Raw genomic sequence first — 72,089 nt, forward strand, 5'->3', positions numbered from 1 at the left:
TGCATTCTGCAAGTATAAGGCGAGGTGTCACGTGCATTACAAGAAGTACGAGAACAATGAAGATGCACGCCAGCATCTTTTTCAGGAAGTCCAACCTAAAAAATGGAAAAAAAAAACTTTGCGACATGTTTGAAGATCCATCATATAAGGTAAATTAAATGAATTCTTTATGTATCATATTTGTAATTTTCACTTACTAACTTTTACAACTTCTATGCAAGAGCGAAGTTCTATAAACAAAACAAATAGATCAAAGTTAAAGATTCATCATGCTGGCTCAAGATCTTTCCATAGCCTTTCTCAGAAATTGGTAATGTACATTTTTTTTATTTTTTTATTCTATGTAGTTTGTTTTTAATATAGATTTTATATTTTAACAATGTCTCTTATAGAAAGAGTCAGACACAAACTATGATCTGACAAAATTATATGATGCATAACATACTAATAGTAATGGAGAGTGGACTCATTCCGATGCTCATGAGAATTATGTAAGTATTATAATTTTTTTTAATTAACCATATTTAAATTATTATGTCAATATTAATTTTATATATTGTGTAGGATAAAATGGTTGCCCTCCGTGCTGAAATTGTATCAAATCATAATTCATTAATAAGTGATGTTGAAATTTTTACACAAGTTCTAGGTCAACGTTCGGGTTATTTGAGGGGTTTGGATCGTTGTGTAAAGCCTTCAGACTCTTCATCAATGTCAAGCACTATTGCAGTTGCGCTAAAGAATGCAAATTCTAGGATTAAAGAATTGATGGCAAAACAATAGGAGTTAAAGGCTCAGTTGACGAAACAAACAGACATGGAGATGCACATAAAACAGCAAGAAAATCAACAAAGAGAGATGTAACTCTAAATTCAAGAACAATAAAGATAGATGCAACTTCAAATGCCTCCAAACAATTGATTTTCAGTAGAAGTGTTTTTGCATATTGACCAATTATATATCATGTATTGATAATTTTACTAGTATTACTAGTATTTTATCTATTTAGTTAGGACTTATTTGATTAGTTTTATTTATATTGAACAATTTGTAATATATTTTTGAAATATAAATATTTATTTGGTTTTAAATTAGTATTGTCCAAGAAAATAATAACTGTTCGAACATATATAAATCAGACACAATCATTCGAATACCACAAGTTCAAGTTTGAAAGGTAAAAACTTGTGCGTCGTTCGAACACGTCCAAACAAACAATTCCCTATTAGCGTTCGATCATCAATTTTTTTGTTCGAATGTTTCTTCATGTTTATTTAGTCGAACGGACTGGTATCGATCAACTGGCCATGAAATACCCGTTCGAACAGTTCCTCATTGTTTGAACATTATTTACAATGTTCGAACGAATTTTTGAGATGAATTTAAATCGTCCCAAAAAAAAAAAAAAAAATTGTTCGAACGCGATCGAACGATCTAGCTTAATTTCATCCCAAAATACCTTTTGGGACAGTTTTAATGGAACGAACTTGGGACAATTTTTTTTCATCCCAAAATATATTTTGGAACAAAATGCCAATCTTTTGGGACGAAAAATTTTCGTTCCAAAAGACCTTATTTGTTGTAGTGTGTTCTCATCATTCCATAATGTACTGGCATTAGATGATTAAACTATTTATTATATTTCATTTGTGAACTTATCATTTAATGCAACATCATGAAATGATGAGAAAATGAATGTTGAGTAGAATTTTTCTTGTGAAAATGATTGTGCTTATTGTTACTGAAATCATGATGAGTTTTATATGGCTTCTAGAATGCTTAAAAAATAAATAGGAGAAAGTAATCTCAAAGCATTTTTACAAATTATATATATATATATATATATATATATATATGAGATAGAAATGTTATAATGAAGCCTTACACTACACACTTTTAATTGACCAACATGTAATTTGTTATTTTTATTATTTTAATATATAATTTAAATATACATATATTTAAGTATTAGAATAAAAGAATAAAAGTGATAAATCACATATTGATTTAAGTGAATGTGTCATGTGATATAAAACTTCTATATAAAATTTCTCATATATATATATATAAGGACTTTTCAAAGGTTAAGGTTCTGAAGTTTTCATTTTCATATAAATGATTAAAGTCCTGCCCATTGTAGAAGCATCTGACACGTATGCATGCCTAATCCTTTTGGGGTCCGCAATTCTTTCCAAATATAGAGAAATTCAAGAAAAAAACAAAAAATATCCCTTGAGTCATTAGGTTTCGGATTTTTCTTTTCAAAAGTTATATATTGGCATAATTAATTCCATTGCAAAATCTTCGTGGAATAAAATGCATTCTCATACGGACTACTTTACTTGCCGTATTTATATTACCACGTGCCGGCCGTATATTTCTATGGTCTTGACTTTTATGAATTCCTAGTTGTATTTATCTTTAGTTCGTAACTAAGGATTCATTGAGATAGTAAGTTGAGATAAGATGAGATATTGTTAGAATATTATTTTTTAATATTATTATTATTTTGATATTTAAAAAAATTAAATTGTTTATTTTATTTTATGTAAAAATTTTAAAAAATTATAATAATGAGATGAGATAAAATGAAATAGTTTATGTATCCAACCGAGCCCTAAATGCATTCTCATACGGACAACTTTTGTCCTGAGGTTATGCTTATTTTTATATTAATAAAATTGTTGAGATTGAATATAGTGATCAATTGACAAATAGAGAACCACTACAAGAAATTAGGCATTTTTGAGTATTCAAAATCGTCGCAAATACCCCTAATAATCGCTACAATTAATCATTTTCAGCGATTTCTAATTCGCTACATGTTTGATGAAATTAAACTGCCTTTTCTAATCAATTTCAGAGATAGATGAAAATCGTCACAAAAATATTTGCGACAGTTTTTTTCCATCGCAACTCTCCCAAAAATCAAATGGCTTTCTACCATTTAATCGGTGAGAAAACTCAATGGCGGCGATACATATCGTTGCAAAAGATTGAGAAATCACCGCCAATGACTCAATATTTTTCCAGCGATTTTGAATTGTTTTCGCCATTTTACATTTCTAGCAGTTGATGGTCGCCAAAAAATAGTATTTCCAGCGATTAAAATTCGTCACAAATAAGTTTAATTGTCGAAAAACTTATTTACAGCAAATTTTACTCGTAGGAAATGGTTTCTCAGAAAATTAAAAAAAATGCTCAGATAGGGAATCCACAAAAAATATTATACACATCTAAATTGTATGTTCTTGCTCAAAAAAGCAATTGCACAAGTGGGAAGTACAAAACCAAACTTACAAATTATCTAGAAACCAATAACAAGTGTCATCAAATAGGTAAAATATCTGAGTTGTAAAATATGATCTATAAGAAACCAAGCAGGAGAAAAGAAGAAATATACAACCTTCCTTAATGCCAATAGATCTGCTAACGGTGCAACATTCTTCTGTTTAAACCCTAAATTCATCCAAGTAAGCTTGCTGCATCATAGGAAAACTATCTCGATTCTCATTATATGACAAATTGACAAAAAAACAATCCCCATAAAGTGAACATATATACTGGAATAGATAGAAGACCAAGTTACTATCTGTAGAGCAGATGAAAAATATTTCTCCGAATTGGTTTGAGTTCTTGTAATGCTTGTAGAATACCTGAAATATATATTGATGAGCATGAACGATCAACAAGGTCGGTTAGCCGAAATAATGAATTTACAAAGTTTTCGCTGAAAGATGACTAGATTTAGTGCCTTCATGCACTCTTTCAAAAACGTGAGGCACTCCAGCAAAACATGTTGGCTTCAACTTCATCAAATCATCCCTGATTGCTTTAAGATCCTTCAAATCATAAGAAACCATACTTTTAGACAGACGCATATATATATATATATGTAAAATGACAAACAATCATGAAAACAATTAGTTTTCTTTTCCTTTAGATATATATATATATATATATATATATTTATTTTACCTCATCCTCTTTCTTTTTTCCTGCCCTTGAATGCCATCAGGATAAAAGAAGAAGAAAAAGGCCTAAATTTTAAAAAAGACTCAGATAGTTTCCGTAGCATACCTCATGATAGTAGCCAACAGAAGCACCCATACGAAAAAAATACTCATCAATCACGCGGTCAATGATATGAGCCAGGGGCAGGAAAGGAAGATACACATCAGCTTCTGTCATCTATCCAGGGTCAAAACTGCACATGTTAGGATTTAGTAGCTGCAAAAAGCAAGTTCATTTGTCTGATCAGAACCATCCATTGCTTTTAAACTAAGGTAATGCGGTTTAGTAAATAATTTCATGACAAAGCTCAAAGCATGAAAATTTTTTGTTTTTTCTTGAGTTCTCACTTCTGTCACTATCTTGTCCTGGACGAAAACAAAATCAACCTCTACACGATCTAAAATAAAATTGACAGCCCCTGGCCCTGCATCCAACACAATCTCGAGGACTTTAGTTATATGTATTGCCTGAAATCAATTAAATGCTTCAGCTTGATGATATAAAAAATCTGCTAATTAACACAAGAAGGAATCAGGAAGTAGAAAATCCAAGCCTATATATAATGAGTACATCAATGACTTCCATGACCGATGTGCTAGAAAAGCTTATACAATGGTCATGAGGATGACACTTGGTTACGCTTGAGAAAAGAATAAACTATATATGATGGTGAGTTTAACACTTTATAAGTCATGAGATCATCATGTGCATGGTTAGTTTTAACAAGGTTTCGCATGTTACCAAAAAAAAAAAAATGGTCTGGCCTAACTTGGAGAAAGATCATGTTTCTAATACAAGTTACCTAATGAAAAGTAATGTTTCCAGCTTTAACAAAATATGAAACCTAATTATGAAACTACATGCATGCATGCATTATATGCATGTTCCTTAAACACATACATGGCAAATTGATGGACATGTGCGCCTAATTATTAGCTGCATTCAATGTTCATACAATTAAGTTTTAACACAGTTCCATGTTTATTGAAGTTTTATCTCTCTCCCCTTTGAATTTTCTGTAATTTAATAATATTGACTTATACTTGCCAACTAAGTTTTAGTTTCCCCCCTTACAAGAGTAGTGCATGGTGAAATGAAAGTCTCAACAAAAAGCTAAAAGAAAGTAATTAAAGGGATGGAAACGGCAGTATAATAATATAGTAATATCCATAGATATTCTATGCTATTTTGTGAGTATTGAATATTGTATTTCCTTTTACTGCATAGGCCTTATTCAAATATTACAATTGCAACATCATATAGTATATATAGATCTGCATTAATTAATTGAGATGCACAAGTACATATATATCTTGATTCATAAACGTCCACGCATGATGACTGCAAGCTATTAATCAAGGACCAAAGAGATTATGCAAGAAACAGAATATTTGTTCAACACACATAAAAAATGATACTGCTATAGATTAATGGCATTGTGAATGCCAATAGATCTAGGAATGAATGTGTATTTAATCATGTAAACACAGATAAACCAATAGATCTAGGACTGAATGTGTATTTTACTACCAAAATAAAATAAATGAGGTGGCTTAATATTGTAGAACACTTAGAAACGTGAAGCAAAATAAACACATTTTTTTAGATATAAACCTTGAACATACTCCAATATCAACACCTTTGTACGTGGCAGTATAATCCCAGTAAACTAGCTAAATGGGGGAAATATTCTCAAAGTAAGAATCAGTGATATATTTTAAACAAATGTTTTATGCTTTCCAAAAATAATTGGCATAAATTAATGGGTGCCATCTTTATCCCGGATTGTTAATTGATAATGGCAAAGCATTCATCATGTCAAGTCAAGCTGGATGATGGATCTTGTCGTGATAGCACTCTGTTTGCAAACAGAATACATGGATTAAAGACAAGAAGTTCTTCTATGAGGACCTATGGTATGGTAATGGCCCTAAAAATCTAGTAACTTATTATATATCACTTTTTATACATATATATATATATATATATATATCTACATATTTATTGCTTGCTAGTGTTGGCGCTAGAATTTGGTATTATTTGATTAAAAACGGTTATTTGTAGGATAAATGTGGGAAGCTGTTGTTGGCTGTTATGTCAGTTGTGTCAAGTTCCTTGTTTGTAGTGTTACTTGAGAATAAAAGAGATCTAAATGATCGATGTCAACTAGTAGTTTTGCATATATGATGCAAGTATGTATGTGTGATAGTTTGGAACTTCAACGACAGTTTGGAACTTCAATTACCCAGCATTTTCACTAATTTTGAATGGGTGATAGTTTGGAACTTCTAAGACAGTTGAATGCACAAAATGTGTGTAAATGGGGCTGTGGAAAGCATTTTTTCTAGCTCCTAAACTACTGCCTAAATCAAGGGGTCATATTACAACCTCCTCAAAAGCTTGATTAATAATTAGAATACGTGCAGTTCTTTCTATAGCATACAGATAGGTCATTGCATATTTGGGTAATCCTCTGTAAACTAAAGCGTCAATTTAAACGTACCTGAAAGACTCAACGATGGCATTATGAACATAGAATACTGAATAAAAACAGTACATAGCAATATAGCAACCTTGAATGTTGGTAACTACAAATGAAGAATTCTCAAAGTACACACCTAAAAACATAACTGAAACACAAATTTGAAGTTTTTTCCCACACCCACCTACCGGTACATACATAATGTAGCACAATGAACGTGAACACAACCAATGAGTTGATCATTAGCATAAACTAGTGTAGTGAGCCAAACATAACCAATGAATGTGATTGCACAATGTCAAGAAGAGCAAGGAAGGCATTACTCATACCTGAAACCGAACAAAATCAGCCCTAACCTCTCATTGGCAAGTCAAATTTCTTAACGAGGAAGCTAAGAGAGGTGGTCGCGGTGGTTGCTTGGCGTGGAGTGGTGGATTGGGAGGAGCAAGGCTGCGCTAGGGAGAGTTGGTGGTCGTGGGTTGCGAACAGAGTAAGGGAGAGAGGGAGGCACTCGGGCTGTTGGGCTAGGCGGAGGAGAAGGGGGCTCTGACGGAGAACTGGAGACGCCGTTGACTTGTGGGTGGTTGTGAACGACGCCCCTAGCGGCGGTGACATAGATAAATTCGAGAGAGAAAGGGGTCACACCAGATTCAAGGAGGCAAGAGATTAGCAGGGGGCTAGGGAGATGGAGGGGGTGGCCGTCGAGGTGAGGTGGCAATGGCTTGGTGGGAACCTTGGCAACGGGTTGTGCGCAACTGCGTGGGTTGTGCTCAACAGAGGGATTGGGGAGAGAGAGTGGGGGGAGTCGGGAGACAGCTGGAGCCTGGAGGGAAATTTTCAATAAACGAGCGGGATATTTAATTTTAATAGCTTTTCTCGGCGAGTTAAAATTGAAAAAGTATCTATTCCGTCAATTTTTACATTTGACAGAAAGAAAACACGCTACAGTGACAATTGTTTATTTCGGCGAAAAAAGTTGCTTCAAAAAGCTTAATAATCAATTCAATCAGCATTTTCAAACTTTGTGCCGAATTCAGCGGCGAAATTTAAAATCGCCACAAATAATTTGTATTTGCAGCGATTTTTTTTGACAATTTTAAAATCGCTAGATATATACTTTTTTCGGCAATTTCTAAAGATAAAAAATTGCTGCAAAAGACCACTTTAGCAATTGCAGCAATTAACGAACCGTCGTAAAATGTTTTTTAATATTTCGGCGAATGTGTTATCGCAAAAAAGTAAAAAATGCTGTGAAAGACCGCAAAGTGAAAAAAATCACCGTAAAGGACCAGTTTCAAAATTTGATGTAAAAAGATTGTGATGATGCAAAAATCGCTGCAATTAAAGACTTTTTGTGGAGATTTTATTTCCAACAAACATAAAATCGCTGCAAAATGCCTTATTTCTTGTAACTAGATTATCACTTCCCATATATTGCTGCATCGAAAGATAGGAAAGCATGAGCAGATACCAACTCTAGATATATATATGTATATATTAAAAAGAAATAAGTTTTGTAACGAAACAATGTCGTTATGAAGAGTTTATACGGCGTCATTTCATTTTAGGTTTAATCATCCCTTACTCTACATTTATGTGCCTCTTTTTCATGCTTCTCTTAAGGATTATATGAGGAGTGAGATGAGATGAGAATTTTGTGAATAATATTAAGATGGTTTGTGAATAATAGTGAGATTGTTTGAATTAAGTATTTGTTAGGTCTTAAAAAATGAGAGAGAAAAAGTTGAATAAAAAATATTATAAAGTTAAAATATTGTTAGAATATTATTTTTGTTTTGAGATTTGAAAAAGTTTAATTTTTTTTTATTTTTTTGTGTTTTGTTTGGAAAATGTAATGATTAATTTGAAAAAAGTTATAATGATTAGTTTGAAAGTATTTGTCTTTGAGTGATGTTCAGAAAGAAGATGAGATGGGATGAGATGAAAATTATTTCCACACAACCCGTTAGACTCTCTCTCTCAAACTCTCTTAACTCTCTCAGTCAAGGCATCATTGTAGCTCACATTTTCATTGTCGCAAATTTCATGTTCTCTCAATCTCACCTTGTAAGTATCTCGAGGCCTTAAGTTTGAGATTCTGAAATATGATTGTTTTATATTTTTGATGCATGATGGGATTGTGTTTTGGATACTGTGAACTTGGATTGTGTGATTAGGTTAGACTTTTGGTGTTTTATTTTTAGGAAAAATTTTAGAGTTTCAATCCGAAAGCCTTAATTAGTTTAGGGGTTCGGATTTTACTCTTAGACTATTTTAGGTCCTTTTTGGATTCAAAAATGAGTTGAGATCGTTTGTAAATAGTAGAATAAAATATTGTTAGAATATTATTTTTTAATATTATTATTATTTTGAGATTTGAAAAAATTGAATTATTTATTATATTTTATATGAAAATTTGGGAAAGTTGTAATCATGAGATGAGATGGGATGGGATGAGAAGCTTTTCGAATCCAAACTGGCTCTTACAGTGTCAAATTCAAGATCCTAAATAATCTAGGGATTCAATCTGAACCCCTAACCTAATTTAGGGTTTCAGATAGAAACCAAAAATTAGGTTAGGGGTTCAATTTGAAACCTCTAACCTAATCTATTTTGAGGTTTCACAATTGAAACCCCAAACTAGATTGTGGTTTCAATGTTGCATGGAAAACTTCAGGAAAAGAGACTACATCTCAATCTACATTGGCCACAATATGGTAGTTTGACTTTTATACATCATTAGTTTTTAATTAATTATTTATAGTTTGTACTCATGTTATTTTTTTTCTTAATTGACATTCTTTTCTTTTTGAGATATCATATCATTCATATACTCATTTTCTTACCTTTTGTTTTAAGGCTTTATGATGTCACTTGGAGTTGGAGGGAGTTCTCAAATGATCTCTTATGTTGTTACCTATATTTTTTTAAATGTATTTTAATTGTTCTAACAATTTTATTCATTCAAGTTATTTAATATTCTTAAACAATAGAAGGCCCATGAATTCATGTCATTAATACAAGGGAACATGTCGGTCGAGCAGTTTGTTGCCAGATTTATGGAGCTTGAAAGATATGCGCCTCATTTGATTGGAACAGAGAATATGCAAGAACAAAAATTTCAAGGGGGCTTACAGTCGAGGATCCGCAACCAAGTGGCCTGTTACCGAATTGAAAATTATCAAGAGCTAGTTAACATGATAGCAATTGCCGAAGTCGAGCAGATGAACGTAACTACCCAAATTAATTTGAAGAGAAATAGAGCTTTCCCATATGTTGTAGGTGTAAGCCAAAAATAAATAAAAGGTTGATAACCGGAGCTAATAAAAGAAAAGGGCATCGTGATTGGGGGACAAATGCCAACTATACTACTCATATATGGGAAGTGTGGAAGAAAACATGGGGCGAATGCATACTTGCTATAAGGGTCTGTTTCAAGTATGGTCAGCCGAGCCAATGATTAAAGACTACCCCAATAATGTCCAAGGAAGTGGAACTACCCCAACATTGATAGCAAACTAAATCCAAGACCCCAAGTACTAGCTTGAGTGCATGCGGTCACTCCGGGAGATGTAGAAACCTACACTTTTGAGATAGAAGAAGTTGGAGTTATCATTGGTATTTCTCGAGACGCTTATATCTTTGAGCTTTGAGCTCAGTTAAGATTAGTTTAACTACGGTTAATAGTAGTATTTCAATATTGTCAATGTGAGATAATGTCAAGCTATTGATGTTTATAGCTTGTCATGCACTGTTTGATTAAGGCGCACCACAGTCTTTTATGTCTACAATGTTTGTACAAATATGTAGCTTGCAAACCGAAGTGTTTCTCCAAAAGTAATGAAGTAACGATTATGGGATACCCCGTATTTTAGTGTATTTTAATTGAATGATTATTTTAATTAATTTAAATATTAGTTCTCTTGTTTTTAGTTTATCGGATTTTTCGTTCGTTTATTTTTATGATTTTTAAGTTGTGAAATTTATTTTGATATGCTTTCTTAATATTAATTATTGTTATGCATTTAAATTGCTCTTTATTTTAAATTAGTTTGTTGTTGGATTTAATTATTTGATTTTTATTTATTCATTATGTTTAAATTATTTTATTTAACTCGCTGCTTTGAAATTCTTTTCGTTAGATCAATTTTGTGACCCAAGATGTGAGGATTGAACCTTATTTCTTTCCCTCACTTTTTCTTTTTCCCTCTTTTTCTTTTCATTATTTGCTTTCTTTTTCTCCTTTTTTTCCCTCAGCTCTCCTGTGCGACACCCTCTCCCTCTCTTTTCCACCTATGTGTTTTTCTTCACCTCCACCCAGTGCCTCTGTGTGCTGTCGTGGCCGTCACCGCCCCTCCCAACCTCTTCCCCACTGGCCGGCAACCACCCCCCTCTGTTTTCAGCCCCTCTCGCACTGCCAATCTCCTCCACGCATGGCTTCAAGTTGCACGGCCTTTGTGCTGCAATGCCACCATCGAGCCACCAATTGCCACCACCTTTTCACCATAGCACCAGTGACCTCTTAGCTACCTAAACCACCCAACCTCAGCCTCGATCTGCCACCTTTGAAGCTCCTCTTACTCATTTTTCGATTTGGGTGTTTTGGCTTCCAACTGCCGCCCACGTCGCCACCCACAGCCAAATCTCGCCACCATTAGTTTCACCAACATCTTTAAGCCCTTCCCTAGTAATCTCAACTCTTTGTTTGTCCCCGTTCAAAATCTAACATTTTGAGACCCACGGCCATAGTGCATTTTGCACCGTTACATTGTTGTGTCTCCACTTCTAGCACCTCTGTGATCCTTCGAAAAGTATATTATAGCGCAATAAGTATTTTCCAAAAGAACTTTTGAGATTTGGATTTATTTTTGCACTAATTCATATTTATTTTGATTTGGTTGGTTGTGCCAGACTGAGTCCGAGGAGAAAGGGGGTCGGTTGGATTGGAGGATGGAGTTATGTGATTGGATTATGTTGGGTTAGTTGGCTTTTGAATATTTGTGTTGTGTCATATATAATGCATTTACACGCATGTTCGTGTTTGCAAATGAAAACTAAGTTTTCGCATAATTGCATACATGTTCATGTGTATACTTGAAAATTAGATTTTCATGTGAGATGATTTTGAGTATGTTTGAAATGATTGGATTGATCGATTTGAGAGAAAGGAAAAGAGACTGTAGGGATGGTGGTAAGCAGGGATGGTGGTATAGTCCCACCTGCGATTCCCGCATACGGTGCACGTGGTAGGGATGGTGGTAAGCAGGAATGGTGGTATAGTCCCGCCTATGATTCCTGCCTACGGTGCATGTGGTAGGGATGGTGGTATAGTCCCACCTGTAATTCCCGCCTATAGTGCTCTGATAGGTACCTCTTATGTGAAAAGGAACTGTAGGGATGGTCGTAATAAGGGATGGTGGTAGAGTCTTGCCTACAGTGCACGTGGTAAGGACGGTGGTAAACAGGGATGGTGGTAGAGTTCCGCCTGTGATTCACGCCTACGGTGCATGCAGTAGGGATGGTGGTAAGCAGGGATGGTAGTAGAGTCCCGCCTATGATTTCCACCTGCAGTGTCCGATAAATGATTATGTTGAGTTATTGTCTAGAAAAATGGCGGATATTATTTATGGCATGTTTTGGGTCAAATGAGATTTTTGGCGTGCGTTGGAAAATAATCATTTTCGGAAAAAATAAGATTTTTGGGTCATACTCGTGTTTCGTCATGTGTACACATGTTTGTTGGTTGTATTAATACATTTTTATCTCGTGGGTTGTTTGCATTATTACTTACCTGCAATACCCCTTTATGGTATCGCAGATTTTTGTGGACTATACATACCATTCATGGATCATACCTTTCATTCAAGTTATAATTCCTATGTTGATAAGGGTGGGAGTTCTCCTTTTTTCGAAGGCAACAAAAAATCTTCGTCGCTTGTGGGCTTTTCCTAGTGTTTTATTGTTAAGTATAGTTATGTTATTTTCAACGAATCTGCCTATTCAACAAATAAATAACAGTTATATCTATTAATATGTATGGTCTTGGACCATCAATAATGAATTTTCTTTAGAGTTTAGCTACTTGATCAATCCACTTACTTCTATTATGTTAATCTTAATTACTACTGTTGGAATTGTGGGAATTGGGAGCATCACAAGTACCACCGAGCTCAAAACAAATCTTTTTAATAAAATGACGTCATTTTGGTGTAGGGTTTTGTTTTAAAACCCCCACCTTCCTTAACCCCTCTCTCTCTCTCTCTCTCTCTCGCCCTGGGCAACAGGTGGATAGCTCGGGGGACCAATCTGCTACTGGCCGTCACGATAGGGGCATTTACCCATGGAGGGAAAGGTCGAGGCCCGGTTGTGAAGCCCCGGTTGTGATGCTACAGGTCACCCATCCCAACAATAAGTGCCAAGTGTGTGTACATGCAGAAAATGTACAACAAAAATGCAGCGGATAATTTAAAAGTAGTCAACTAAGTACCGTAATTGTTTAATACAAATATTCAAAATAAATTGATTTTAAAAAGTTATACAGTTATCCGTAAAATAAAGTAGAAAGCTGAATACATAAATAAAAGGCAAACAAATCCCATAATCCAAAAGCAACCACATGCCATTCCCTTCATGGAGCCGATCCCTCAGGCTCTTTGTCCTCATCTGCATCAAAATCTACGGTACCATAAAATGGTACCGCAGGTAAGTAATAATCTAAACAACCTACAAGATAAAAGTGCATTAATGGAACCAACAATTATGCATGCATATGATAAAATATGCACTCTACCACCATCCCTACAGTCTCTTTCCTTTCACATGAAAATTCAATTTTCAATAAACACATGAACATGAATGCAGTTACACGAAAACCCAGTTTCCATTTACAAATATGAACATGCGTGCAAACATGAAATATACAAGATACGACATCAATATCCAACAACCAACAAATCCTAATATAAACTAATCACACAAACAACTCCATCCTCCAATCCCACCGACCCCCTTACTCATCGGACTCAGTCAGGCACAACCAACCAATCATAGTAAATAAATGAGTTAGCGCAAAAATACATTTAAATCTCAAAAGTTATTTGGAAAAATACTTACAGCGCTATAATATAGTTTTCAAGGGATCAGGGAGGTGCAAGAGGTGGCGGCACAGCAACGTAACAGTGCAAAATGCACTATGGCCTTGGGTCTCAAAATGCAAGATTTCGAATGGGGACAAATGAAGACTTGAGATTACAAGGGAAGGGCTTAGGGATGTCGGTGAAGCTAATGGTGGTGGTGGTTGGCAATGGGTGGTGGCGTAGAGGGCGGTTGAAGGCCAAAATACTCAAAATAAAAATGGAGTTGGTGGAGCTTCACCGGTGGTGGATCGGAGCTGGGGATGGGTGGTTTAGGTTGCTAGGAGGCCAAGGAAGATGTAGTGAAAAGATAGTGGCTGGAGGTGGCATGACGGCGGCGCGGGAACACAAAGAAGGCCGCGGTTTGATGTCGTGCGTGGAGGAGAATGGCGGCGAGGGAGGAGCTCTATTTGTGGAGTTCGTTGAGCCCATTATGGAGAAGCTTAGGGATCTGGAAGGATCTATTAAAATATTGCAAGAGGATGTTGATATACTAAGGAATCAATAATTATGATCGTTTTAGTTATTATTTTACTTTTTTATGTTGTATTGAACATTATATATTTGAGATTTAATTAATGTATGGTTTTTATTTCTCGTGTTTACTACTTTGTTTATTTTTTCCATTTTACTTGCCATTCATGATAATATAAAAAATGATACTATATTTAAAGTTATATTTATATAAATTTAACATAAAAGAAATCATTATAAAGTTTTGAAGTTAATTACATAAAAGTAATTTATAAATTTATAAATATTTTAACTCACCGCAAATCATAATATATAATATATACACATTTTTATATTTTGAAAATTATAACAAATTAATGGAAAAAAATATTTATTACTTTAATGGAAAAATATATGCACAAATCCATACTAATAAAAAAATTAATTGAATCTCTATCCATTCGAACAAAGAAATTTAAGTTCGAACGGTTATTAACTTACCCCAGAAAAATTAAACTAATTTCCTGTCAATATTATTATTCGAACAGATTATATACTGTTCGAACGGACATTAATTCCATGTTCGAATCTATTTTATTCCGTTCGACCGATTTTCCTTTTTTGAGACGATTTTGTTCGTCACAAAATATCTTGTTCGAATGGATATTTTTCCGTTCGAATGAATTTAATAGCTCAGGCATTTTTGGAGATGAAAGGTAAATTTCATCTCCAAAAATGACTTTTATTTTGTCCCTAATAAATTTTATCCCTAAAAGTCAAATTTCTTCTAGTGGAAGTCGCCGTAGTTTTCTGGAATCTCCTCCATCGGAATGTACCTGTGCAATGAAGAATCGGGTTAACTTTGTCAGCTTCTAATGGGTAGGAAATATAAACGACTGTCAACAATTTCCAAAATTTTCCCTTTTTTAGGATATCTCATATATTTTAGCCTACTTTAAAAGTGAGAAAGTTTTATGTAGTGAAAATTCTAATTATTTAATTTGAATTTACTTGTTTAAATTTAAAAATTCTCGATAATAAAATAACCTAAGAATTATAGAGGATTTTAAAAATCAGAATTTTTATATAGAATAATAACCCACCTAATCTTTACTTAAATCGAAAGATATCCATGCATAACGTGGTACAATATTGACAATAATGATCCGTGCTGACCATCATCTTCTTCTTCTTCGTTTTCATTGTTTTCCCCTTCTCACTAGCTAGCAGTGCCCATCAATGTCAAAAATGCTGAAAACAAAAGCATTATTAGCGCTTATCACCGGAAATATTTTTTGAAGATTTCCTTTTTAAAATCTCATAATTAATTAATTAGCAATTCTCACGTATTCATATATAAATTATAAACCAACGGATCCAAAATATAAAATTTGATATTGTTTTTGTATGATCTCCATGAACATGCATGCCTCATTAATATACATATATCTGTGAAAATTAAACAAAAAAATTTACAATCCAGTGTGTGCTCGTCCGTCCGTGTGTGTATCCATATATAGCCGTTAGCTGTGCATATTAAATGGAATATGATCAATAGGTGAAAATAGGTAGAGAAAAAGGTGTTATCGCCGAGTACATGCAATCTTTAATTTAGAGATCATATAGATCTCTAAATATCACCACTAATCACCAAGATGAAAAGGCCGGAATGCTTTGTTTAGTCCTGAAGAATTTAGTAGGATCGATCATAATCTTCACATGAACCAACCTGTTAAAGTTTTTCTTGAAATATTTAGCACCCCATATACTTTCTCGTCTATAGCTTGTCTTGGCTTTGTTATTATTTTTTCCAATGTCAAGGTCCCTATAATTCATATATGCAGCTCTTGGAGATTTTGAAACATAGGCAGCCATGTAACTGTACAGCCTCCTTATCCAACTTATATGCTGCTCAGATGCTGCAATTCCTTCATCTTCCCAATAGACCAAGTATTGGATTTTATAGATATTACCAGCTCTATGGGGGAAAGGAATTGCAGACTCCGAAATTTCACTCATTTTCTGCCCATAGGGAGTGAAGATCAATAATGTTGTTTCTGCCTCTTTCTCATAAAATCTCTCCCAAATCCCATCGAAGCCAACTTCGGCAATAGATTCCATCACATAGTCAGATTTTGCTTTGAAAAAAGGTCTTATTAGGGGAGTCTTGTTTGGTAGAACATCAAGGGATTAGCCACTTGGAAATCCACCAAAGTATAGGACTGATTCAATCTAGCTCATTTCAGTGCAATCTTCTCTTACCAAACCCAGTTCAGGGAAGCTCTCTTGCATCAATGAAAGGAGATTATCTATCCCTCCAAGATACAAGGAACTAAATGAAGCTTGTATTGTCCTCCTCCCTTCTTGGCTAGAATTTGTTGAAGACCATGCCCATGCCTGAGCAGTCCATAATGGATGCTCATCGCTCAGCAGGTAACTGCATTCGTAGTTACCAATTGAATGCAAATTAAATGCATTCATACTGATATTTGCCTATAAATAGAGGCTCGCAGCGAGAGCCTCAGACACCAAGGAACAAGATAAAAGAGAGAGAGTCAAGAGAGCTCTGAGAGAAAAGAAGAGAGTTGAGTTGAGTGGAGTGTGATCCTCTTCCTCTGTAATATTTTATTGTGTTCCAGTATTTATTAGTGAAGCTCTTTTCTGTGAATGTAGGTAGTTGCCGAACCACATTAAATTTTTGGTGCCACTAAGTGCGTGGGTGTGCTCTTTTATTTCCGTTTTTATTCATTCTGCTGTATTGTTTTTCCCAACAAGTGATATCAAAGCGATTGCTGGAAGAAGTTTTTACAGAAAACGCGCCTCCTGAAGATCAAAGAGTGAAGTCCACTCTTGACATGTGCCAAGGAGAGGATTGAACGCGTGACCCCACGCGCACCAGGTGCCGCAAGCGCTCCAGAGAAGTATTTGCGCATGACGTCCATGCATTTCACACACAACTAACCACTAAAAGGCGCGTGATGTCCATCCGCCTACGCATTTTTCAATTGCCAAACACTGCACGCGCGACAAAGTCCATTTTTTGGTTTTTTTGCTCATCCTTGTGCTATCTAAGTCCGATTTTGACGAAACAAGACTTGTTTCCAACAAAATCAGCATTCTAGACACAACGGTGCTATCCGTTTTGCAATATTCTACCCCAAAGATCCTATTCTTGCATTTTGTATGTAGAATCAGTCTAAATCTATGGAGGATTCAGCATCAGGGGCCACGATAAAGCTGCCGCCTTAAACTAAAATCTTTGGAGACCTCGGATAGAGGATCTCTTGAACTACAAAGATCTGTCTGACATCTTGAAAAATGAAGGGAATAAGCCAAATGAATATACGAGATCAAGTGTGGAATAAGATGCACAAGAAGACTATTAGTCAGATCAAGTAATGGATTGACCAAAGTGTCTTTCACCACGTGGCCCAAAAGACAGATGCATATAACCTCTGAAAAAAGTTGGAGGATATCTATCAAGCTAAGACTACTCGAGACAAGGCCCTTTTGATGAGATGACTTGTTAACTTGAAGTTGAAGAGTGACACCTCTATTGCCAAGGAACTAGCAAATTTCAAAACCTAGTTAACCAGCTCGAGTCCATCAAGTAGAATCTTGGCGATGAAGAAGAAGCCCTGCTATTTCTCAATTCATTACCAAATAGTTGGGAGACGTTGGTGGTCTCCTTAAGTAACTCTACTCCAGATGGTAAACTTACCATGACAGTAGTTAAGGATGCCTTGTTCAATAAGGAGGCCAGACAAGGAGATGAGCATGAATCAATCTCATGTCCTTGTCACCGAGAGTAGAGAATGACCTCAAGGTAATGATAGAGGGAGAAGTGGAGGTAGAAACTGAGGGAAGTCTCAACCACGTGGAAAGTCCAATAGTAGCAGGAACTAGCAGATGGGTAACATGAAGTGTTACCATTGTGGCAAAGAGGGCCACATAAGGAAAAACTGCCGCAAGTTTTTAAGGGCGTAAGGTCAAACCATTAAGTTGAAGAAAGAAGATGGTGAAACTCTTGTCACTCATTCGGGAGATGTGACAAAACTTTCTACCAGTGACGAGATGTGTCTGCAAGTTGCAGGCCACAATGTTGAGTGGGTGATAGACATAGCAGCATCATACCACAGCACTTCCCCTAGTGAATTGTTCACTCGTACAAAGCAGGAGACTTTGGTACGATAAGGATGACGAACACCAGTTTCTCAAAGATCGTGAGAGTTGGCGAAGTGCAGATAAAAACCAACATTGGTTGCACCATGGTGTTGAAGGATCGACACATTCCTGACCTTGGCTTAACCTGATTTCTGGAACAGCCCTTGATCAACTATGTTATGACAGCTATTTCAGCAAAGGCACTTGGAAGCTGTCACAAGGTGCCATGGTTGTCGCCCGAGGACATATTTGCAGTACGTTGTACAAGACCCATGTGAAGATCGGTTATGATAGCCTCAATGCAGTGGAAGACGAGGCATCACAGAATCTGTGGCACAAGAGACTTGGACACATGGGTGAAAAAGGGGTTGGATAGGCTTGTGAAGAAGACACTCATCAAAGTTTCCAAAAGAACAGCGTTAAACCCTTGTGAGTACTATTTGTTTGGTAAACAGCGCAGAGTCTCATTTCATTCCTCTACAAAGAGAGGATCAGAGTTGTTGAGTCTGGTACACTCTGATGTATGTGGTCCCATGGAAGAAGAGTCATTGGGAGGTAATAGATATTTCATGACATTCATTGATGATGCTTCACGAAAGGTTTGGGTATATGTTTTGAAATCAAATGATCAGGTCTTCAAGTACTTCAAGAGTTTCCACACCCTAGGGGAAAGAGATACGAGAAAGAAGTTGAAGTGCCTGTAAACAAACAATGGAGGATAATATAGTTTCAAAAGGTTCGTTGCATACTGCGCTAATCATGGTATTCGACATGAGAAGACAGTCTCATATACCCCTCATCACAATGGTGTAGCTGAAAGAATGAATCGAACCATCATGGAAAGAACAAGATGCATGCTCAGTATGGCCAAGTTACCAAAGCCATTCTGGAATGAAGCTGTTCGTGCTACCTGGTACCTGATCAACAGATCACCTTCTGCACCACTGGAATTTGAAGTTTCTAAGAAGGTTTGGTCTAGAAAAGATGTCTCTTACTCTCACCTGAGAGTGTTTGGGTGCAAAGCCTTTGCACACGTATCCAACAAGCTGAGACAGAAGCTCGATGTCAAGTCAACTCCATGTATCTTTGTTGGATATGGAGATGAATAATTCGGATACAAGTTATGGGATCCAAAGACAAAGAGAATTGTCAGAAGTAGGGACGTTGTGTTCCATGAAAACCAGCACATAGGAACTGAAGCTTCCTCAACATCAAGAGAGCTTAGTTCCTATACCCCAAATCCTGCACCATTACAGTTTGCAACAAATAATGAGGATGTACAAGATCTAGATCTAGAAGTAGAAGAAGAAGCTCAGGGTGTCGAGCAGGGGGACCAAGAACCCTCTCCACCAGAAGCTGGTGTACCACCACATGGGTTAGATGGTGATGAACCTCCTTTGCTTGATGAACCTCAACCAAGAAGATATGCAAGAGGCTGCCTTCTGATTCCATCGAAGAGATATCCAGAATCAGACTATATTCTACTTATTGATGAGGGGGAACCAGAGAGCTTATAAGAAGTTCAAACTCATGCTAATAGAAGCCTATGGGTGCAGGCAATGTAAGAAGAGATGAGTTATTCGCAGAAAAATCAGATCTATAAGTTGGTGAAATTTCCTGAATGAAAGAAAGTCCTAAAGAACAAATGGGTGTTCAAGTTGAAGAAAGATGACCTAGGAAAGTTGATAAAGCACAAGGCCAGATTTGTTGTCAAAGAATTCCAACAGAAAAATGGAATCAACTTTGACGAGATGTTTTCTCAGGTGGGTGAAGATGATGTCAATCCGGATTGGTAGCCAGCTTGAATTTGGTACTCAAACATATGGATGTGAAGACAGCCTTTCTCCATGGAGATTTGGAGGAGGAAATCTATATGGAGCAACCAAAAGGGTTTGAATCTCCAAGGAAAGATCACTTAGTTTGCAAGCTAAAGAATAGTCTATATGGCTTCAAGCAAGCGTTGAGGCAATCGTATAAGAAGTTCGACTTATTCATGATGAGTCATGGTTACAAAAGACTTGTTGAAGATCAGTGTGGGTATGTTCAAAGATTCCAGGATGAAAAGTTTGTCATGCTCCTTCTTTACGTTGATGATATATTAATCATTGGTGATGATAGGTTCATGATTAACAAACTAAAGAAGGAATTATCCAAGTCCTTTGACATGAAGGACTTAGGCCCAGCACAGCAAATTTTGGGCATGAAGATTGTTCGTGATACGAAAGCCAAAATGGTGTGGCTATCACAACAAAAATATATATGTTGAACGGGTTATAAGACGTTTTAACATGGGAGATGCTAAGCCAATGAATACTCCACTTGCTAGCCACTTCAAGTTGGGCAAGAGCTCGTGTCCTTTTTCAAAGAAAGAGATTGAAGATATGGAAGTAGTCCCCTACTCTTCAGTAGTACGAAGCCTGATGTATGCAATGGTTTGTACCAGACCAAATATTGCTCATGTTGTAGGCATGGTGAGCAGATTCCTTTCAAATCCAAGAAATGATCATTGGGAAGCAATCAAGTGGATTCTCAGGTACCTGAAAGGTACATTGAAGATGTGCTTGTGTTTTGGAAGAGCTAAACCTGTTTTGGAAGGCTATACTAATTTAGATATGGCAGGAGATCTGGATAGCTGGAAATCTACTTCGGGATTTCTCTTCACCTTTGCAGGAGGAGCTGTCTCTTGGCAGTCCAAATTTCAGAAGTGTGTTGCTTTATCTATAATAGAGGCAGAATACATTGTCGTAGCGGAGACCAAGAAAAAGATGTTGTGGATGAAGCGTTTTCTCCAAGAACTAGGGATTAATTAATAAGACTATAAGGTACATTGTGATAGTTAAAGTGCTCTAGACTTGAGCAAGAATTCCATGTACCATTCCCGCACCAAGCATATTGATATCCACTATCATTGGATATGTAAAGCGATGGAACAACAGTTGTTGAAGCTTGTGAAGATCCATACGAAAGAGAATCTAGCAGACATGCTAACGAAGGTGGTTACAAGTGAGAAGTTTGAGTTATGCAGAGACATAGCTGGAATGGATAGCATCTAGGTAGATGGGTATGGAGGGGAGAATTGTTGAAGTCCATGCCCATGCCCATGCCTGAGCAGTCCACAATGGCTGCTTAGCGGTCAGCAGGTAACTGCATTTGCAGTTACCAATTGAATGCAAATTAAATGCATTCATACTGATATTTGCCTATAAATTGAGGCTCCCAGTGAGAGCCTTAGACACACCAAGGAAGAAGAGAAAAGAGAGAGAGTTAGGACAACTCTAAGAGAAAAGAGAGAGAGTTAGTTGAATTGAGTGGAATGTGATCCTCCACTTCTGTAATATTTTCATATTCCACAATTTATTAGTAAAGCCATTTTCTGTGGATGTAAGAAGTTGCCAAACCATGTTAAATTCTTGGTGTCACTGAATGCGTGGGTGTGCTCTTTTATTTCCGTTTTTATTCATTCCGCTGTGTTGATTTCCCTAATAGAATTGGCACCAGTTAACACAACGCGAATGAATAGATCTTCATGAACTTTGTTTGCAACATGTTGCCACCGATAAACAAGCTTGGTTTCATTTTGTTCCAAGTTTCTATTAACTTTGAATACAGTCACAGTTGATGAAACATGAACCAACTCGATTTTCCATACAACAATGATTCCAAAACTGGACCCTCCACCTCCTCGAATTAATGGCCGAAAACAATTCATCCCCCATGGATTTTCTATCAAGGATTCTACGCTTGACGTCAATTATTTGTGCAACAATAATATTATCTGCAGCAAGGCCATATTTGCGCATCAAGGAGCCATATCCTCCCCCACTAAAGTGTCCACCAACACCCACAGTCAGGCAAAGTCCCGCCGGAAAGCCAAAATTTATACTTTTCTCAGCAATCCTATAATAAAATTCACTAATAATTGTAACGCCCGTCCTTGTGGTGGGACTTTTTCCAAAATATTTTTATAAAAGGATGACGGGAATTACAGTCCTATTTAAAACTTTTCACTTGCATACCCAGGGTGCGAGACTCCACGTTTATAAATTAAAATGTGCTTTGGAATAAAAGTGGTTTACAGCGGAAAACATAAATCTTGAACTAAAAAGGCCTCTCATATGTTTAAAACTCGTGCCTAGACTTCGGTGTTCTTCCCTATGGGTCGTGTCCGTCCTAATCATGTAGTTCCTGTGGGGGGAGGGACATGCATAAACACTAAAATGAGTCGAAGACTCGTAAGCATTACTTCATACAGTTAAAATATAACAACATAAGTTTTCATTCATGCATTCATCACTCGTATATACTATTACGTGCGTGCATACGTGCATTCATTTGAAAACGTTACTGGACGGAGTTTTTTCTCTTTTAAACATGGGCTTCCTTTTCGTAAAACATTTCTCCCGTCAGTGCCTTCATTTCTTCAAGAGTTCGTGCATGTTTACGTGCATACGTGCGTTCTTTTGAAAACTTCACTGGAAGGGACTTTTCTTTTCAAAATGCTTTCCTTTCTTTAAAACGTGTCCCCTGTCAGTGCCTTCATTTCTTAAAGGTTTGTGCATTCGTGTTTTCATACATACATGCATACATCCATTCATTCTTATCACTTTCATAGGCCAGTACACACTGTTACGCCCCGTGTGTTTGGGGTTAGCGGTCTTCCTTTGGACCTTGATTCCGCCCGTGGCCACGGGTTGGGAATCCCTTTCATAGGGGGCAGCACTGGGTGCACTTCCAGTACTACTTACTCGGCATTGCAATCTACCCATTCCTTGGTACCCTTTTTCATTCATTCATGTGGCCGTTACATATCTTCATACATTCATGCTTTCATTTCTTTCTTTCTTGCTTTTCATTCATTCGTTCATTCGCTCATGTCAACTCGAAAGAGCTGGAGCTTTCATTAATTTCTTTCTTTCATTTAACAGTCCTTTCTTTTCATGAGAAAACATTTTTTTTTTCGTTTGAAAATATCGTTTGGGGCGAAGCCCAAAAATGATCTTTTCGTCTTTCAGTTCATTTCAGTTCTATCATTTCTTTAATAGTTCGTTCGTGGAAAACTTCATTTAAGAACATACATGGGCTTAAACATCAACTTTCGTGGCATCCTTAAGCGTCACCTTGAACGTCGTCAATCGTGGCATCTACGAGCGTCACCTCGTGGCGCACATGACAACATCGGTTCGTAGGATCCACAAAAGCATCCGTTGTCATGCCTTTCATGCATCTTCATCAGTTTATGGATTTTCTTAGAAAATACATACAATAGATACATCGTATAGTCATCCATTCAAATGCGTACAATTAATACTTTGGGTGCGTAAACAGGTGCTACCAAGGAGGGGCCGTACATACTTATACCTTTGAACACTTAGCATTTTCTTTCTTAAAACGTCTTTAGTCTTTTCTTAAAGTGTTATAAAGGAAAAGCTTTTATTTTCATTTTCTTTTATCTTATAAAGACTCTAGAAGAGTATAAACGTAACACTGACCTGGACTCCATGCTACTTGCATGTCATTCAGTCCATTCATGTGCTTCTGAGATGGCAACCTACATGCATACACATACCTTAACATCATTCTCTATCTAATGCATAAAGAACTTGAACTATAAATAGAACTACGCTATACTTGGAACACTATCCTTCTATCCCATGCACTTACGTGCCCTTCACTATGTTAAAACCTTCGGGGACCACTTATGGTCACCACAACTTCCAACTCAAAGTCTTGTCTCAAGTGCTTATCCACTAAAGTGAACCTATGTTTCACCTTAGGATTAAAACACTAAGACATTCGTCTTACTCTTCTTACAACCACATTCGACGCATGATTTTGATCGATGGAATCACACATCTCAATCCTAACAATGCATCCGTCACTACCTTCATCAATTTTAGCCCACACTAAATCCTCATTCCCATCCATACAAGCACACGGCTCTAAGCTAACTTTGAGGCTCAAGCACCGTGTAAATGTACTTAGGACAGATTACCCATTACATATGGTGAATCCATCTGACACGTGTGTCTCACCATGTTACACGTGTGCCTTCCCCCTTTATCACCTAAGATCAACATATAACATGTTGATCACCTGCTCGTAGGGACAAGAGCCATACTCCGATACCAATCTTCTCTTAACCCGGCCAGCATGACTCTTCATGCTACCCGTCCCTTTTGATAGTTCATCCTAACACTTAACACGACAAGACTCCATTCACAACTACGCCTGATGTCACGTCACATAGCTCGAGATTACTCCAGAGCGACACTGTGACCTTGTCGCGTTACCCAACATTCTGCTACGTCACTCCTGACTCATCACGAGTACGGTTTCTCACGTACTCCCATCACATCGTGACATCTCGTCACTTTCCCTTTACGCCATTCCTACACTTTAACACTTCACCCATCATAAGCATGACTTCCAATAACCACGTCACTTCGTGACGTTGCCCAGTCATGCTTTCGCTGCGTAGTCTTACACTTGTTCCACTACTTCACCCATCACAAGCACGACTGTCAGTTGTTATGTCACTTCGTGACATTCCTCAGTCATGCTTTTGCTGCGCACTCTTGTACTTGTTCTGCTACTTTGCGCATACTCCTAGCCATAAGATGTAAGGCCCAGTTTCTTCATCAAGTGGCCCGGACCTAGTGTGAAAATGGCCCAGCCATTTTAGTGTTTAGTAAGGGTTTCGAACGACGTCGTTTTTGGAGGTGAGTGTTTCTTCTTCAACTTCCGTTTCTTTCTCTCTTTTCTTTTTGCATTTCTTTGCTTCAGTTCAGTTTCTTCCGCACTCCTCTCTCTCGCACGTCTCTCCTTTCTTTTTTTCGGTTTCATTTTTATTCCTTGTTGTGGCGTTATTTTGTGGCTTCTGAAACTCATACCCATAACTCCCCATTTCAGTTTTCACTTAAATCAATTCCTCACTTTGCAGCAGAGCACGGGATTCCCTCTTGCATCTCTCCAGCTTTTCCGTTGGTTCTCTTCCTCTACAAACTTGGCTCTTCTCTTCCTCTTGTTCGAGTTTTCGTCTTTTGGTAAATCTCTCTCTTTTCCCTCAAGTCGATTTTTTTCTCTCCTCTTAGTTGTTTTCGGGTTTCATGCAATTTTTGACTTTGAATGTTTGTAGATTGTGCTGCTGCGTTCTTTCCCACTCCGAAACCCCACTTGACGCTCATTCTCTTACAATCCAGTTGGTTTCACTTCTGTCTGCTCAGTGTTTAATCTCTTTGCTGTGGTTTGGCGTTGAACTCTGTGAACGGGTAAGGAAGCCGTGAACCACTCTCTTTCATGGTGTAGTTTATGGCTTTTATTTGTTTGAGTGTGGGAAGGATTTCTTCTATTTATAATTAGAGTTGAGGGCTTAGTATTATGATGGTTTGGTTGTTGATGAAGGAGTATAAATTTCGGGATTTTTGTTGAGGTGCTGTGGTATATTGTTGGGTTGACGTGGGGTGTAGGATGAGTTCTGTTTTTGTTCAGGGTTATGTTAGTTGTTTTGAGTTTTGAAATATTTGGGTTGGAGGTTCGGTAAAGCATTTGGATACTCTTTTGAGTAGGTGCTGTTTTTATACGGGTGGGTTCGTATTTTTGGCCATTGAAGTAAGATTAATATTTTATTTATAAGGTTGACGTTAATCTTGGGGAATGGTTAGGATAATACCAAAGACTAGTACTTGATTCTTGAGTTGGATTTTCGGGCTGTCCACTGTGTTTTTTTTATTAAGTGGTTGACTTAGTGTGTTAAATTGTGGGTTTTATTTAATTATTGGATGAGGTTATGCCTTTTGTCTTTTAATACTCGGTGTATATTTCTTTTGTTTTATGAATAGGTGACGAGACTAATAGAGGTCATTTTCAAGGCTTAGATAATACGCTACAAGAGTCAGGTAAGCGGGGTTCCTATGCTAGGCTTTACACGAATTATTTGAGACTGAGGTTGATTTTCTGAAAACTTTGCATATTTTTGTGGTGAAATGAGAACTTGGGAAAAACAAAACCAACCTCGATCGTTTATTTGCATACTCATGAAATCTGTACGAAAAAAAGAAAAATATGTTCTGACATGCATTGTGTAGACATGAGCCAAATTCTGTTATGTGATTTCTGAAATCTGAAAAATGAGCGATATTGAGAATATGAAAAGTTGTGCATTTATTCGAAAAGATATTCTGGCTTTTGTGTTCAGTGTGTGTAAACTGTTTGATTCTGTTTTGATACTCTGTATTATTTTGATATAACATCTGAAAACCTTTGGCATGGTGTACTGGTTTTCGTATCTGACTCTGTCTCTGCTTTGCTCTGCTCTGCTCTGTTATGCTCTGCTCTGTTTGGGTTGGTACCAACTTCTCTGTCTCTGAGTGCACCCACTTTGGAAACAAAGTGGTTTTATTGTGGTCTTTCCTGTGTGCACACTCGGGGCTCCGAGAAGAATAAAGGAAAGATTTCACCTCTGTCTCTGCCTGGTTTGGCCACCGGGGTTAGCACAACCCTACCACGGGGGTGAAATATGGTCTCTGCTCTGTTTGATGCTCTGTTTTGATCTGATGATGATACTCGGTTTATGTTATGCCAAAGCACTATGGGTTTTTACTTGTCTTAAAACCATTGCTCTGTTACTCTTGAAAATATGTTTTGTTCTGCATGTTAACTCTGGAAAATATTTTGTTCTGCATGCTATTCTTTGTAAATGCTCATGTTTGCACGCTAGCATATGATTTCTGCTTACTGAGTTGTGATAACTCACCCCTTATCATGATAATATTTTTCAGACGATATGGAGAGTCCAAGTGAGGACCTGGATTAGATTGGTGAACGTGTTTAAGTTGAGGAGATGTGGTTAGAAGAAGGACTTCTGATGTCCTTAGTTTTAATTATATTTTCGAGTTTAGTAGGACCTATGGTTTTATTAGTTTGGTATGTTACTATTACCGGGAGATTGTGGACTCTTTGATATTTTTTTATTATTGCATTAAAGATTGTGTGGAGTTTGTAATAAGATTATTGAGAAGATATGAGATTGATTTCATTTATAAAGTTTTTTTGGAGATTATTCTTTGGATGTGTTGGGAGACATGTTTATGATTGACAAGTAGTAATTCTCCAAGCCACCCGGGTTTGGGGCGTTACAATCATGGTGACACTTGTCACCTCAGACTACAGGCTATGCCATAACTATTTTGAGACACTGTTCCACAGTTCCCGACACTACCCATCACGTTCCACGCCCATCAATCACATAACCATCCTTATTTCTACGACACGCCACACGGAGTGTCGCTACCACATGGAGTACACTTCACATATACTCCCTTGATACATACCACGCCACATCACCACTATGGCATACCCACCATATGGTACATCACTATATCACATGGAGTACACTTGAGTGTACTCCATCCACATGCATTATGCCACATCACCATTATGGCATATCCGCCACATGGTGCATCACCCATCAAATGGAGTACATTCCACATGTACTCCCCACATGTACCATACCCCACACAGAGTACACTCATCGTGTACTCCCTTCATACACACTACGGCACATCACCATTATGGCATATCCGCCATATGGTGCATCATTCCACCACATAGAGTACAATCCACGTGTACTCCTTTTACGTGCACTACGCCACTGAGTACACTCCACTCATACTCATCCCATTCCACAATACGCCAGGAGGGTATATTTTACATATACTCTCCTTGCCTCACATTACGCCTCACACAAAGTACACACAGCATGTACTATTCCCATTCCATCTGCCACGTCACCATTACAACACAACACACTTCCCAATATGCCCAACACTTCACAGCACACTACATGGCACAATACACCTCCATCCAACACAGATATCCCCAACACTTCACTACACATAATGCCCAACACTTCACTACACAGAATGCCCAACATTTCATCACACGGCACCACATCACAATACCACAACTCCATTAATACTAACAGCATAGTCCACAACCTAGTCAACTAATCAATATCTAACATAATTAACGAGAGATAAAGGGTTATACCATCGACGGGATAACCCGTGCGTTGCTCGTTGATCGTCACAGCCGATGATGTCGGAAGAGTCATACGTGGCAGCTAACTCACATACGGTGACTGTTTAGGCGTTTGGATAGCTAGGTGTGGTCGTGGAAGGGCTCATGGTGGCCTTGTGATGGTGGCAAAGAGCATAACATGGCGGATCTAGCCGTGTGCAGTGGCGGTCAATCACACGCAGTGACTGTCCATCATGTGCAGTGGTTACCCACCACATAAAGTGGTGGTTTGGACCTAGGGGTCGACTAAGGGAGGTGCGGTGAATCTCGTGGTGGCGTCGAGGTGGTGCCACGATGGCAGATCTGGCCATACAGTGGAGGAGAAGCCGTGGGAGAGTGAGAGAGCGTGTGCTTTCGTGGGTGGCAGATCGGGGCCGTAGGTGGTTGGCTTGGCTTGGTGGCAGCCTGAGGAGGCCGAAGGTGGCGGTGCACGGCAGTGCACGGTGTGCAACCCGTACGTGTGAAGAGAGGGAGAAGCCGTGCGGTGGAGAAGAGCTTCTGGCCATGGGTCACGTGGAGGAGGAAGGGGAAGGGGAGAGGAGGTCCATGGCGTCGTTCGGTGGTCGTGGGTGCCGCGTACAGTGGCGCTAGGGCCGCACACGGTGAAGCCGTGCGTGGGTCTCCTTGTGCGTGCGTGTGTGCGACGGAGGGAAGGTGGCTGCATGGGAGGTGTTGAGTTCGCTGGGGAGTGGTGGCTGGTGGCAGAGGAAGCTGCTGAGGGAGTGGTGGCATCGTTGGGCGGCGAACGGCAGTGCTACGTGCGCCAAACCCATTCAGTCTGTGTACTTCCGAAATGGAGAAAGGGAGAGCGTGAGAGAAAGGGGCTGAGCTAGGGAGGCTCGCCAGAGTGAGAGCAAGCCATTGGTGGTGGAGATGACAGTCACCGGCGCACGGCGGCATCGGACTGTGAGGGAGAAGCTTCGGGCGTGAGAGCAGCCGCGTACTGCTTATGCTATGGAGAGGGAAGGGAGAGAGGGGGGGCTGCGAGAAATGAGGGAGAAAGAGAGGGGGTCTGGGTATTTAACCCAGTCCCTTCATTTGGGGATCTACACAACAATCTAACGACGAGGGATTAAAACACTGATTCAAAATGCATTAACTATTAACTTAATTAATAGTGCTTAGAGGAATTAAAGTAGAATATTATTTTAAACTAACTTTAGTTTATAAAATAATATTCTTCATCATTAATAAAATGATGAAGTCTCACTTAACATATTTAAAAAGATTAAACCATTTAATTAATAAAAGCTTTCAACATAATTTAAATTTCATAATATCTTAAATAATTGAAATCATTTTAATAATAATATTAAAATGATTTCCGACCATTATAATATTTTTGGAACTCTTCAAGAATATTATGATTGTCGTATTTAAGATCAAATCTTAATTCAATAACAATGAAAATATTCCTTATAAACATTTTCAGCATATTTAAAACATTGGGCGTGCCCTAGAAGTCACAAGATATCTTTCGAAACATGTCATCATGGTTCGACACGCATGACGAGTCTCGCAGCCGCTAGACAGAAGGGCAAATGATCACATAATCTCTGCCTTCGAGATTTGCTTATGTCATAAAGACGAAACATACGTCAGAAAGAAGAAGCGTACGTAAGAAGAAGGAGCAGGGTATTACAATAATGTCGCCGAATTCAACCCAAGTCGGGCCATCTTCTGTATCAACACTGATTGATCGAAGATTTATCATATCGATTATGAGAAATGGAACATCAGATACATAAGAAAGGCCGTCATAATCATGACCACCGCTTCTAACGCTAATTTGCTGGCCATTCTTTTGGGAACAATTAATGGCTGCTTGAATTTGGGAGACATGTGATGGCGTAACAATGCAGCATGAAGGGTTTTGTATGGAGAATTCCAATACAGATGAATACGAGGAATTGGCGGCGGTGTAAATGACTTGAGAAATTGAGGAGGTACTGGAGCTTCCAGCATGAAGGGTCAGGCATTGAAGGAAGTCTTCATTAGTGTGAGCCGAAGTTGCCCATAGAAATGAGAAAAAAGTAAAAACAAATGGAAGCAGTGATGTCCCAAGAAACTTACTTCATTCTTGTATGTGTTTCTGCGCTAGAAATTGGATGCGAGCTTCATTATTTATTGTGTTATAAGGAGGATCCACTACTTGTTTAAGACTCGAAAATTTAATGTACGTGAACGTTACGGTGGTATTTTCTTTTGCATGTTGTATTTTCTAAGGTTAATTTGCAGACCATTCCAGCATCCAGATTGGAGAGATGAATCGCCACAAGAAATTAAATAGGCCGAAACAGAGAAAATTTGAAGCTAGCGTACGTCTACAAGTAGTAAAGTCCAAATTGCATGGCAACTTTGACAATATTGAACTTTGACAATGCAACTTGTCACTTTTCTTCACCAAATTTCTTGTGTAAATTTTGGATTCTTTCTAATTCATACATAGATACATACGTGTGTATATATATATATATGCATACATATATATACATGATATGGATAGATCATACACAGACACGTGTGGATATAATATCAATACTAATCATTATAAGAAAATTATTTATTTATGATCGGTTATTTCCTGCGAAAATAACTATTTTCTACTAAAATGAGTTAATTTGTTTTTATGATAAATAATCATTATCGTCACAAATAATCTATTATAAATGTTAGTTTTGATTCTACTTAAAAGACTATTAATGTTAAAGTAGTTCTCGTTCGGCATTTTCTTTAAGAAGCTGCTGCTTAATTAATAGATTTTAATTGACAATGCTTTAATTTAGAATTCTAGATGGTAAAATACCCTCAAGTATATATAGATATATAGAGCTCATATTTTTATCTAAAATTATTTTTGTATATATCAAATTATAAGCCACCTAATCATTTATTTTAGTCGCAATTAATTTATGCATAGAAATATATTGGACAATGATCGTGGACTTTTTCCACCTTCTGCAGCCCATATCTCAAATTTTTGTTGGAATGGAAAACATTTAATATCGGCGCGCTTCCGGTGGCCGGCAATTGCCTGAGCCTTTCTTTATAGTTCTGAATAGAGAAATTCTTAGAACTGGTAGACTTCTAGACAGCGCATCAATAATGTAATGACACCTAGACTTCTTATCACATCAATGTTGTGGGAGCACTACATCGGAATTGGAATGCCCTCCCTTCGCGCTACACCCATGCTCAGCCCCCAAATCTTCTGCCATATTCGTCTTCCACCAAACCCAGAACACCTACCCTTTCGAAGCCGCGACACTCCACCCTAGAGAGCCGCAATGGATAGAACCGACAAAACTCCCCAAATCTTCTCCCAGTGCCCTCCGAAACCTAGAGCTTGACCCCTTCACACTTCACAAGGTCTTAAGAATGCTAAAGCAGGTGCACTTGTTTCTTGCTCTAAATATGGAGAAGATTGATGCTTTTGGAACTTGAAGATCAGACTGAGGAAGAAAACAAATTTGATCTTTGGAATTAGAAATGATTTTCCCCTCCCTAAAGCACGACGATCTACACGCTATAAGTTATTTATTTTTTTCTGGGCTAAACCCTATATCATATAGAAGTTGTAGATCTTTATAGTTTCATTTTTTTTTTTTTTTTTATTGTTGTAATCATGTTTTGAATTTTTAGGCGCTTTCTGGACTCTTGGAGCAGATGATTGCACTTAGGGACTCAATCCATGAAAGTTTTTTCTGTTCTAAATATGTTGCAGTTGGCATTATCTATGGTCGAGGAAAAAGGCGTGGAAGAGTTTGTTACTCTGTTTTTGGGTGTGAAAAACAGAGGCTTGCCGTATGAATGAGCATAATTTTCTGTTGGTACATTGTTATTTGTTTTGTGGTTTCGTTGCTCATTTTTGGATTGAAGGCCTCATAGAGAACTAAGTTTGTTGATTATTTTGGCATTACCAGTAACAACATCTACACCTTCTGTGATTAGTTTCTTGTTTTTCTTTGTGGTTGTTTGTGCATTAGTCGCTACGAGATTACCAATATCTTGGAGAACCCGCCTAGTCCTTCCTTCTGCTGGTGCATTCTTCTTCACTTCACCTTTGGGATTTTGAAGAGGAACAACAACTCTTGATGCCATGTCTTGTTCTTGAGAGTTATAGCCAAAAACACCTCCAAAGCTCGAAAAAAGCGACAAAAGAAACACTCGAAGGTGACTGTTGCGCGTCTCTCCTCCTTTGCCAGTGTCTTTGGTTGCCACCTTGTCGAACCCCAATACCAAAATCTCTGTCCGTCTCTCTCTGATTCTATTGATTTCTTCTCTTCCTGATAATTCTTCTTCTTGGTTTCATCTTTGTTATGTATCTTCCTCTTCACAGCACCCTCTATCTCCTTAATTTGTTTGCCTTTTCTTTTCCACGTGAACGAGTGTAACTTGCTTTTGGTATAATTTCTGAGGTGGCAGCATGTAAGAGGAAGGCAGTTATTTGAGGAAAACTGGACCGATCGCTTAGAAGTAGTTTTGAAATATTATATATAATCGAGGCTAAGGTTTCATTAATAATGATATAAAATGAGATGAGATGAAATGATTTTATATGAGTTAAATAAAATATTATTAGAATATTATTTTTTAATATTATTGTTATTTTAAAATTTAAAAAAGTTGAATTGTTTATTCTATTTTATGTAAAAATTTAAAAAAATTATAAAAATGAGATAAAATGAGATATTTATGTATCCAGACGAGGCTAAGAGCTGGTTAGTGATGTAATTGAGTGTCATTAATTCATAACCACCAAACTAACATATCAAAATATATAATTGACGTAAATAAAAGCTATATATATATTATTAATGGAACATAAACATGGCACAAAATACAATATTTATTTTTCTTTATATATATATATATGCATCATCATCAGCAGACTATATTCCTCAATTTGCGGAAACCCTTTTATTTTACAATGCACATAAAATATCGATATATATGAACTTTATGATATATGCTTATCAAATGGAATAATAGGTAAAACACGATAGTTGAGTACAATATCTACTGTAATTAAAATCACCTCTGATCACCAGGATGAAAGAGCCGGGATGCTTTGTTCATTCCTGAAGAAATTAGTGGGATCGACCATGGTCTTCACATGAACCAACCTATTAAAGTTGCTCTTGAAATATTTAGTACCCCATGTACTTGCCCGTCTATAGCTTGTGTTGCCTTCCTTACTATTTGTTCCTATGTCAAGGTCCCTGTAATTGATGTATGCAGCTCTTGGAGATTTAGAAACATAGGCAGCCATGTAACTGTAAAGCCTTCTGATCCAATTTACATGTCTCTCGGATGCCGCAATTCCTTCTTCTTCCCAAAACACCGAGTGTTGGATTTTGTAGATGTTACCAACTCTATGTGGGAAAGGAATTGCAGATTCCGAGATTTCACTCATTCTTCCCCCATACGGAATCAGGAGCAATTCTGCTTCCTCGGCCTCTTTGTGGTAAAATCTCTCCCAAATCCCTTCCAAGCCAACTTCTGGAATAGGTTCCATCACGTAGTCAGATTTTACTTTGAAAAAAGTTGGTCTTGTTAGAAGAGTCCTGCTTAGCAGTACATCCAAGGATTCCCCACTTGGAAACCCGGCCAAGTAGAGGGTAGATTCAATCCAGCTCATTTCAGTGCAATCTTCTCTTACCAAACCCAGTTCAGGGAAGCTTTCTTGCATCAATGAAAGGAGATTATCCATCCCTCCGAGATACAAGGACTTAAATGAAGCTTGTATTGTTCTCCCCCCTTCTTGACTAGAATTGGCAGCACTTAAGATGACGCGAATGAATAGGTCTTCATCAAGCTTGTCTGCAACATATTGCCACCGATGAACAAGCTTGGTTGCATTTTGTTCCAAGTTCCTATTAACTGTGAATACAGTCACAGTTGATGGAACATGAACCAGCTTGATTTTCCATGCAACAATGACTCCAAAGCTGGCCCCTCCACCTCCTCGAATGGCCCAAAATAGATCTTCTCCCATGGATTCTCTGTCAAGGATTCTGCCTTTAACATCAATCATTTGGGCGTCAACAATATTATCTGCAGCAAGGCCATATTTGCGCAACATGGTGCCGTACCCTCCCCCACTGAAGTGTCCACCAACACCCACAGTCGGGCAAACTCCCGCAGGAAAGCCAAAGTTTCTACTTTTCTCGGCAATCCTATAGTATACTTCACCGATGGTGGCACCGGCTTCTACCCATGCAGTGCCATTTTCTACATCAACATTGATTGAACGAAGATTTATCAGATCGATTATGACAAATGGAACATAAGAAACATAAGAAAGGCCCTCAAAATCATGACCACCGCTTCTAACTCTTATTTGCATGCCATGTTTTTGGGAACACTTAATGGTTGCTTGAATTTGGGAGACATGCAATGGCGTAATAATGACTAGAGGTTTCGGGGTGGCAGGTGTTGAGAATCTAGGATTTCGTATGGAGAATTTCAATACAGATGAATATGAGGAATTGAACGGGGTGTAAATGACTTGAGAAATTGAGGAGGTGGAGTTTCCAGCATGAAGGGCCAGGCATTGAAGGAAGTCTTCATGAGTGTGAGCCGAAGTTGCCCATAAAAATGAGAAAAGAGGAGCAATAACAAATGGAATAAGCACTGAAGAGCTAATGGGCTTCATTTTTGTTTGTACTGTTTCTGCTCTAAAAACAGGATGCGTGCTTCCTTATTTATAGTGTTATGAGGAGATATAGTATACGTAACTTGTTGAATACTTGCAAATTTCTTACATAGAAAAAGATAAATTTCGAAGCTATCGTGCACGTAGTAATGCCCAAATTGCATGGTATTTGACAACATAGAACCTTGACAAACTTAATTGTCGTGAGTACGTACTTTTCTTCAGTAAATTAATTGTCTTGCATGCGTGCATGGGTCTAATTAATTACGGACTCTTCGATATATATATCGGCCTGCGTGTCGCGTGATCATGTATGTTTCAGATTTCGCGTGGTCAAAACATGACTAGCTTTACACTAATTACGTACGTCGTGGAATTCTACGTACTTAGCCATGCGGTGGAATAGTCAAAGCTCAGCCTTCGAAAATGTCACGATCTTCCTATTTACCGAAAATTCTAAAAGGGACATTACCATCTTTATTTCTTTTTTTCTTTTTTGAAAGGATTACCATCTTAAGTTCGAACTAACACGCGTGTAGTAAAAATAAGTTTAAATAGTAATTAATTAATAAATCATTTTTTTGCCGAATTAACTAATTAGGACTTTCTTGTACGTTTAAAGCGTAATTTCGCGTGCCGCGTGGATCTTTAACCACTACAAGAGATTTGATGTTTAGGGATGAAATTTGTTATTCTAAAAGTCATTTTTTGAGATGAAAATTATATTTCTCTCCAAAAATATCTGAGCTACTTAATTCGTTCAAACGGATAAATATCCATTCAAATAAGATATTTTATGACGAACAAAATATCATAAAACAAAAAACCGTTCGAACGGAACAAAATAGATTCAAAAATGGAATTGATGTATGTTCAAACAGTATATAATATGTTCAAATAATAATATTGGCAGGAAATTAATTTATTTTTCCCGAGAAAAGTTAACAACCGTTCGAACTTAAATTTCTTTGCTCAAACGGACATTTTTTCCATTAATTTGTTTATTAGTATGGATTTGTGCATATATTTTTTCTATTAAAGTAATAAATATTTTTTTCATTAATTTGTTATCATTTTCAAAATATAAAAATGTGTATATATTATATATTATGATTTGCGATGAGTTAAAGTGTTTATAAATTCATAAATTAATTTTATGTAATTAATTTCAAAACTTTATAGTGATTTCTTTTATGTTAAATTTATATAAATATAACTTTAAAGATAGTATCATTTTTTATATTATCATGAAGGGCAAGTAAAATGAAAAAAATAAACAAGGTAGCAAACAAGAAAAATAAAAACCATACATTAATTACATCTCAAATATATAATGTTTAATACAACATAAAAAAGTAAAATAATAACTAAAACGATCAATATTTGCTAAGTAAATCAACATCCTCTTGTAACATTTTAATGTGTCCTTCTAGATCCCTAAGCTCCTCCATGATGGGTTCAACGAACTCCACAAACAGAGCTCGTACCCGATTCAAAGTAGCCCTAGGAGGCTGTCTCTCAATAGCGGCAGTACTACTAGAAGCTGAATCTATGAGAGGATCACTAGGCTGTTATGGTGCAGTCTTCCGCAAGTGCCCCTTGCTCTTGCTGAATGTGATCTTGTTAAGGGGCCGCATCAGTGGCGACCTCCACTCAGTCACAGACTCTATAACCTCTGATTAGAGTAGGAGGTTAGATATCAGCAGTGCAAATAGTAGACTACCTCCAGTGGAAAAGCATGATTCCAATCGAATGCAGAGGAAGAAATACAATGCCAGATCAATGGGGTCCCCATGTGCTATCCGCAACAAAAATCTGGTTCGATTGATCTCGAAATCAGTCTTATGTTTTTTTGGATCGATATTATAGCCAACAATCAAATTAAGCATTCTGAAAAATGCTATACAATTGGCTTGTCGGATCACATTGTTTCCATCATATGGAGGAGCCGAAGGATCTCGCACTAGCTGACACACCTGATTGTCTATGAGACTATCATCAGGTAGGTCCTCATCTTCACTACCATCCAAACTAGCATCCAACTCTACATTCGGGGCTATCTTGGAGGATGCGGCCGGTGTGTCGGAATCAGATGGTGCAGCCGCTGGTCCATGTGTAGCCGCTGCAGGATATGCATCGCCCACGAGCAGGATGTCAAGGAACTCAGCAATAATGTGGGGAGAGAAATTAATACTCACTCTCTGGACTGATAAGGTGTAGAACAGATGATCAGCACTATCCTCTCCCATGGTACGGTAAAACTCACCGACCATCTCTGATTATGCAGCCCCCGCTGCTGACAAATCGGTATCCATCCCCATTCGGTGAAGATGGACTATATGCTCCGCCCCTCCCATGAAAGATCGAAGAAGTCAGACAAAATGATCTCATGCTCGACAAGTATAGGCCTCATCTCCTGAGCATGAGTTGCTCCACTACTTTGGCTGGGCTAATCTCTCGCATGTTTTCTTCCACTAGATGCCATTAGTATATTGTTTAACCATAAGGACAGTAAGAATATAATTAACCATAATATTTAAATTATATTATTGAAGAATTATACTATATTGAACTGAATTGAAATAATTAGTTCGAAAGGAACATATTTTGTTCGAACTAGTAAAATCTATTCAAATTGAATGTTCTATTCATTCAAACTGGCAATCTTTGTTCATTCGAACAAATTTATTTTGTTCGAATTGAAATAATGTTGTTTGGCAACTGAGCGTTCGAACATACTAGAGTTAGTTTGAACGGGAACAAGCCAAACAACCATGGCTGTAACACCCGGGCCTAGCGCCAAACCTATTTTTTTAACATATTTTGGGTTAGGTATGTGAAAAATCCAGTTAAAAATTTTCAAGTACTATTTTATGGGTTGAGAAAATTTAAGGAAGAACCCATTTATTTTTTTTATTATTTATTCATTCTTCTATATTATTTTGAAAATGGACCATAAAGCCCAACTCCATGAGATTTTTCTCTTGACCCCACATCCCATGCACGTACTTGAGCTTCCCACTAGGGTTTTCAGCAGTGGTAGATATATCATTACTTTGATCAAACAACCATATATATTTCTCTCGATTTTCTCTTCATTTGATTTTTAAAAGTCCCCACCTCTACGCGCCTCTTTCCTTTAGTCTTAAGCATGCACATATCTAAGGTATTTATTCACTCCCTTGCACTTGCACGTCTCCTACGACTCTAGGGTTTTCTTTTTACGTTCAATTACCTTTATATATATATATATATACACATACTTTCTACAAAACACCGAGCTACAGCACCATAACTCAATTCCTTCACACTGTCCGAAAATCAGCCCAATGCCTCCACCACGCACATACGATCGCAGCATGCTTACACTACGGCTCAACCTCCGTCAAATCCGTCCACCTACCTAGTACTGCACCTCCACGTAGCTACTGCCAGCCACCGCCCAGTTTTTGTCGTCCCGTAGCACCACCACCTCCACCTCACGGAAACCGCCTACCCAAGGCCTAGTGTACTGCTTTATAGCCCTCCCTCTACCGTCAATGACCATTACCGAAGCCAAAGCCCCACCGTGCACCATACAGTCCCCCAGCCACAGCCCAAAATGAAACCCAATGTCACATTCCATGGCGCCGCTAAACCAGACCACCCAGTTGCATCATGGCCCCTCTCTCCACCATAAACGAGCAACACCAAACCAAATCCCAAGCCCCACCAGACGCCACTATCCAACCAACCCCGCAAGCCCATACTCTGTTTTATCCATCCAAAAACAGAGCAAGTTCTTACTCAAGTCCTCCACTGAGCTCCCCTCCGCCGGCCTATCACTCCCTTCTGCCCCGGTTTTTTGTAGCCATGTTAAACGATGGAACCCACTGCACGCAACCCCGCCGCCACCACACGCCATCATCTCTCTCTACCTCCCTTGCTCTCTGATCGGTGCAAAACTACAAGTGCATAGTATCGTAGTTTTATAGTAAAGTGATGAGAAGAGTATTGTCCTCAGGAATTGGTAACTTACTTTTGACAAATACCGAAATTATGTTAATCTCGACTTTATTTAGAAAAGTCACTAAGATTTTTGTAATTGAAAATTAAAATAAAATTAAATCAAAGAAAATACTTAAAGGAAAAGAAAGATATTGTTTGAAGATCAAATCAATGGGAAAGAAAACTTCTAGGAAATCGATTTCACTTAATCCCTCACTATGCTTTACTTATCTAACTAATTGAATTTAATTCTCTCTGTTTGTTAGCAAATCTCCACAAACATCCAAAAGCCTCTTTCGATAGTCAATTGGAAATTATTCTTGTTCATCATTTTACACAAGAGTATGCAAATTAATAAAGCAAGAAAGCAATAAGACCAATGATTTTAATACTACATAGGTTCATACAGGTCTTTCGATCTCTATAATTACTTATGCCGAAATATCCAAGATCTATCATATAATTCCCTCTTTCGACAGCAAATCAAAATATTAAAATCATCTAATTAATGGCCAGTTAATTAGAAGAAATAAGTTCAGAATAAATCAGACAAACATAGAAGAAAATTACTTCAAATTAACATAGAAAAGTAAGCATAGTTCGGAACTAGATTACATCGCTTTCCTAGAATAAAGAAACCTTAATGTCTTCATATTCCCGCACACAAAATTGCCTAAATTTTAGGATTCAACTTGGCCACCACTTACTTGCTTCAGAAGTTCGAATTTGGAAATTCGTATTAGAGACAACTTTTTCACCCTTTAAGATAGCTTTCCAACGCATCAAGAATTGCATCAATCTGATATTAGAGCAGAAAGTTATGATTAAAATACTAAAATATGTCCATGCTGTCTGCTAGCTCGTTTTGGACTCTGATCCGAATTACTCTCAAACTCCATCATTATCCTTATTTGAAGAGTCCTACACTCATTGAAAGTTCTTGCCCACTTGAAAGTCCTTTCAATTAGAATGGGTTTGGACTTACTCTTTTATAAACTCTGAAATTAAACATAAAAATCTGCTCAGGAGTATCCCAAAGTAAATAGAATCTTAATTTAAGAATACACATTAATTCCAATGATTTTTATTAACATTTTAGTATTTTAGTCCAATAATAGAGTATTTAGATTAAAATTTAAAGTTAAGGAGTGATAAAATATAAGAAACTATACAAGTCATCATTGTCCCTCCTGCTCATCCCTCTTTGCCTCTCTCGCTCTCGCCGCCCAACGTAGGCAGCTTTGCCACCGCGCTCCATTCCCAGCTTGACAATTGCACCACCACGTTCTTCCAGCCCAGCCGTCGCACTCGGCCCTAACTTCTCCTGGTGTTAGTACCTGCCGTCGCTACCTCGGTTATTTTTGTGTTTTTGTTTTCGTTCACTGCTAGTTTTCTCTTAAGGAGTGTATATATATATATATATATATATATGCAAATTGTATTGTTTTTTTTATAAGTGTATATATATATATATGTATATATATATGTAAATTGTTAACCTAATATTTGAGTACTATTACCTGTGTATGTTTCAGATGTATATTTTCGGATGAGTGGTCTTTTGGGGTTTATCTTTAAATGGGTTTTGCCTTAAGACTCATAAAATATTATATTTGTGTAAATAATATTTTAATAATATTGTTAACTAAATGAAGTAAATCTATTTTTAAGAGAGGAGTTTCTTCATGACGTATTTTATAAGATTTTTAAAGTAGTCAAAGTATTCTATTAATTTATAATACGTTGGTGTTTTACATATTTTAAATATTATTTTTTTATTGAGTTCCATAATTATATTAATACTTGTTCGATTAAATTTCTTATTCGGTACGAATTCGATTAAGTGGATATTGATGGTTTTAGAAAATGATAGTATTTTAGGAATTATGACAATTTTAGCTTTTGAGTATTTAAAATAGGTTCTTTTAGCATTTAAAGTTTAAATATCGAAATACGTGGTTGATTAGAAATTTACGAGAATTACATGATTATTTTATAGGTGACGCTTAATTATTGTTCGACATTTTGAGGAAAAATTCGAAAAAGCTAAGAAATCCAGGTAAGTGGGGTTCCTATACTAGACTTTGCATTAAAATAAAATGAGCTAAGGTTGATTTTTGGAAAAATATACATATTTGGTTATGAAAATAAATTTGAACTACCTCAGATATTTTTTCTGCATTACACATGAGATTCTGTTTAAGAAGAAAGTATTTTCTGTCATGACTGAGGTAGATATGAGTTTATTTTTGACATTTTGTTCTGAACTTTGTAAAAGAGAGCGAATATGAAATTTTGAGCATAAATTATGTTGTGATATGATTTTGTTTTGTTCTGAAGATTTTCTGTACTCTGATATGATCTGATGTGATTTCTGAAAACCTATGGCATAACATTATGTTTCTATTTCTATTTATGTTCCATTCTGGCCTTACCACAGGTGTAATATTGTGGCCTCTGTTTGGGTTGGTACCAACTTTTATGTTTTTTGTGCACCCACTTTGGAAACAAAGTGTTTTCCTGCGTGATCTTTCTTATGTGCACACTCGGGTCTCCGAGAATGAATAAGGGGATTATTCACATTTTGTTTCTGCTCGGTTAGCCACTGGGGTTTGCACGACCCTACCACATGGGTTAAACATAGTATTTGTTCTGATACGATAAGATAAGATGTGATGCTTCAGTTTATGTTATGCCAAAGGGATTTTTATTATGAATATTTTTGAACTTTCACTCTGATATTTTGATAACATGTTCTGATGCTGCATTTTGAAAACAATATTCTGATTCTGCAATCTGAAAGAAAATATTTTGTTCTGTATTCTTAACTCTGTAAATGTTCATGTTTACACACTAGTATATGTCCTCTGCTTACTGAGTTGTTGATAGCTTATCCCTTATCTCCATATATTTTTAGATGATTTTGAATAGTCCAGCTAAGGATCAGGATTATGGAGCATCGGTGAGATGATTATTTAAGTATAGTGAATTACTCATAGAAGATTTGTGAGAAATGATGGATTTTAATAAGAGATTTTGTAGTATTCTGTTGACTTTATATTTTTTAGTCTGTAAATATATTGATAAATTGTGAGTTTTAAGTTATAAGGAGTAACTCTTCGATCCCTGCGGGACTGGGGAGTTACAATGGCTGAGTCGACTGAACCCCGAACTTAAAAACCCAGTCTAGATGTTATCTTTTGTTTTAATCGGTAGAAATTATTAAGGAGTGAAGCCCAATCATTTCTACCGATTATTTTGATGTTATTTCTACTGAATACACCAAACTGGGAGATTTCGGATTCGAAATCCATACCCCCCAAACACAACCCATTGGAACATAAAACCAAACAATAGATGTGGAGACTTGACCAATACCTCTTAGAAGTTCAAATGTGGGGTTGCTAGGGCGGTTGAGTGGCCATTTTCGCAGCAGAGATAAGGGGCAAAATCGTTGCTCTCGACGGCTGCTGGTTCAAACTGGAGATTTTTGTTTCATTGTATTCGAACTGGGTTTATAATGACCGTGGCGTCTCGTTCGAACTGGATAAATCTCCATTCGAATGGTTATTATACTAATATATTTCTAATTATATTACTAATAGTAATATATAATAATACTAATATTACAAAGTATAAAAGTATAAAAATAAAACTAATAATAGTATTATAATACTTTTATTTATTAGATTATTTGTAAATATATTTATTCTATTATACCAAGTACATACACTATACAATTACTATATAGCTAATGCTATAGATATTATAAGTTATGATAACCATATAAGTCAATATAATTAATATATATATATAGTACTTATTACTGTATATAGCTACTATTGTGTAAGTATTATATAGTTACTATATAGCTGATGTTGTAGCTATTATAAGTTATGATAACTATACTTATTATATTTTATATAACAAGGTAGCAAGTTATATTATATATAGTGCAAAATTAGAAGTAACTATATGTATTACATATAGTGACTATATATATTAATAAGTTATGATAATTATACTCATAAAAATTATACAATAATATAATAATACTATTATTAGTTCGAACCCAATAACGTCTCGTTCGAACTGATTTATCTCGTGGAATGTGTTTGGAGGAAAACTTCTCGCCAAATACTCTGAATGTTAGTTTATTGGAACATAAAAATTCCTCATTCGAATACACTAATCGAATTCTGTTACAAAAATACCCTTTGAGCTTCTCTACATTTGAAAAATATGCCAAAGAATATTCTGATTTGTTAGTTCGAACGATAATATTACACATTCGAACAGGAATTAAATCGCGGCAAATTTGGCGCCTATTCGAAATTTTTGTGTTCGAATGCATAAATGTCCAGTTCGAACGGGATTTCACAGATTCAAATACCTCAACTTCTAGTTCATTTTCACAATGAAATTGAATTTCTTTGGAGGTAGGGCACGGCAGGCAATTTTGTGTGTGTGAGAGAGTGTTGCGGAGAGAGAAAGAGGAACAGACTTAGTGAGAGAGAAGGGATTCTTGAGAGATAGGAGAGGTTTATAAGAGGTATTACTTCTTTTTTTTTTTTTTTTTCTATTTCGAGTTTCATTTATGGTATTACTCATAATGGGTTTTATGCTTATGTAGGTATTGTGGATCCATATTTTGTTTGGATTACTTAAATTTGAGGTAATATTTATAATTTTTAGATTTTTGATAATTTATAGTTTTTAATTAATTATGTTAAGATTTTTGTATATTTGTATTTGTGCAATCCCATTTAAAATGGGTCGTCAACCAATATACATCTTATGAGATAGTGTTTGTAAAAATCGTGTTTTGTAGCAAATGTTTTGTCTCTGTTTCATGTCTAGAATCTGGGCTTGTCTCGTTCGAACGCTATAATGTTAGTTCGAACAGGATCCTATCCAACCAAAATCTTGTTTGAACAAAATCATGTTTGAACAGACTAATAAGATTTTAAGTGCAAGATTTTACGAAGGTTGATGCCATGCACACCATAAGAAATTCAGCACTACAATAGAGGTACGCCAAAATTCATTCAAAGCAATTTCACCAAACGAATGGGAGAAGGTTTGTGATATGTTTGAAAATCTTGTTTATCAGGTAATTTTGTTGCTACCTTTTTTTAATAGTATATGATAGATGTATTAAACATACTAATATTTTTTTTAGTAGCGGAATACTATAAACAAAACAAATAGATCAAATTTAAAGATAAACCATCATGGGGGTTTTCAATCTTTTCATTGTTTGTCTAACAAAATGTAAGTTATTTTAATCCCCTTTAAATATTAACATATAATATACTTTTCTTATTTAAGTTCTAATATAAATTTTTCTTTTACAGAAAAAAGAAAATCCCGCTGACTATGATCTGATCCAATTGTATGCTAAAGTACATAAAAATCGTGATGGTGTTTGGACCAATCCTGAAGCAGAGACAAATTATGTAAATTTAAGTTTATTTAATTCAATTGTCTCATAATATTTTTGTTACTTATACTAACTTTAATGTTTTTGTTTTTGTAAGACAAGATGATATCTCTTAAGGAAACTGTTGTGGATCCATCTGATGCATCATCTGTCAACGATGCTCAAATCCTTTCTCAAGTTTTTGGATCACATTATGGATATTTGAGGCGCTTAGTACGTTGCGTGAAACCATCCTTAATATCATCATCCTCTTCTCGAGCCAGATCGAATGACGACAAGACTAAAGAATTTGAGGAAGCAACACTTGAGATAGAACGATTGAGGTCCAATTTAAAAGAGGTGTTGACCCGATTAGATCAAGTAGCGGATCTTGAGGTGAGATTAGAAGAGAGGATGCAATTGAATAATCAAAAAATTTTTGAATAGTTTCACTCATTGATGTCCCAAAGCTCCATGCCACCACCATAATCTTAAAATTTAATTTTTCTTTAATTGTAGTTATATTATGATGTTCCAAAATATTTGAACAATTGATGTTTGAATTAAAAATTGTGTAATATTAGTATGGTATTTTTAATTAAATTATGATCTGTATGATTAATACCGTTTGAAGGGTAAATAACCAGTTCGAACGGTAAATTACCATTTATAACTCCAATCGAACAAAAACAGACCATTCAAACGACAACAGAGAAATACAGACATTCGAATAATATTAATATACAAAATCCCGTTCGAACAGATATAATTCCGAAAAATAAAATTTCTTTCCGAACACAAGTCATTTGAAAAATTTATTAGTTCGAGCTCATAAAATCTATTTGACCACTCCATTCGTTCAAACATGATCAAATATGGTCATTAGTTCGAATGAATATTTCATATTGTTCGAATGGACGTGTCGGTTCGAATGGAGAAATATTTCATTCGAACAATGAATTGAGACAAAATCGGTTCGTCTAAAAAAAAGTTTCGTTCAAATGGTTTCGATTGGTCCACACAATTTCGTCTATAAAAATGATTTTTTTAGACCAAATTTGATTTTCATCTCCAAAAAATTTTTGAGACGGTCTTTCCAAGACAAAATAGAGAATTTTTTCATCTCTAAATATAATTTGGGACGAAATTTGGGGTTTCTAAGACAAAATTTTTTGTCTAAAAGAACCCAATCTCTTGTAGTTAGGAAAATGATAAGGTTAATGCTACAGTCACCATTCTCCCTTCTTGTGTTTACTTCCTGCTTGACGTGTCATGCTTCTTTCTTTCTTTTTTTTCCTTTTTGCTTCTTTTTTTTTCTTCCCACGTTGTCTTCCCCATTTCATTTCATTTTCACCATTCCACTTCGACTCTCTGCATTTGTTTTTCTTTGGTTTTTGCTTCCCATTTCATCTTCCCCACCAACCCATTACAGATTCGCTCTTGTAACGCTCCGTTCCCGGAGGTCCGGAGAGTTAACTCTTAATACTTTTAATATCAACTTCAATAACACAACTATAAAATCTAGAACAACTCTATAAAATATTAATCCATTTAATCAACCCAAATATCTATGTTCTTTCATGGGGACAACAAATAAATTCTCAATAACATAAATTAAAAACTCTCCAAAGACTCGAAAATATCCTTAACTCATCTAATCACAATACCCGAAAAATAAATCAGCTTACTAACTACGGCTCTTGAATAAGCACTTGTACTATCAGACACTTATTCCACTATGATCATCACACCTTGCTAAAACTTTCTACTCTTGCTCTCCAGCTGAACCATCAAAATTATCTGACAAATATATGGAGATAAGGGGGTGAGTTATCAACAACTCAATAAGCAGAAGACATATACTAGTGTGTAAACATGAGCATTTATAGAGTTCAAAATGCATAACAAAATATTTTCTTTCAGAATGCAGAATCAAAATATTGTTTTCAGAATGCAGCATCAGAGCATGTTATCAAAAATATCAGAGCGAAAGTTCGAAAATATTCATAATCAAAATCCCTTTGGCATAGCATAAACTGAAACATGACATCTTATCTTATTATATCAGAACAAATACCATGTCCAACCCCCGTGGTAGGATTGTGCAAACCCCGGTAGCTAACCGAGCAGAAACATAATGTGAATCTTCCCCTTATTGATTCTTGGAGCCCCGAGTGTGCACATAGGAAAGACCACGCAGAAAACCACTTTGTTTCCAAGGTGGGTGCTCCAGAAACAGAAAAGTTGGTACCAACCCGAATAGAGGCCAAAGTTTTACACCCGTGGTGAGGTCAGAACGGAACAGAAACAGAAACAGAATGTTATGCCAAAGGTTTTCAGAAATCACATAAGATCATATCAGAGTACAGAAAATCTTCAGAACAAAACAAAATCATATCACAACATAATTTATGCTCAAAATTTCATATTCGCTCTCTTTTTTAAAGTTCAGAAACAGAATGTTAAAAACAAGCTCATGTCTACATTAATCATGACAGAAAATAATTTCTTCTTAAACAGAATCTCATGAGTAATGCATAACAAATAACTGAGGTAGTTCAAATTTCTTTTCATAATCAAATATGTATATTTTCAAAAAATAATCTCAGCTCATTTTATTTTAATGCAAAGTCTAGTATAAGAACTCCGCTTACCTGGACTTCTTAGATTTTTCAGAATTTTCCTCAAAAATGTCCAACAATAATTAATCGTCACCTACAAAATAATCACATAATTCTTGTAAATTTTCAATTAATCTCATATTTCGATATTCAATCATACGCTTCTAAAATAACCTATTAAATTCCTCAAAACCTAAAATTTCAAATCATCACTTTCTAAAATCATCATTGTTGATTTAATAACTATGACAAAAAACATTTAAAAGTCAGACCTATTTATTATCGAAAATCAATTATAAAGTTTAATACTGGATAATATAATTAAACCAAAAATGTTTTTAAAATAAACTATAACTATTTTTTTAAATAGACTAAATCATATCTAAAGTGTAAAAACAACATTACTCCAATATTGTTTACTCTTAAAATAAATCTATACTTAATAACATGTGAAAATACTTAAGTGATTTGTTGTGATCATAATTAAAAATGTTAAAAGAAAATTTCAGACTTACTGTAAAAATAATATACTACTATTAGTACAATTTGGAAATCCTATTTATTTTCTGCAAAAATTTCTTATACCACCCGCATAAACCACGTAAAAATAGACTTAATATAACCAAAAATTTCAACTTGAACCCATTCAATAATAAGGGTAAAATTGTAATTCCATATTCAAATACAATGCAAAAATCTAAGTTTACATAGACTATACAGGAAACGCATTCATGCAGTCTCGGTGCAACTATCGACAAGAACAGGGGCGCGAGGTACTCACCACGAAGGGTGGAGCTGTGCGCGACACGATGAAGAAGGTCACAGTGGTGAGGCACTGAGAGAGAGAGATAAGTGAGAGAGGGAAACATGATGCGAGAGTATGGCATGCGAAAGGGGAGAGAGCTCACCGAGGGACAGTGAGAAGGCGTGTGACTGGTCGGGAGCTACGTGCGGTGGTTTCCGTCATGTAACATGGCTGAAAAATAGAGGGGCACAAGAAGAGGGAGAGGCTGGCGGAGGAGCTCAGTGGAACGGCTTGAGCAAGGACTGCTCTGTTTTTTAGACCCAAAACAGAGGAGTTTCGGATCACTCCGAAGATGGTTGTTCTCGGCACCCTGGTAGTGGTGCAGCGGTGTAAGGCGGAGGAGCTGGACTACCAGTGATGGTCAAGTGGAGGTGACACACATCGAGGTGGAGTTGCGATCCGTGGAGATGCAATGCATGCACGGTTGCGTCGATTTTTGTATGGAGGGCAGCGTGAAATCTGGTCGGTGCATGGTGGAGATGGGTTGGTTGATCAGAGGCTTATGAGGGGGGTGCACTGGTGGTGACAGTATGGACGACGGAGGGCTGGCTTACGTGGGATGACTCTCGATATGGGAGTGCATGAGACCGAGGGGATGGAGGCTGGGCTTGCGATTCTAAGGTGGTGCGGCGGCTAGTGTTTGGGTAGTAGTTTTAATAGCATGGAATAACATATGCGTCTATAAATATATGTGAGGTGAAACCCTAGAGAGACGAGAGAGACGTGTGTGTGGATGAAAGGTTGTATTGTGTGTGTGCATGGAGTGGACGAAAGGAAGACTTGCGGGTGAAAAATAAATATAAACGGAAAGAAAAAATAAATAAACGTGCAGGAAAAGAAAATAAAATTAACATGTGAAGAAAATAAAATAAAATAAAATGAACTAAAAATAAAAAAATAAAAAAAAATTGAGCTTGATTGGGTCCGGGTGTTACAGCTCTCCTCTAATTTCATCTCTCTGCATTTTTTTCCAGTACAAGGCCTAATCGATTGAAGCACAATGATTTCTTAATAACAGAATAATATTTTAATAATTTGAAATTAAAAACCTTGTTTCTGTTATGCTCCAGCATTTTGTCAGCAATTTTGCAAGAATCCTGAAAATTTTACTTACTACATACAAATCGAAGGCATGCTGCAGTTGGTGTTGCTGGATGCAGGAGAAATGTGTTTGAGATGCCTACGTGTCGTGATTCCATTGGCTAGTGTGAAAATGGATTTTAAACCCATCTGGATGGGAGCTTTTCTCAAAAAATAAATAGGAGAAAGTCAACTCAAAGCATTTTTACAAATTACTTATATATTGTAACACCCCGTTCCCGAAAAGACATTTTAGAATTTCCGAGGAGCTAGTGTGCTACTACTAAACTTAAATATAAAAACTTTTCCTTTTTTTTAACAACGTGTCAGATACGAAAGAATTCCATAAAATAACAAACTTCAATAAATACTGAAAATCCAAAATAAAGTCTGCGGAAGCATTTATTAAAAATACAGAAGTCTTATGTGCTTATCAAAATAATTTATTTAAACTTTAAACCATAGAATTAGTCATAGCAAAATCTGTCTAGGCCTTAGCCTTGCCTCCCGGAGTCAAGTCCTGTCCTGCAGTCTCATCTTCATAAATGTCATCACCTGGGGTTTTAAAAACATGAAAACAAACTAAAATGAGTCGAATACTCAATAAGCAACACATCATACAGTAAACATAATAAACATAAGGTTTCTTGAAAAGCGTGCATATTCATAAATACATTCATAAATAACATGAGCATGAACATTAACTTATCTTTCATTTATCATAGGCCGTTACCCACTGTTGACCCCCGTGAGTTAGGGTTAGCGAATCTAAATAGATTCCGATTCCGCCCGTGGCCGCGGGTTGTGGAATCCATACATAAGGAGGACAATACTGGGTGCACTACCAGCATGCACAACCTGGCAATGCAATATGTCCATAACATAGGTATCGTTTTCATATCATAACATAGGCCGTTACATATCTTATCAAAATCATACTTGCATACTGGTCATTTCGTAGATTTCAACAGAAATCGCAAACATACTTGTCATATCGTATCATAGATTTCAAATGAAATCACATTCTTTCATAATATCATAATACATGTTTCCTCACATAAATTCATGACTTTTCATAGAAAATTTTATGAAATAACTCTCACATAAAATCATGCATTCCATAAATAATTTTATGAATAATCTTTCACATAAAATCATGCATTTAATAAATAATTTCATGAATAATCTTTCTCATAAAATCATGTATGACTTCCCATAATTATTTTAATGCATAAATTATCACATAAGATCATCAATATTCATAAACTTCCACATAAAATCATGACTTTTAATCATGTCTTGGGTATGTAAAAAGGAGCTTCCAATGAAGGGCATACATGCATAATATCATTTATAATAAAAATAAACAGTTTACCGTACGTACGTGTAAGAATATGATCATGCTACTTACCTCGTAGGGCTAATCCAATATTTCCGGGCGCGACTGATTTCCTATAAGATAGACACGTAGCTTACGTAAATTTCTACTTAAAGACATACCTCTTAATTAAACTAGAAATTCCAACTTAATCTATATTTTTCATTAACTTTGGTCTTTCAAACTCTAAAATCACATTGACTCCATAATATTGACATCAATTCTGTATATCTAGAGTTTATATGTCCCACTTAAAATACAACTCTATCACCATGATACAAATCTAATTAACCTCAAGCCCAGCCCACAGCTAAGTCAAATCCAATTTAAAGATACAAGTCCATTTAAGCATTATTATAATCTGAAATAGTTGTAAATTCTAGCCCATAAAGATATTACCACATGAGCCCAAACAAAAGAATAAGCCCATCCCACCCTCCTACGGGCCTAAGGCCCACGGCCCATCAGGAACTAAGGTTCCTTCTAGAACCCGAAATCACGGCACATCAGAAAACAAGAAAAAAGTAAAAAACAACAGAGTTTGAGAGAGAGAGAGAGAGAGATGGGTCTGCGATGGAGGAGCTCACCGAGGGAGGAGCTGCATGGCACGGCAGTTCAGGCGGCTGGGAACCAAAGCGACGCAACTGGGTTCCTTTGGGCTGGTTAGTGCGACGCCGAGAGAGAGGATGAGTGAGAGAGAACGGAGATAGATTTTAGAGAGAGAGAATTCTGCTAAACCGAAAACAATCGAGAGAGAGTGGAGGCTAGCGATGGTCGTGGGCTTACCGGAAGGGAGTGGGCTCGATGGGGTTCGGCTGGTCGGTACTTTCTGTGCCATGGGAGAGGTGGTTCGGTGTCTCTTACGGTGGCTACCGTGGAAAAGGTGACTGCATGCTCTGTTTCGGACGTGCAAAAACAGAGGTGCGTCCGTGGCTGCTACGGCGTGTATTGGCGGCTGAGGGTGGTCCGATGTAGTCTATGGTGGCCGGTGGTGGTGTCGGCGTGTTCTGGGTAGGTAGCGTGGAGTCGCTGCCGTGTGGGTTCGAAGCTGGGATACTTTGTGGTTCTCGGTGCAACTAGCCAGTGTGTGGACGAACTATGGGGAGGAGGTTTGTGAAAGATGCTCTGTGTGCGTGAGTGTATAAATAAACACAGTGTCGTGCAAGCGGAGGAAAAGGATGGAGCCGTGCATGCATAGGTTTGATGCGTGAGAGGAGGATTCACGGTGGAGAACTTGCGGCTTGCCAATTCTTTGGTGAGTGTAACGTGCGTATGAATATATGTTTGAGAACCTAGAAGAAAACCCTAGATAAAAAAAATAAAGGAAGAGGCGTGCATGTGCATGTGCATGTGGGTGGATAAGGTTTGGTGCGTGTTTCAAATTCAAAGAAGAAAAAAAATCCGGTAGAGAGGAGTGTATTATAAAGAGGATTCATGGGTTTGGAGGGAAAATAATAATAATAATGGAGATTTAACTCTAGGTTTATAAAAAAAATCATCTGATAATTTGCTTTAACTCATAAAAAATTTTATCTGTAATTTTATTTCTAAATACAAGATCGGGCCGTTACATATATATATATATATATATATATATGTATGAGAAGGAAAATTCTATACACCACACTACCATCTCACTTTTATCCCACTAAGTAAGGTGTGACATACACTACAACACAATTGCTTTTTAGTGACGGTTGGAAAATTGTGACAGTCCATAGACCGTCACTAAAAGGCATTTTCTGTGACAGTTTCTGGAAACCGTCACTAAAGATAGAATGAGATTTTTTTACGTTCCAACGTATGGGAGATATACGTTCGAACGTCACATATATGTTCGAACGTTATGTCTGTTTACGTTTGAACATAAAATGTTTTGGCGCAACCATTCGCACGTTATTAATTAACGTTCGAACGTTAAGTAATAACGTTCGAACGTTCATTGTAAATTTAAATTAAATGACTTTAATTTAAAAATTATGTGGTTTTTATTGTGTATAATTTGTGAACAAGTCTAAAAAGTTCAATTGTATATATTTATATATACACAATTTGTAATATATAAATATATATTTATGTTTATATATATTTGAAATGCAGTGATTTAGTATTAAAGTTGAAAAATATAACATCAAAGAAGATCAAAAATTGAAATTAACAAACGATAGAAATATTCAATAATATTTTTCATTACAAATATTAAAAATAAAATACAAGATTTAATAAAATGTAGTAAACGACAGTCAGATGATAACGTTATCCACAAAAGTCGAACTCCGTACCTCCTCAGTCAAGGTATCAACCTTGTCGTTGAGGATAGTTACACGATGGGTGAGTTCGGCAACAGACGCCTATATAGCCTCGAGCGATCGATCGATCTTATGATCGATATGTGCAGTCAGCTGTGAGATGACCGCATCAACCCAAGCAGGCCGCACATCTCCTGCAGATGTGCTCGACGTATGCTGACTACTACTCACGACATGACTTGGCTCAGGCTGCGTCGGAGGAACTAGATCCTCTACAAGGGGTGGCTGACGTCCCCTCACCTGTCCAATGCTACGTTGATGCGTGGTCATGTCGAGGGGACTCATCTAATCTTTGACCCGCTCCTCTGGCTGGGTCGGCACTCCCCGTGCAAGTAATAGTCGGCTGATTAGGACACCGTATGGGAGATTATCCGTGGAGACAATGCTCGCCTCGTAACGGATCCTCTCAAAGATGTGCAGTGGAAAATCTATAGGATTTCCACGTGCCACTCGTATAAAAAATTGTGCCCGAAGCCGACTAAATGTGGTTTTATGAGCCACGGGATCGACATTTGTTGCAACAATAAGGTGCAACATGCAGAAGAAATGCAGTAGATGGTTCTGGTTGAAGGTGTTCTTCCGCTCGATCTGCATGCGGTCCCTCCTAGTGAGGATGTAGAAATCCTCGTCTCGGTCATGATCCCGAGCCTCGACGCCAGTATCCTCAGCCTCTAACTGGCCTGCATCTCTGGCTGATGCTGGCTCAAATGCCTGGCCAGTAGATGATGTAGAAGTGCCTACATCCTCACGGGGTGTTGAGTGTGCAAATGTCTCAACTCCTCAACGAATTCCAAGGTGCTCGCCGATGACATCTGGTGATACCTCAATGGAAACACCGTGTACAGTCACGGTGTGAGAGGATGCATCCTGAGGCATGTCACACATCCCCATATAAAATTCTTGAACCATTGAGGGGTACACCTTCCCCCTCAATGTGCAAATATTTCCCCAGCCTCTACTGAGGAAAACATCTCTCAGGTTCGTCTGCTGCCAACAGAGTTCGTCGAACTCATTAATCAGGACCTCTCGCTCTACCATAACAGCACGAGCTCCGATACGGGCAGTGTCCGACGTGGCTCCTTCCCTCCCTCATTTCCAAGTATGCAGTGGAAGAGCCATATCCTGACAATAGAAAAGGAAAAAAAATTATTAACATTAATGCATTTTTTTGTATTAATTTGAAGCTGCTCTGCATTCACGTTCGAATGTTAAAGATAAACGTTCGAACGTTAGTTTATACGTTCGCACGTAAAATAATGTAAATAAATTGATGTTCGAATGTAAAACATATACGTTCGAATGTAAAACATAGACGTTCGAACATAAATAGTAAATAAATATTGGCTGACATATTTGTTTTACGTGTGAACGTAAATACGAACATACGAACGTCGAAGCATGAATAACGTAGAAAATCACTACGTTCGGAGGTTATAATTAAACGTCCGACCGTATGTGATTTACGTTCGAAAGTAAAATATTCACGTTTGAACGTATGTCGTTTAATAATATTTAAAAAGTAATTCCTGACGTATACATTAAACGTTTATGAAAATTGATGAATAAAATGTCCGAATGTAAGAAGGTTACATTCGAACGTAGAAGTCGTAACGGCTCTGTAATTTAAACGTCGTATGTTCGAACGTCTTGGTGAAACGTTCGAACGTTACGATGCAGAACTGAGTCGACTCAGCCATTATTGAAATCTCAAAAATTTCTCTACAAGGTTCTAAATGCCGAAATGTCACATTATTGAAATGAAGTATACACTTCAAGAAACATTTCTACGGTGACTATTCGGCCAATGGCTGGCCGTGGTGGCCGGAAAATGGAGTTGAATATCCGGCCACCACTTATCCGATTTTAAACAAAACTAAATCCAAATCTCAAGAAAATACATGTTATTTGAATAAAAGATGAATGCCTACCTTTTTGTGACGGTTGTGGCGAAGTTGACGGCGGCAGTGACGGAGGCGTGGCTGAGTGCAATGTAACGGATGATAATTACGTTTTGGAAATGTCGTTTTGACGTTCGGTTTTGGCCTTATATACACAGAACGTTCGAACGTAATAATAATTACGTTCGAACGTTTGTCAATTTAATTTCAAAAATAATATCTATAATATATTATATTATAAATGTTTATGTTATATATTAAGATGTTATATAATATTATTGACAATTAAGCCAAATTGGTTTGATGTTTGTGAGTACTTGTTATATTTTTAAAGTTTAGCAATATGTTTATACGTGTTGTTGTGATTTTATGCTTACTCTTGAAATAATTGTGATTATTGTTTGTAAATTTTGTGAATAGTTTATGAGTTTATGGTGTTTATTGATTAATTAATATGTGTATAAATATTGTTGTAAGAATATTGTGAATATTCTGTGATATGGATTTAATATATTTAATACATAAATATTTTTTATTATATACATTTATGTTCTCATTTAAAGTATTATGCTATCATACTATACAATGTAGTATATAGTTATAGATATATACAATGTAGTATATATATTATATTATAAGTTAGTATATAATAAAGAATTTAATACATGTTTCAATTTAATGTATGGACCATTTGATTTATATATATATGGTATAGTTTATATATTATATACACTTATGTTCTCATTTAAAGTATTATGCTATCATACTATACAATGTAGTATATAGTTATAGATATATACAATGTAATATATATATTATATTATAAGTTAGTATATAAGTTAGAATTTAATAAGTAACAATTTAATATATATCCTTAATATTTATATATGGTATAGTTTATATATTATATGCATTTATGTTCTCATTTAAAGTATTATACTATCATACTATACAATGTAGTATAGAGTTATAGATATATACAATGTAGTATATATATTATATTATAAGTTAGTATATAATAAAGAATTTAATACATGTTTCAATTTAATATATGGACCATTTGATTTATATATATATGGTATAGTTTATATATTATATACACTTATGTTCTCATTTAAAGTATTATGCTATCATACTATACAATGTGGTATATAGTTATAGATATATACAATGTAGTATATATATTATATTAAAAGTTAGTATATAATAAAGAATTTAATAAGTAAAAATTTAATATATATCCTTAAGATTTATATATATGGTATAGTTTATATATTATATACACTTATGTTCTCATTTAAAGTATTATGCTAGCATACTATACAATATAGTATAGAGTTATAGATATATACAATGTAATATATATATTATATTATAAGTTAGAATATAAGTTAGAATTTAATAAGTAACAATTTAATATATATCCTTAAGATTTATATATATATGGTATAGTTTATATATTATATACATGATTTATGTTCTCATTTAATAAGTATAGTAGGAATAGTACGTTCGAACCTTTCAAATTAACGTTCGAACGTTAAACTAAGAGGCGGGAAATTTTCCGCTTGATTAAGGTATCTGTGTGATTATTCAGACGTTCAGACGTTTATATTATACGTTCGAACGTTATTTGATGAAAATCACCAGAAAATTATGTACATCCGAACGCCAAATCTGTTAACGTCCGAACGTTAGTTAAATTAGTGCGGGAAATTTCCCGCTCAAAGATGTTCGAACGTTCATCTGAAAATCTACAAACGTTTGAACGGAAAATTGTGATACATTCGAACATATATGAGGAAAGTGCGGGAACTTTCCTGCTAGATTTTATGTTACATCAGAAGAAGGTTACGTTCGAACGTGTATTGTAAACATCCGAACGTTCTGGGCGGGAAAATTTTAGAATATAACGTTCGGACGTACAACTTAAACGTTCGAACATGTGAACTTATATATTAGAACTTAATCAGTACGCGCATGGGAGAAACGGATCATTTCTTCTTCTCCCGTGCGCGCAACAGAGAGTGAGAGGGTTAGAAGTTGCTTACGGCCCGAGGCTCTGCAGGAGAGAGAGAGAGAGAGAGAGAGAGAGAGAGAGAGTGAGAGAAAGTTGAGTTAGAGAGTGAGAGAGAGTTGAGTCTTGGTAAGAAAAAATTTTAATTTATTGTCTTTTTATGAATTTTATGATATTTATATTGTGTTTTTGTTATAGAATATTTCTAATAAATTAGTATTGTATTTTTTTGAAGGATTGGTTGTTTTGGGAAGTTGGAAGATTTTGATTTGTAAGAGGCTAGAACATTGTGAGTGCTAGGTATATTTCTAAACTTTATCAATATTTTGCTTTCTAATGTGATTATTGTTTGTATAGTTTGTAAATAGAGCACTTCGATATACTGCATGCACGGTTCGAGGTTATAGATTCCATACTTTGGATTGTGAACGTAATAGAAAGACTCAAAATTGTGGTGTGTTGGTCGAGGGGAGTCATGGAACAGATGATATTGACTATTATGGTGTCATACGTGATATTATCGGATTGAAATATCTGGGTGGGTCTGTAACATATGTCTTTAAATGTGATTGGTGGGATCTAGGCGGTGGTCGGGTTTCGATACATAGGGATAATCACTTTACGAGTGTCAACACTGCATCTAAATGGTATGAAGATGATCCATTTGTATTGGCTTGTCAAGTTACCCAAGTCTATTACTTGATTGATCCAATGAAAAGTGCTGATGAAGATAGTGGAGAGATAACTTGGCGAGTCGTACAAAAATTTATTCCTCGAAATATATATGAAGCAGGAACGAGTGCAGATTACGCGCATAGTGGAGATGAAGATGACACTCCGATTGTTGAGGCATACCAGGAAGATGTAGAGGGTATTAACTTGTTTGTTGACCTCGGTGCACTTGAGTTGCTCCCCTTGTGTAGAGATGATGTCCCACCCGTCCATCTCGACCCGTCTGTATTAAATGATCATTTAATTCAAGTGAGGAGGAAGAAGAAGAAGACGAGTCAGAAGATGAAGACGAATCAGAATTCGGGCAGGAGGTGGATAAGGATGATGAAGAAGAGGTGCATGATGATGATGAAGATGTTATTGATGAAGATTCTGAAACAAGCATGAAGAATTCATCTAAAAATGAGGAATAAAAGTACTAAATATTTTATTCATATAACTAGGTGACTATAAAATATCTTCAATTTTTATAATTTCTTCTAATTAATTTTCTTTGATATAATTAATTATTTTCAAGAATGCCACCAAAACGAGCATGAAGAAATGTGCCTCCACCAAGTCCAAGTCCTGAATCCATTGAGGACTCTCCACTCGAGGAATCCGTTACTGAAGATCAATCTAACACAGAAGAGAACAACAGCCAGTCGACACCTACCAGTAAGGAAATATTGTCGTTGATAATTATATATATAGTTAATACTTTTTTCTCAATAACTATATAATTTTAATTATAGTATATCTATTATCATGTAGTTGATGCATCTGCACGTCGCGGTCGTGGCTATACATTTGGAATCTCTCTTGAAAAAAATAGAAGGCACGGTAAACTGAAGGTCGCAATTCCTGATAATTCCACTGGAGGAGTGGATGATAGTGCAGCAGCGCTTTCCTCCTATATTGACATAGTAGTTCGAGCTTATACTCCATTTTATGTGCGCTCATGGCGAGATGTTCCGAATGAGATTAAGGAGCACATTCGAAGTCGTGTACTGGTGAGTTTACTTTTCAGTATATTTTTTTCACCTAGATTAATATATTATATTTTTGACCTGATTCCTTTGTTAGGATGAATTGGACCTTGACTTTGGCCGTAGCGAGGATTTGAGAACCGTGAATGAGTTGATGGCTACACTATTCCGACGTCACAAAAGACGATGTCATGACCACTTCAAGAAGTTTGAGACGTTGGAAGAGGCTGCGCAGTCTCCTTTTCAGCAGATGAAGTTAGATGATTGGAGAAAGTGTTGTGATCTTTTCGCATCTCCAGATTATCAGGTATTTTATATTTATATCTTTTAATTATTTACATTCATATTCGTTCTATATATTATATGCATGTATACATATTACAATTAATATTTTTAATATATTTTATAGCACTTGAGTTCTACAAATGCACATAATAGATCCGCTCTGACTGTCCATCATCGTGCCTATTCAAGGTCATTCCACCGTCTTGCTGAAAAAATGGTAATTAAAAAATTATAGAATTCATTTATTTTCCTCATATTCTTTCTGATAAGTACTAACATTATCTTTTTAAAATTGCTAATATTGTCGTTTTGTTAGAAACGTGATGATCCTAAAAATATTTCCCTCATTCATGTCTATGCTGCTGCTCACACTAATGAGTATAGTGAGTGGATGGATCCTATCGCTGCAGATAATTATGTAAGCAGTGTTAATTTTGTTCAATAAATTATTTATATAACATTTTAATAGTTTATTTCTTATTTCTATTTCTTTTAATACGTTACTAAATTATTTACGATCATTACCTTTTAAATTACAAAGAAAAATGATGGAGATGCAGTCGGCTTCTAAGGAATCCTCTCTTAGTGACATAGACATATTCACGCAAGTGCTTGGGCCGCAGTCTAGTATGGCAAGAGGTTTGGGACGATCTATCAAGCATAAATGTTCATCCTCCTCAACCTCATCGGCTTCACAAATTAATAATCTTACGGCAGATTTAGAAGCTGCACGGCGTGAGAATGAGTATATGAGGTCGAGACAGCAAGAGTTAGAGTCTCTCTTAGAACGATAGTCTCATTTAGAGACGCGTTTGCAGGACCAACAGAGAGACCGGGAGGAAAGAATACGTAGTGAAGTGCAAGAGCAAGTGTAACGAGAGATGATGGTGCAAATGGAGCGTGTTATGTCGTTGCAACAGAATCCCCGTGGGCGAGGGAAAAAGAAGAAATAAATTTTATCAATATTTCTGACTAGTTTTAATATCTAATTTTGTGCTTTTATAAGACATTGTTATTGTTAATGGGGTATGTAATATGATATAACATTGGTATTATGTTTTTAAATTTTATGAAATTAGTATTTCTGATCTGTACGTTCGAATGTAAATAAAAATTGTTTGAACGTTGGTTCACACTCTAACAAACGTTCGAACGTAAATACAATTTGATCGTTCGAACGTCAAACTATACGTTCGAAAGTATTCATGCTAAAACGAACAAACCGTTCGAACGGTAAAGCGATTAACGTTCGAACAAAGAACTTGCATTCGAACGCTCCTTTGTTTACATTCGAAATAACGTCCGAACATTATACGCGCTACGTTTGAACATTTACGTTTACGTTCGAACAAATATTCGAACGTTTATTGTAGTTAACGTTCGGACACATTAACATTCGAACGTAAATATATTACGTTCGAACGATAATCAACGAATGTAAAATTATCTCATTCAAACGCCAATCGGTCGGGTGAACGTCCGAATGTAAATATTATACATTCGAACGATATTCAGCGAACGTCAAATTCTCTCATTCGAACGCCAATCGGTTGGGTATAACGTCCGAACGTTTTATTTTAAGTCCGAACGTTATTTTCTGTGACAGTTTATAACCGTCACAAAAACATGAACGTTCGAACATTGTACCGAACGGAACACTTCCAACCGTCACTAAAAATATTTTTTGTGACAGCTGAATAGTAAACCGTCACCAAATATTTTTTGTGACCCACTTTAGGTGACGGTTTCAAACCGTCACCAAATATGTTTAGTGACGGTTTGCCCTTTTTTGGTGACAGTTTCCTCTGTCACAAAAGACACATTCTGTTGTAGTGATATTTATCACTATTGAATGATCATTTATTGGTAATGAATGTGCCACATCATAATAAGACAAAAGTAGGATGAGAGTGTGTTGTATAGCATTACTCCCCATAGTTGTGGCTAACAAGCACATTAATTGCAAAGCATGTGACCATTTAGAATAGAACCCAGGTACTATTTTGCCTTGTCTATCACTGCTTCTTGTACTCTTTACAGACCGTAGGGTTTAGGGTTTTTGTCTCTTATTATTACGTCATTCAACGGGGCATCTCATCAACGAATTCATTCCAGCACCATAAAAAAACCTAGTAACATGTAGTGAAACCTTACACCACACACCACCAATTGACCAACATATAATTTGTTATTTTTGTCAGACTAATATATTTAAACATACATATATTTAAGCATTAGGATAGAAGAGTAAAAATAAAAAATCACATATTAATTAAGTGAATGTGTGGTATAAAACTTCTAAATAGAGTTTCTCGTATATATATATAATTGCATAAGGATTTGATATTTGCATAATGCATTGATCATTAATCTCCATAAGGACTTTTCAAAGTTCTTTGGCTTTTTCTTAAATTATAAGCTACTTCATCTAAATTTACAAATTACGCTGGCTCTGAAGAATTTGGAAAAGGCCGTTTTGTCTAGTCAACGGTCAGAGGTTCTGAAAATTTCATTTTCATATAAATGAAAAATTCCTGCCGGCCTATTGTAGAAGCATCTGACACGTATGCAGGCCTAATCCTTGCGTGTTCCGCAATTCTTTCCAAGTATATATAGAAGGAAATTCAGACAAAAAGAAATAAATAAGTCAATAAGTTTCGAGCTTTTCTTTTCAAAAGTAAATATTGGCATAATTACATTTGCAAAATCTTCGTGGAATAAGCAGAAATTCGTAGGTAAACATCTCCATCATATAAGAAAATAACAAGTTCGTAGCCACTGTATATATATTTCGTATTAATGGTATTAGGCGTAGAAGTGTTCAAATAGATCACTTATTTGCTTGGGGGCATGAGTTATTAGGCGCCGTAGATTTCTGCGGTTTTGATTTTTATTAATTCCTTGTATTTATCTTTAGTTCCTAACTAATGCATTTTCATACTGACTACTTTTGTATTCGAGTTATGCTTGCTTTTATATTAATAAAATCTTTCCGTACTTATTAAAAAAAAATCAGTATATTTTTCGAGAAATGAAATAGATTGTCGTGGCCAAGACAGTTTTTATTAAAGCAATCAGCTTATTAGCTTTGGCTGATATATATATAATATTAAAAACAACAGTTCTTCTACATACAACCGGCAGTAAGGAACCGCCGGGTAATCGGTTATGCCACATCAGCTGATATTAAAAAAAAAAAAAAACCAAAGTTTTGATTTCAGTCGTCGTCTTCATGACAGGGGGAGCTATTTCACTTTAGACAAACATTCGAATAAGATTGGACATATCTATCATTGGATTTAATTCATGAGAATTTTACAAATGATTGAATTGTAGGATTAGTACTGGAAGACTTTAGAGGCCACGGAAGTTGAGCTTCAAAATTATTCACAAAACTGTCTAAGAAAAAAAGAAAAAAAAAACATTCCTTTTCACCTTCGATCAAGATTTAAATCATGAAATAATGTCTTAAGAAAGAAAGGAATTCTTTTTTCAATGCTTCCTCTCATCACGAGCTAGTTCTCATGGTGAATCTCTCGATGTCGTCCAAAAGAGATTTTTTTTTTCTTCTTGTTGGGCTTCTTATCATGTGTGTGCTTTGAATAATTGGCTTCTTTGTAAAATATCATTCGCTTGGCTACAAAAATCCTTGGCTTGACCCCGGTCTTGTTACAAAATTGATGCACCACGGCCTCATCATGCTTCTGAATCCTCCACCCCAGACTCTCAGCCAGCCCCAACATCTTGTCATTTTGCTCCTATGTGAACTTGTTCCTAAACCTCTTCTTCAAACAATGACCCACCTAATTTCCCTACTTGGATTTCACCTTCTTAATTTTCAACCAAGGTGTAAAAAAAATAAAAATAAAATAAAAAAGAGAGAGAGAGAGTAAAGAATTAGATAAATGGGTGTGGGGGAAGTGGTTGAGATTGAAATTCAAAAGAAAGAGTGGTTTGTGGCAGGTGGCTGGGACTGTGAAATTCCTAGTCTTATTTTCTTTCTTCAGCTTTGTCTAAGGAAAAAATCTAGGAAAAACAAAAAACTCTTTTTTAGCTAAGCCTAACAAAATCAGAGAGATTGTTAGGCTTCGAAAGATCCTCAAGAAGTGGAGAAAGCTTCCCAACAAGTCAAAAGCAATGAGCAGCAACAAGAGCATAAAGTTTCACAAAAGAACACTTTCTTTGTCAAATAATAGCTCTACTCGGGAAGTCTCCGCCATTAATGGAGTCCCGAAAGGCTATCTCGCCATTTGTGTTGGAGAAGAGCCAAAGAGATTTGTAATACCAACCGAGTGTTTGGGTCTCCAGACTGTGAAATTCCCACCCACACCTCTGTACTTTTTGAATGGTGAGAGAGTGCGAAAATGGTTATGAGGAGAAGGTGCCTAGATCGCAAGTGAAGCATAGTAAGAGTTGGTGGATGTTAAGCTAGGTTCTCAATGCCTGGGTTGTCATTATTTTTTATCGAAAGGTGTGCCGGTTCCGCAGCGTTTACACCAGCCGGTTACAACAAGCATTTTTCTAAAAAGAAATAAGTTTAATAATGAAACAACATCGTTTTGGAGAGTTTATATGGCGTCATTTCATTTTAGGTTTAATCATCCCCTGCCCCGCATCTCTGTGTCTCTTCCTCATGCCTCTCTTAGGGAATATTTAGGGAGTGAGATGAGATAAGAATTTTGTGAATACTATTAAGAAGGTTTATAAATAATATTGAGATAGTTTGAATTAAGTATTTACTATGTTTTGAAAGATGAGAAAGAAATAGTTGAATAAAAAATATTATAAAGTTATAATATTGTTATAATATTAATTTTGTTTTGGCACTTGAAAAAGTTGAATTATTTTTTATTTTGAAGTTTGGGAAATGTGTAATGATTAGTTTGAAAAAGTTGTAATGATTAGTTTGAAAGTGTTTGTATTTGAGTGATGTTTAGGAAGGAGATGAGATGTGATGAGATGCAAATTATTTCAAAACAACCCCTTAGACACTCTCTCAAACTCTCTCTTAACTCTCTCACTGAGTCACGGCATAGTTGTAGCTCACGTCGTCGTTGTCGCAAAGTTCATTTTCTATTAGTCTCACCTTGTAAGTATCTCGGGGCCCTAAGTTTGAGATTCTAAAATACAAATTGTTTTATATTTTCAATGGATGATGGGGTTGGGTTTTGGATACTGTGGAGTTGGATTGTGTGATTAGGTTAGATTTTTGGTGTTTTTTTTTTTAAAAAAAGTTTTAGAGTTTCAATCCAAAGCCTAAATTAGTTTAGGAGTTCGGATTGAATCCCTAGACAATTTTAGAGTGTCGAATTCAAGATCCTAAATAATCTAGGGACTCAATCCGAACCCCTCACCTAATTTAGGGTTTAGGTTAGGGGTTCAATTTGAAACCTCTAACCTAATCTATTTTGTGGTTTCACAATTGAAATGCCAAACTAGATTGGGGTTTCAATGTTGTATAGAAAACTTCAGGAAAAGAGACTCCATTTCAATCAACATTGGCCGCAACATTATAGTTTGTACTCATGTTATTTTTTTTTCGTAATTGACGTTCTTTTCTCTTTGAGACATCATATTATTCATACCTCATTTTTTTGCCTTTTGTTTTTAGGTTTTATGATGTCACTTGGAGTTGGAGGGAGTTGGCGAATGATCTCTTATGTTGTTGACCTTTATTTTTTTAAAATGTATTTCAATTGTTCTAACATTGTTATTCATTCAAGTTATTTGACAATTTATAATAATTTTAAACAATAGGAGGTGCAGGAATTCACATCATTAATACAAGGGAACATGTCGGTCAAGCACTACATTGCCAGATTTATGAAGCTTGGAAGATTCGCGCCTCTTTTGGTTGGCACAGAGAATATGCAGGTACAAAAATTTCAAGGGGGCTTACACCCGAGTATCCGCAACCAAGTGGCCTGTTTCCGAATTGAAAATTATCAAGAGCTGGTTAATGTGATAGCAATTGTCGAAGCCGAGCAGAGGGGCGTAACTGCCCAAATTAATTCGGAAAGAAAGAGAGCTTTCCATATGTTGCGGGTGGAAGCACAGAAAATAAAAGGATGATAACTGGAGCTAATAAAGGAAAAGGACATCGTGATTAGGGGACAAATGCCAACTATACTACTCATATATGGGAAGTGTGGTAGAAAACATGGAGCGAATGCATACTCGCTATAAGGGTCTTTTTCAAGTATGGTCAACCAAGCCAAATGATTAGAGACTTCTCCAATAATGCTCAAGGAAGTGGAATAGCCCCAGCATCGATAGCAAAAAAAAAACCCAAGACCCCAAGTACTAGCTCGAGTGTATGCAATCACTCTAGAAGATGTGGAAACCTACGCTCTAGAGACAGAAGAAGTTGGAGTTATCACTGGTATTTCTCTAGATGTCTATATCTTTCAGCTTTGAGCTTAGTTAAGATTAGTTTAACTATGGTTAATTGTAGTATTTCAATATTGTCAATGTGAAATAATGTCAAGTTGTTGAGGTTTACAGCTTGTGCACTGTTTGATTAGGGTGCACCACAATCTTTTGTGTCTACAACGTTTGCACAATATGTAGTTTGCAAACCGCAATGTTTCTCCAAAAGTAGTAGTGTAACGATTCCCGATGAGAGTATTGTTGCTTGTACTTGAGTAGTTAAAGAGTACCCTATAGAAGTAAAAGGAAAAATATTGAAGGTTGATTTGATGGTGTTTTGTCTAATGGGAATTGATTTGATTTTGGGGATGGACTAGTTGTTCATACACTATGCTAAGATAGACTATTGAAAAAGGAAAGTCGTGTTTGAGCCACCCAAGGTTAATAAAGTAGGTTATGCGAGAGAGTCAATTATAGCCACCACACCTATAATTTCAACTTTATAAGTTAGGAGATGCATTGTTGAGAGTGCATCGACATATCTAGCATTGGTAGTTGAGGAGTCTATCTGGAATGGAGAGGTTCAGGGAATACCTATGGTAGAGGACTTTCTTGAAGTTTTTGCAGAAGATTTGCCCAGATTACCACCAACTAGGGAGATAGATATAAGATTAGGACACCTTAGGTATCATTTGGTTATACAAATGAGACGAGAAGAGATAAGATAAAAGTTGAAAGTTAAATAAAATATTGTTATAATATAATTATTTAATATAATTTTTATTTTGAGATTTGAAAAGTTTAATTGTTTATTATATTTTGTGTGAGAGTTTGAGAAAGTTATAATGATTATATGAGATAAGATGATATTAGATGGTTTGGTTAGTCTAGCTCTAGCCAGACTTAAGAGCAGGAATTGTACACCAAACTTAGTAAATGTGAGTTTTGGCTTAGATAAGTGAAATTATTGGGACATGTGATATCCAGTGAAGGAGTAACTTTTGACCTCAGTAAGGTGGAAGCAGTGATGAATTGGTAGAGACTAACCAATGTACACGAAATTTGGAGTTCTACTTGGAAGGATGAGACTCGACTATTGGCATTAGGACCTCATGGGGAAGCGGAGTTGAGCTGTATTGCAAAAGCACGTGCCACTATCCCAATTTTGAGACTTCAAAGGTGTCAGTTTATTCCACTCATCGATATCGTCACCTTGAGGATGGACTGTCTTCTAGTGAAGATGACGAAGTTGGACCCGAGATTGACCCTACGTTAATCGTCAATACATATTATGAATCCTAGAACGATGAGATGTACTACGGGGAATGAAGGATGTTGGCTCATGGTGAGTATATTACATGATTGTTTAATCTATTTTTTTTTGTGCATACCCTTCAATTTTGAGGATAAAACATTTATTTAGGGTCAATATGCCCTCCATTTGTGTATACCCTCCATTTGTTTAATCTATTTGGGTTTCACTTACACATGTCAAGCTTAGTACACATGTGAAGAAGGCTGAGTATAAAACAAGGTAAAACTAGGGCTAAAAACTGATGGGTTCGGCGCAGTTTCGGTGCCAAACAGACGCCGAACCGATGTCTGCCATGAGATGAAAAAATCGGCCGAAACTGATGGATTGGGGGAGAGAAAACCGATATTATCGGTCTCGGCGCAGTGTGGTTTGGTTCCTCGGTCTGCCGTCGGCATCTCTGCGACGGAGGAGGGATGTGCCGCCGTTTACCATGAGAGAGTAAAAGAGTTGCAGGTGAAATGGAGGAAGGAAGAAGACGCGGGGAAGAAGAAGAAGAGGGGCCAATCATTCTTTAAATCCATTTTGAAATGACGCCGTTTGGCTTTTAAGCCAAACGGCGCCGTTCCATATGTTTTTTTTTTAAGTTTCAAGGGAAAAACGGCACCGTTTCACTTATTTAAGTGAAACAGTGTCGTTTTATATAAGAAATATATTTTAAAAAATATATATATAAGACGTCGGCCGGTTTGTCGGTTTAGACCAAGATTGAACCGCAGACCGAATCGGCCGACGTCGGTTTCCTTAATTTCCTACCGCCAGCCGACTGGTTCTCTGCCGGTTTCGGCCGGTTCCTGAATCCGATGGTCGGTTTGAGTCGGCGGCGGTTGGTCCGGCCGGTTTGTGTACAGCCCTAGGTAAAACCATGCTTTCTTACAAAGTCTTACACCTTTTTTCTAAGGACCATACCTTGCCCCTCTGCAGCCTTGCACCAGGTCTACACAGCCCTCCATCAATTTTGAATTCAATCCTCCAAAGAAAAATGCTTAATACAGTCACTTGTCTCAAGCGTCGTGTAAACGGCTGCTAAGTTGGCAAAAAACAAAACGATATGTAAAAACAAGACCCTTCCCTCTCCTCCATCCCAAATCACCCTACAAGACCTTCCCTCTCTCTCCTCAGACCCACACTGCATGACGGCAAGACCCTTCCCTCTCTTCCATCCCAAATCACGCTGCAAGAGATTCCCTCTCTCTCCGTGGTAATACTGAAGCTGACCTCGCAAAAAGGGTCTAGCCGTTTGGAGCTGAATGGTCCTGGAAAGAGTGGAGGGATAGGCCAAGATCTTGGGTGGGGTTGGAGTCTCTTGAAATTATTTCAGGTGGGTAGCTCTGGAAATTGATAGAGGAAGTTGCAGAACTTGTCGGGAATAAAGATTTCAAGGTATCTGTGATGGCCTCAGAGTCTAGACTTGGTGGAATGAAGGTTGAATTGTCATCTGGGTTCTCAGCTAATTCCCGATGGAGCTGAAACTTGTAGCCAGAAGACAGTGATTGTTCTACTATTGTCATTTATGTTGTGCCTGCATCTGGGTCTGGTTGTTTCTGTGTTTTGCATAGCCTCTGGTTTGGTCAAAAATATCTCTGTTGAGTGCTTTTGTTTGGTGGGAAGTTTATGCATTCCCCATGTGGTTGAAGGTGTTTGGGGTATTGGCCAAGGCCTTGTTCTTCTAGTGTATGAAGAAGGAAAAAAAAACTTATCCAACAGATAGATCTATTCAAAATTCTTGGATAAAAAACACAGAACCAACCACAAAATAATTGATCCCAGAAAAATATATATAAAAAAAAAGGCAAGGAAAGAAGAAACTGAAAGAGAGATGAGAAAGAGAGACGAGAAAGAAGAAACTGAATAAGAAAGAAAAGTTTACGGGGAAAGATAGAGAGAGAGAGGGGGGGGTATGGTTTTTTTGTCATTTTTACTTTTTTTTATTCCTATGTTTACCTACCGCTTGCATATACCAATTGTGCCTAGCAAAATTGACCCTCCAAAACCGCCCAACACACTTAATATGATGCATGCCTTTTCACACACTATTGCACTCCTCACAAGCAACTGAAACCAACCATGCTTGGCCTGCCTGCACAGCCCATACCCTACCCCAAGTTGATAGCTTTTCAAGCCAACAAAATCCCTTTTCACTCAAGCAACCCGCCCCTCTCTCATGCCTCTAGGTTTGCTTGAATCCTTTGCATCTAATCACTTGTCTAACTTCACACACAACAAGCATTTTAGCCCATGCCCTGCCTTGTACCGAAACCCCCTCCCTCTCATCTCAAGTTTCTTTTATTCCCGCATCCACCCTCGGTCATCCTCACTTACATAAGATAAGCACAACAAACTTTGCACAAAAGAGAAACCAAGTGTGAGAGAAAGGATAGAAGGGGAGCAAGCTTTTTCTGTTAGTGCTAATTTCGGTAAGCCCTCTTTCCTCATCTTTCTCTTATATTTTTTATACTCAAGTTAAGAACATGTTAGCATGTGTGTTGGAAGGATTTTCTTTAAGTGAAATACTTGATTTTGGTGAAGTTGGTATAGTCTGAATTCAGTTAGCATGAGTCTTTTGTTGATTTGGGCATTTGAAGTGCCATGTAGCCGTAGGACTTGCTTGGTAAATTCAGTTTTGATAAGCTTAGAATTTGCTTTTGGTATTAAGATTTATGATCCTTACCTAAGGTTTCCATATTAGAAGTTACATGAAACAAAAAGGGTAACAAAAGCATCTCAGTTAGCCACTTTGTTACAAGTATTGTTGACTCAAATTCTTAGTTCTAATGATGATTTTTGTGATTTGTATGGTGAAAGTAGTCTCGGTTTTGGGCTTGTGAATTGAGGGTATTGTTCAAATATGAGAGATTTTGGGTGTTGGAAGCTATTAAATAGCATATTCATTTATGCCTATCTTGGTTGAACTTTGGCTTATGTATATGACTTTGTCACATGTGTATTTTTGGATTTGTATGAAGATTAGTGTCTTAGAACTTTCAAGAAATGTAGTTTGAAAACATGTTACAATCTTGGATCACCTTGAAGATTTTAGAACCTAATGAACATTACAAACAAAGCATACTACACATGGATCTTGGAATGATGTTCTTGAGTTTAAGTTTTACTAAAGTAGACTTTTATGTCTTGAATGATGTTAACAACTCCTATTTAAGCTTGTAACAAGAGTATATTGCATGATTATAAATTTGTATTAGAGGATCATAAGAATAGAAGATAGTTTGCAAAGTTTTGCAATAGTACTCATGTTTCGGCAAAGGCTAGATTTTTTTGTATTAAATGGTTTCCCTTTCCAAGTATATTTTAGCTAGATGTAAATGCTTGATTTTAACACTTGTTGGATTAATTTTGGTCATGATTATACCAAAAGCTTTGCTTGCCATGTAGTGCTCGGTTGTAATGAACAAAGGGAAACAAAGAATGAGTCATGGTTTTGATGATGTTTTATAAAGATTGTTCTAATTATGGTCCTATTCAAATTTGAATATTTTGAAGTGAGATTAGCAACTGAACATGTTTGTGAGGTCATGTTTTAGAGTGTTAATCATGAGAAGTTTCAGGGTTAAGCATTCAAGCATAATTTAGGTTCAAATCCTCACTTAGAGTGTTCAAGTTATAAATTTCAAGTTTATGTATGCTTTTTTGCTTAGAAATTCCAAGGTCAAAGTTAGAAATTTAGATTCAAATCCTCACTTAGTACAATACTTTGTTTGGTTTAAGGTTGTGTTTTTTTAAGGATAGCCAACCAGCATAGATGTTAATGTTATGAAAAGTAATTTTGGATTTTAGTTTATTCTAGTACAATCCAAAATTAAACAAATTTTCTGCTACGATTATTGCATACTATTATATGCATATTGCATGTTGTTTGTAATGAACCCCAGGGGGAGGGGGCGAAGGAGTATGTAGCTTTGCATTGCATGTTCCGACATTTTAGTCTCCATTAAATCCCAAGAGAGGGTAACTTGGTCATCTCATTGGACCAATTCTACTTCATGATTTGAAATATTTTGTTGTTTGAAGTATTTGGAAAAGATTTAGAACAATTAAGAAAAAAAAAATATTTTAGTTTTACATATCTTATCTTAATTTTTTTTATTAGTTGACTCCTTTCAAAAAAATAAAAAAATAAGAGCTAATGAATCAAAAATAGTTAACTAAGAATAAAAGATTTTTATTTATTTTTCTGGAATATACATACCAATATTCATGGATCATACCGTTCACTTTAATAATAATTCCTATGTCAATAGGGGTGTGACTTCTCCTTTTTCCGAAGACAACAAAAATCTTCCCCATATGTGGGCTTTTCCTTGTATTTTATTGTTAAGTATAGTTATGATTTTTTCTGTCAATCTATCTATTCAGCATATAAATAACAGTTATATATATCAATATATATGATCTTGGACCATCAATAATGGCTTTTTCTTTAGAGTTCAACAACTTGATTGATCCACTTACTTCTATTATGTTAATTTTAATTATCACTATTGGAATTATAGGGATTGAGGGCATCACAACCACTCAGCCCAAAACAAATCTTTTTACTAAAATGACATCATTTTGGTGTAGGGTTTTGTTTTAAACCCCTCTTCCTGCTGTCCCATCCGGTTGTCATTGCCCCCAAGCCCATCTCTCTCTCTCTCTTTGGAAGCGCTCTCTCACCCTGGGCATCGGGGTGGACAACCCTGGGGGCCAATTCACTCCCAACTGTCCAGACCCCCGTGCCCACAAGGGGCAAGGTCGAGGCCCAGTGGCCCAAAAACAGGTTCTTCGCCTAAATGGGGCTGATTGGAGTATTTTGTTTTTTTTTGGGGGGGAGAGGGAGGCCCGGGCGGATGGCCCTGGGGGTGGCAGGGTGTGAGTGGTTAAGGGATAAAACGATTAGGATGGAAAATAATATTTTGAAGTACAAATTTGAGAAAACCGTGACAAAATTAAGGAACAGAAAATACACAAGAAAAGAAAAACATCATCTCAATTAATTTCTTTAAAACATAGAAAAATACAATCTTTCACTCTCACGAATCTGCAAAAGAAAACCCCATGGCAAATGATCCAAACGGAGCAACAAATCAAAATTACATACATTATTGATATTTTACTTCTGCAAAAGAATGAAACTTTCAATTTGACTATATCCCCCCCCAACTCAAATAAATGTAACAAATCAAAATAATAAATTTCTCTTCCACTTTTTTTTCATCTGTCCTCGGCCCTACACATGAATCCAAGATAAATTAGTAGCTTTTGTTTACCTCTTAACAATGCAGAACCCTCTTCTTCTTGCTCAAAGTGTTCTCGATCGTGAGGACAACTTTCCCAGGTTCATTGGTTCTGAAACTGTTGTGAATAGGTCCTTCCTGAGAGCTCATCTTCTAGGCCTTCTGCACAATGATAGTGTAAGAACCCTCATCGATCGGAATGAATTCCTCCTTGTAATTCACTTCCCAGCCCAAAACACTCAAATCCCAAACCAATGTGCTTCCAACCTACCACCATTTTTAATTAGCATTTATTTTTATCAAAGCTCCAAGCAACATCAATCCATGTTAACATCAAGAGTAAAAGAACCATATTTGGTACCTCCAATGCGGGTAACTCAATGGTTTTAGTTGATCCAACCTTCATTATGAGTTCTAAAGCCATGCCACCATCTTTGCCGGAGAACTCAAAATCGTTCTCCTTCTTGAAGCCGCCGTAGTTTTCTGGAATCTCCTCCATCAGAATGTACTTGTGCAATGAAGAATCGCGTTAACTTTGTCAGCTTCTAATGGGTAGGAAGTATGGCAACTGTCAACAATTTCTAGAATTTTCCCTTTTTTAGGATATCTCATATATTTTAGCCTACTTTAAAAGTGAGAAAGTTTCATGTAGTAAAAATTCTAATTATTTAATTTGAATTTGCTGGTTTAA

The 72,089-nt window shown here is 36.5% G+C and overlaps 2 protein-coding genes across 2 annotated transcripts; both read right to left on the reverse strand.

Moving 5' to 3' along the window:
• Positions 1-15,729: 15,729 nt before the first annotated feature.
• On the reverse strand, positions 15,730-17,015 carry LOC109019814 (berberine bridge enzyme-like 23). The gene is made up of 3 exons (XM_019002191.2): positions 16,903-17,015; positions 16,345-16,519; positions 15,730-16,248 (listed from the first exon to the last, which is right to left on the reverse strand). Exons 1-3 carry the CDS (start codon positions 17,013-17,015, stop codon positions 15,730-15,732), a joined length of 807 nt encoding a protein of 268 aa, XP_018857736.2.
• Positions 17,016-32,315: 15,300 nt separating this feature from the next.
• Positions 32,316-34,981, reverse strand: LOC108986335 (berberine bridge enzyme-like 18). Its single transcript, XM_018958912.2, has 2 exons — positions 33,362-34,981; positions 32,316-32,736 (listed from the first exon to the last, which is right to left on the reverse strand). The coding sequence occupies exon 1, from the start codon at positions 34,979-34,981 to the stop codon at positions 33,368-33,370; it is 1,614 nt and encodes a 537-aa protein (XP_018814457.2). The 3' UTR covers positions 32,316-32,736; positions 33,362-33,367.
• Between the last annotated feature and the right edge of the window lie 37,108 nt (positions 34,982-72,089).

This window comes from Juglans regia, chromosome 3 (genome assembly GCF_001411555.2).
Source record: "Juglans regia cultivar Chandler chromosome 3, Walnut 2.0, whole genome shotgun sequence".
In the NCBI taxonomy this organism is placed as follows: domain Eukaryota; kingdom Viridiplantae; phylum Streptophyta; class Magnoliopsida; order Fagales; family Juglandaceae; genus Juglans; species Juglans regia.

Bases quoted from the DNA above. Each gene is read 5' to 3' on its own strand.
- LOC109019814 (XM_019002191.2), bottom strand. From the start codon at position 17,015: ATGCGCAAATACTTCTCTGGAGCGCTTGCGGCACCTGGTGCGCGTGGG. The intron at 16,520-16,902 runs GCGCGTTTTCTG...CTACGAATGCAG, and splicing joins CACTCTTTGATCTTCAGGAG to TTACCTGCTGAGCGATGAGC. The intron at 16,249-16,344 runs GTAAGAGAAGAT...CTACCAAACAAG, and splicing joins GCTTCCCTGAACTGGGTTTG to ACTCCCCTAATAAGACCTTT.
- LOC108986335 (XM_018958912.2), bottom strand. From the start codon at position 34,981: ATGAAGCCCATTAGCTCTTCAGTGCTTATTCCATTTGTTATTGCTCCT.